A 72,089-nucleotide genomic window follows, 5' to 3' on the forward strand; every position below is an offset into this window, starting at 1 on the left:
TCCAACGTCATGAGGGAACTGTAAGTTGCTCCACATAAAACAGCTACGGACGTCCGTGTATTATCCGCAAACGTATAGCCTGGTAGAGAGGTTTAATCAAACATGAAAAAATATGCTAATATGAGTGGTCTCTAAGGATGGGAGGGACTGGGACCTTCTGCTGCCCTATGTCGTGTTCGCAGTGCGAGAGGTGCCCCAGGCCTCTACTGGGTTCTCGCTCTTCGAACTGCTATACGGCAGACACCGTCGCGGTCTGTTAAACGTGGCCAAAGAGGCGTGGGAACAACCCACACGAGCACAGAAGTGTTGTTTAGTACATCACCCAGATGCAAGGACGGATGGAAACAGTTTTACCTCTGGTTAGGGAGCATATGGAGGCAGGGCAGCGAGCCCAGAGTAGGATCTATAATCGGCAGGCTCAGGTCCAAAACCTTTAACCTGGGTGATCAGGTAGTGGTTCTGGTACCAACCTTAGACAGTAAGTTCCTAGCTAGGTAGCAGGGGCCCTATGAGGTGCTTGAAAAAATTGGAGAGGTAAATTACAAGGTACACCAGCCAGGGAGGCAAAAGCTGGAGCAGGTATACAAGATAGGTAAACCTGTACGGAAGACAGCCCACAACCAGGGTTCCTAGGGGAAGCGGTTTCGGCCCCTCTGTCTGAAGCAAGGGAAGCGGCTGCCACAGTGAAAATTGCTGACAGCCTCTCCTCTAAACAGGCTCAGGAAGCCAGGGAGTTCATTAGTCGGAACACGGATGTGTTCTCGGACCTCCCTGGATGCACTTTCATAGTCCGACATGACATAATCACTGAGCCTCAGGCAAAAGTCCTGTTAAAACCATACCGGGTACCTGAAGCTCGGCGACAAGCCATTGCGGAGGAAGTGCAGCTAATGCTCCAGCTAGGTGTCATCAAGGAGTCAAAAAGTGAATGGGCCAGTCCGATAGTCTTAATACCCAAGCTAGACGGGACATTGCGGTTCTGTAGCAACTTCCGCAAACTGAATGAGGTGTCCAAGTTTGACTCATATCCCATGCCCCGAGTGGATGAGCTTATTTAAAAGTTGGGCCAAGCCCGGTATTTTTCTGTGTTGGACCTCACCAAAGGGTACTGGCAGGTACCCTTGACGGTGGCTGCCAAGAAAAAAAAACGGCTTTCATCACGCCAGAGGGGCTGTATCAATACAAGGTATTACCCTTTGGTCTACATGGCGCTTCCGCCACGTTTCAAAGGCTAATGGACATTGTACTTCGTCCACATCGTCGGTACGCTTTGGCGTAACTGGATGATATCGTTATCCACAGCACCGACTGGGAGAGTCACCTACCTAAAGTACAGGCTGTAGTGGACTCCCTTAGAAAGGCTGGCTTAACCGTTTACCCAAAAAAGTGTGCGATAGGGTTAGAAGAGACTAAGTACCTGGGGTATGTAATTGGGCACGGAATTCTCAAACCTCAGGTGAACAAAATGGAGGCAATTAGGAATTGGCCCCGACCTGTCACTACTTGGCAAGTAAAGTCGTTCCTGGGTATGTTGTGGTACTATATGAGGTTTGTCCCTAATTTTGCTACAGTCGCCGCACCGTTGACAGGCCTTTTAAAGGGACGCAAGTCAGTGACGGTTCAGTGGAATGAGCAGGCGGAAAAGGCTTTCTCCGCTTTGAAGTCTGCCCTGTGTGGGTCCCCGCTATAGGTGACGCCTGACTTCAAGAGGGAGTTTGTGGCAGTCTCAGCTGGGTGTCGTTTACCCTCCATCTGACTGAGAAGCTGAGGAGTCTCTGTGTTTTGGGACCTGTGAATTTGTGCCGTGCTAGAGGGCTGAGAGCCGCATGCGGGAAACAGGCCCCTAAAGCCTGCTGTGGACTGCGGGTGGAAAACTGCTAACTAGGTGAAGATTTTCTCCTATGGATATTGCATGGTGTGAACAAACACCAAGACTGTGAACGGTCATTTTGCTTTTTTCCTTATGTGTGAATAAACACCGAACTGTTTAAGTTAAAGACTTTGTGATTGCCTCTATAATATGTCCGCTAGCTTGTCTACCAGAGCAAAACCCCACTATATATATATATCCCCTTCCCGGGACCCGCAGCTTACTTCTGCTTTTAGAGCTGCGATGTTTCGGTCTTCATTGACCGGCCAATCGCAGCGCTTGGAGCTGCAGGGGGGCATTGCTGCACCATGCTGCCGTTACCTGGCATGGATGTCTGCCGGTAAGAGCAGCCATGGTACCCAGATTCCCCCGCGATTCTCTCCCAGCACCCGGCGGACCTTGTGCCGTACATGTACATCACTGGTCCTTAAGTCACATCCAGTTGTGACGTACATGTACGGAAAGGGTCCTTAAGGGGTTAAAGGGGTTTTCCGGTTTGCTTCAACATCCTTTAACCCCTTAGTGACCAGCCATTTTTGGGCCTTACTGACCAAGCGTTTTTCTTCCTTTTTTCATCATCGCGTTCCAAAAGCTATAACCTTTTAATTTTTCTGTCTATATAGCTTTATGAGGGCTTGTTTTTTGCAGCTCAAGTTGTAGTTTTTAATGGTGCCATTTTGGGGTACACATAACTTTCTGATTAACTTTCATTAACTCTTTCTGGGAGGGAGATGGGAAAAACAGCAATACTGCCACAGCGTTTTTACGTTATAAATTTTGCAACGTTCATTTTTCAGTATAAATAAAATAATATCTTTATTTCCTGGGTCAGTACGATTACAGTGATACCAAATACAATTACAGTTTTTTTACATTTTACTACATTTTTGCAATAAAACCACGTTTTTTTTTCAAGAAAAAAATGTTTTTGCATAGCCGCTTCCCAAGACCCATAACTTTTTTATTTTTCTTTCTATGGAGTTGTGTGAGGGCTTGATTTTTGCGGGACGACTTGTATTTTTCATTGGTATCATTTTGGAGTAAATGGCTCTTTTTGATCGCTTGTTATTAGGTTTTTTCGGTGGCAACTAAGAATAAATGAGCAATTCTGTCTTTTTTTTTTATAATTTTTTTTTACGGCGTTCATCGTAGGGGATAATTAATGTAATATTTATGTAGTCCGGGTCGTTATGGATGCGGAAATAGCAAACATATGGGGGAGATTTTCATCTTTTTGCAATTTTTTTATTGAAAAGCGTATTTTCAATGGAAAAAAAAGCATAATTTTTTTATGGAATTCTTTTATTTTATGTTTTTTTTTTACCACTTAATAGTCCCACAGACAGTATTTTGATTGCTTTTAAAATGCAATGCATTATCCCTATAGTGCATTGCATTTTAATGGCCATGCTATTTTAACATTGAACAGCAGGCTGGAAATTACTGAAGGCTGGTCTGGGGCCTACATCGGAGCCCTGCCAGCCTTCACACACATCGGCACCCCGCGATCGCATTTGCGGGGTGCCGATGGGAGACAGAGGGAGTTCCCTCTGTCAGCACTTTACATGCGGCGGGTGCCATTGCCCACCGCATGTAAAGTGTTAAACAGCCCGGATCGGCACTCCTGCCGGTCCGGGTTGTTAGAGCAGGGCCAAGGCTCTCATGTGAGAGCCGGGTCCCCGCTCTCCACTGCACAGGGGACCCGTGCAGCGCTTAGACTGGGCCGTCGTAAAAATGCGGCGGGCCAGCCTAAGGCCTCTTAGTGACCGCCGTAAAAAGGCATATGGGTGGTCACTAAGGGGTTAAAATAATTTATGAAGGCAGCTGTAATTTTGTAATGTATTTATTTTACATTTATTGCTCCTATCTTCAGTTCTAGGCTGTGGTCATATGACCATGTCAATGCAGCCCTTTCTTATTTCCTTTGATGTTATGTCAATGGGCGTGTGAAGGATAGGGGAGTGTCTGTGCAAGATAATGCACCTGGGGCGTAAAAACCCAAGAGCAGAATATTAAATCAGTGATACAGTCCTAACCTCAGTATCTGAGGAAAGGGATTTAGGGGTCATTATTTCAGAAGACTTAAAGGTAGGCAGACAATGTCATAGAGCAGCAGGAAATGCTAGCAGAATGCTTGGGTGTATAGGGAGAGGAATTACCAGTAGAAAGAGGGAGGTGCTCATGCCGCTCTACAGAGCACTAGTGAGACCTCATTTGGAGTATTGTGCTCAGTACTGGAGACCATATCTCCAGAAGGATATTGATACTTTGGAGAGAGTTCAGAGAAGAGCTACTAAACTAGTACATGGATTGCAGGATAAAACTTACCAGGAAAGATTAAAGGACCTTAACATGTATCGCTTGGAAGAAGGACGAGACAGAGGGGATATGATAGAAACTTTTAAATACGTAAAGGTAATCAACAAGGTAAAAGAGGAGAGAATATTTAAAAGAAGAAAAACTGCTACAAGAGGACATAGTTTTAAATTAGACGGGCAAAGGTTTAAAAGTTATATCAGGAAGTATTACTTTACTGAGAGAGTAGTGGATGCATGGAATGGGCTTCCTGCAGAAGTGGTAGCTGCAAATACAGTGAAGGAGTTTAAGCATGCATGGGATAGGCATAAGGCCATCCTTCATATAAGATAGGGCCAGGGGCTATTCATAGTATTCAGTATATTGGGCAGACTAGATGGGCCAAATGGTTATTATCTGCCAACACTTTCTGTTTCTATGTCTGTAACTTGCTGGTGGGAGGAGCTATAAACTAGCTGGGCGGTGTTAGGGGCAGTGCTGGAGCAGAAAAAGGAGAAATGCATCATGGGTTTGGTTGGATACATGAACATGAAGTGCCACATACAGAATAAAAACAAACCAGAGGGATTTGTTTACATGGTGAAAACGGGTCAGGAGGGTCCAAATTGGAAAAAAAAAAAAGCAATAGTTACCAACAATCCCGAATTTTCAGGCAAATTCAGGATTCACCGTGGCAAAAATGGGTGGGGCTAATGTAAGCCCCATCCATAAATGGCTGTTCCTAGGTGCAGGGCCTACAGTATTTGCCCAAAATTTACCAATTGCAAGGTTGGTATGTACCTGTTAAAAAACATAGTAATCCTGAAAACGCCTTTAAGCAGAAAGTACACACCACGTCGCTTTTAGGTCCCAACTTTTCTGCTAATTAGTTTGCTAAGGGAGATTTTAAAAAAATGGAGCTAAAAGGGTTTAACCCTTTCAGGACCAAGCCATTTTTCACCTTAAGGACCAGGCCAATTTTAGAAAATCTGACGTGTCACTTTATGTGGTAATAACTTTAAAACGCTTTTACTTATCCAGGCCATTCTGAGATTGCTTTCTTGTCACATATTGTCCTTCGTGACAGTGGTAAAATTGAGCCAAAAAAATTTCATTGTTAGTTTAAAAAAAAAATACCAAACTTACCAAAATTGTTAAAAAAAATAGCAAATTTCCAAATTTCTATTTCTCTACTTTTATAACAGATAGTAATAACTCCAAAAATAGTTATTACTTTACATTCCCCACATGTCTACTTCATGTTTGGATCATTTTGTGAATGCCATTTTATTTTTTGGGGATGTTAGAAGGCTTAGAAGTAAATCTTGAAATTTTTCAGAATTTTCAAACCACTTTTTAAGGACCAGTTTAGGTCTGAAGTCACTTTGTGAGGCTTACATAATAGAAACCACCCAAAAATGACCCCATTTTAGAAACTACACCCCTCAAGGTATTCAAAACCGATTTTACAAACTTTGTTAACCCTTTAGGTGTTCCACAAGAATTAATGGAAAATGGAGATTAAATTTCAGAATTTCACTTTTTTTGCAGATTTTCCATTTTAATATTTTCCCCCCCGCTAACAAAGCAAGGGTTAACAGCCAAATAAAAATCAATATTTATTGCCCTGATTGTAGTTTACAGAAACACTCCATATGTGGTTGTAAACTGCTGTATGGGCACACGGCAGGGCGCAGAAGGAAAGGAATGCCACATGGTTTTTCGAAGGCAGATTTCACTGGGATAATTTTAAGCTGCCATGTCCCATTTGAAGACCCCCTGATGCACCCCTAGAGTAGAAACTCCAAAAAAGTGACCCCATTTTGGAAAATACAACCCTCAAGGTATTCAACTCAAGGTATTCAAAACTGATTTTACAAACTTTGGTAACCCTTTAGGTGTTCCACAAGAATTAAAGGAAAATGGAGATGAAATTTCAGAATGTAACTTTTTGGCAGATTTTTTTAGCACAGTTTTTATTTTATTTTTTGTTCACCTGAGGGGTTAGGTCATGTGAAATTTTTTAGAGCCGGTCGATACGAACGCGGCGATACCTAATATGTCTACTTTTTTTTTTTCATTATTTTTACAATTTTTTTAACTTTATTTTGGGAAAAGGATGATTTTTTATTTTTACTTGAAACTTAATTTTTTTTGTAAAACTTTATTTTTTTAACTTTTTTTCCCCCCACAACTTCTGGGGGTCTGATCCCCTTTACAATGCATTACAATACTTCTGTATTGTAATGCATTGGTTGTAATTGTATTACACACTGTAATACACTTCAGCCAGCTTGCCTGTGAGATCCAGGGGGACTGGATCTCACAGGCTCGGCCGGAAGGCAGCCAGGATGCCTAAGGAAGGCATCGGACCGACTTCCCTGACATCGGGTCCCTGTCACAACAGCGCGGGTATACGATGGACACCCCGCACACGTCTGAAGCCCGCACGTGCCGCGGTCAGCGCTGACCGCGGCAGTGCAAGGGTTAATGCGCCGGCATCGGCATAGATGCCGGTGCATACAGCATGGGTCCGGCTATCAGTGACTGCTGGACCCCTGCCGCGGATCGGGCAGGCGCTGGGCGTTAAGGGGTAAAAATAAAAATGAATATTACTCTGCTGATGGTCACTTCCTGTCCTAGCTGAACACACGGAAAATGCCAAGGTAGGCTAGCTCAGCCAATCACTGGCCTTAGCTATGACCTGCCTCAGCCTGTGATTGGGTGAGCTTGCCGTTCCTGGCATCTCCAGCAGGGACCAGAGCAGCGTTAGAATGGCAGCAACAGGAGACCAATGGAGGTAATGATTTTTTTTTTTTTTAAAGGGAGTCTGTCGCTGGTAAACAAGGCACCTTTCACTTAGTGACTCATTGCTTCATTCCATATGCAAATAAGCAGTTAAGTGCACTGAGGGTGGGCCCAAGCCAGTTTGTGCACCCTTGCGTCTCCTGCCAGCCCCTCCCTCTCCTTGATTGCCAGGACCAGGTTTCTGCATAGTCATCTTCCCTAGCACTGTCAACCAAGAAGGAGAGGGAGGGTCTGGCAGAAGGAGGTGGAGAAAGGGTGCACAGAGCTTGGACCCATCCTTGGTGCACTTATAACTGCTCACATGCACATGAATAAAAATGTATTCTTCTCCAGAATGAAGCAACTGATCACTACGTGAAAAATATCATTACATTCAGCCGAGCTAGCCATACAATGTATTGTACCTGGGTTATCAGTGAATTTCCGGGTGGCAGACAGCCTGTAACAAAAAAAAATTATATCCCTGGAAAACCCCACGATAAAGCTATGGGTGTCAGCAGCTACCACTAGAGGGAGTCTAGGAGCTTACTGCATACTGTGAATGCACTGAACTGAATAGGGAAACTATATGCAGTCAGCTAGTAGGCTATGTCCGGTGGCAGCTACAGGCAGCCAGAAGTTACAATCTACATCTGTCTGTACATAATGAAACTCCCCCATACACATACACCTTCAGTTTGGTAGAGCGTAAATGTGTTGTCAATGGAAAGATCAGAGTAAGCCACTCAAGACACCTCTGGTGGCTTATCTCCTGGGGGAACAAAAGGTTAAGAGTAAAAATATTCACTTTGCCCGATACTCCTCTCGCCCAACACCATCTGTCGGGGGAGAATCGGGAGCTTCCTAAACACATTAGACTGTCAGCCAAACCTGACGTTCTCTATAGGTTTGGCTATCAATATACTGATGTGTATTGGGGCCTTAAAGAACACCATGCTGGCACTGAGAGGAGGAAGAGGGCAGGGAAGCTACTGAATGCAGGAGAATGTAACCCAAAAAGATAAACAACAGGGGGCGCTACCAGAGAGAAAAATGTAATGTACTTAACAAAACATACAATATGTTTATTGCATGCACGGGTATATTGCAGTAATATTTTATTTGAAATGCCCTCTTCATTGCATAGTAATACTTTTCGTGGGATAATCCTTGTCCAGTCATATGCTTAAAAAGTCCGTACCTATAGGGTACACTTTCCCATTATTTATTTTCTAGTAGAGCTATAATTGGCGACTACAGCTTATCTACAGCGTCTGCAGGAGGTCTGAGGTAGTCTAAGACACACCTCCTGTCTCATCATTGGCTCTTGCTGATGCACTCTCACTCCCCCTGCAGTTCTGCATCCTCAGTGCATGAAAAGTTGATTTTCAGTATTGAAATGGCAGAATTATTATTACAGTTGTGTTCCAAATTATTCAACCCCCAATGCTGTAAAGGGTTTTAGGGAATTTAGTGTACATTTGTAATTGTGTTCAGAATGAAATCTTACAAGGACTTTTTAAAGAACCAAATGCAACTAAAATGACATCAATTGTTTTTGTAATACAGTATTAAATATTTTTTTTTGTGATTTCTTCATTGACACAATTATTCAACCCCTTAAAGACTACCACTCTTAAGAACGGAGGTTCATTCAAGTGTTTTCGATCAGGTATTGAAAACACCTGTGGATGTCAAGGAGCAGCAATCAAGAATAATAAGCACCAATTAGGCAGATTTAAAAGGACTGTGATACTCAGCTCCTTCTAGACATTTACTGGTGTGTTTACAAACATGGTGAAGTCAAGAGAATGGTCCAGGAAGACAAGAGAAGAGGTGATTTCTCTTCACAGGAAGGGCAATGGCTATAAGAAGATTGCAAAGATGTTAAACATACCAAGAGACACCATAGGAAGCATCATTCGCAAATTCAAGGCAAAGGGCACTGTTGAAACGCTACCTGGTCGTGGCAGAAAGAAGATGCTGACTTTGACTGCTGTGCGCTACCTGAAGCGCAAAGTGGAGAAAAGTCCCCGTGTGACTGCTGAGGAACTGAAAAAAGATTTGTCAGATGTGGGTACTGAAGTTTCAGCTCAGACAATAAGGCGCACACTGCGTAATGAAGGCCTCCATGCCATTACTCCCAGGCGCACCCCCTTGCTGTCTCCAAAGAATAAGAGTCGACTGCAGTATGCCAAAAGTCATGTGGACAAACCACAAAAGTTTTGGGATAGCGTTCTGTGGACTGATGAAACAAAATTAGAACTGTTTGGGCCCATGGATCAACGCTATGTTTGGAGGAGGAAGAACAAGTACTATGAAGAAAAGAACTCCTTGCCTACTGTGAAGCATGGTGGGGGGTCAATCATGCTTTGGGGCTGTTTTGCTTCTACAGGTACAGGGAAGCTTCAGCGTGTGCAAGGTACCATGAATTCTCTTCAGTACCAGGAGATATTGGATGAAAATGTGATGCAGTCCGTCACAAACCTGAGGCTTGGGAGACGTTGGACCTTTCAACAGGACAATGATCCCAAGCATACCTCCAAGTCCACTAGAGCATGGTTGCAGATTAAAGGCTGGAACATTTTGAAGTGGCCATCGCAGTCACCAGACTTAAATCCGATTGAGAACCTCTGGTGGGACTTAAAGAAAGCAGTTGCAGCGCGCAAGCCTAAGAATGTGACTGAACTGGAGGCTTTTGCCCATGAAGAATGGGCGAAGATACCTGTAGATCGCTGCAAGACACTTGTGTCAAGCTATGCTTCACGTTTAAAAGCTGTTATAACTGGAAAAGGATGTTGTACTAAGTACTAAGATTGAATGTCACTTGGGGGTTGAATAAAACTGATAATGATGTGAGCACAGAAAAGACATTTGTGGTTATTTCATTATAAATGTTATGTTATATTTGTCTGACTTTCAAGTGCCTCTTTGATTTAATTGTAAACAAGATGACTGAAATGATCAAAATCAATGTCAAACTGGCCAAAACACTCAATTTCAGTGGGGGTTGAATAATTTTGAAAACTGTAGGTATAGATTGGTAACACAAAGGTGAGAAAAAAGGAAATTATCAGGTAACTGCTGCACATAGACTAAGTTGAGTGAGGCTTAGTAATGAGAAGCCATTTATGAAGAGAGCTGTAATTTTGTAATGTATTTCTTTTACCTTTATTGCTCCTGTCTCCCGTTTTGGGCTGTGGTCACATGACCATGTCCATGCAGCTCTATCTTATTCCTGTGATGTTATGTTCATGGGCGTGTCAGTGATGGGAGGGTATCTAGCTGGTGGGAGGAGCTATAAACTAGCTGGGTGTTGTTATGGGTGGTGCTGGAGCTGTGGCAGAGAAATGAGAAGTGCATCATGGGTTTGGTTGGATACATGAACAGGAAGTGCTACATATAGAATGGAAACAAACCAGAGAGATTGGTTTACATGGGTCAGTACTAGAGTCCAAACTGAAAAAATAGCAAAGAGAAGATGTATATGAGGTAAGCAACTACTATATCAGCTAAAAATCATAGTAATCCCTTTAAGGAAAAATAAAAATGTCAAGGTGGCAGGTCTAGTTTAACATAAACTTTTAGCATTAGTTTCCAGATTTAAAACTGACTAGGAAAAATAAAGCTCTAAGAAATTACACTACTGTTTAGTCTTTTTTATGAGAAATTAAGACATAATAAAACAGGACAAAATGCAGAAAACACATAGAAGAATACAAACAAATTAAAATAACATTTTATATTATAACTGTAATGGTCATGACATTTTACTGTTGCCAAAAAATGATTTGCAGTGCTCAACGGAGTACTTTCTAGTGCGGTAGTTTCATTGTGGTTGATATTTTGAGAATGTTCCAATCCCATGGTCAATTATTTTCCTGTCTTGTCCTGTTGGATATGCAAGTAGAAAGCAGATATTTTTAGTTTAGGGCTCCAGGGTGGGATTTGTTCACCTGCAGGTCACTGTAAAATCACAAGACTCGGGCATGATCACGATAAGAAAAAAGTTGCAGGCAATTTGCAGTGGTCACAAGGGTTCCATGGTGAGAATTTGTGTTTGCCTTGTGACTTTATCCTTAGGGAAACACTGAGATTGTGCACGAATCATACTAATGCTGCAATTTTACCATGGTCTACAAGTGACCAAATGTTACTGTGAAGCCCTAGCCAGTATAAAACCACATGGTTACTGTAACTTAGGTGCAACTAAGGTTAGCTTCACACTAGCGCTAAACTATTCCAGCAGCCTGTTCCCGTAGAGTTCATTGCATCTGGCATAGCAGGATACTACCTTTCCCTGTCAGAGGCCATTGTCTATAATGGGACTCGGCAGGGATCCGGCCTGTTTCCGGCATTAGTGCGGGATTCAGCCAGACAAAAAAACGCCCCTTTCAGCCGGTTTCCAGCTATGCCAAATGCGGTGAACTCCAGTAGGTGGTTCCTCTACCGGAACAGCCTGTGGGAACTGTTTAGGACTAGTGTGAAATTAGCCTAAGAATATTTTTTGCAGGCAATCTGCTTTGATCAGAAGGAGTGCATGTTGGAAATCTTGTGTTTGATGTGTGACTCCCCCATAGGATCCCTAGGACTATGTTACACCTATTAATCCTGCACCTACCTAATTCACTAAGACTTAACTTTTATTGTTTTCCTACTAATAATATTTGCGTTAATAACTAAATAATTAAAACTTCCAGTACATCGCAGCCTTTTGTATCAATTGAATTACCCTGTCAGGATGTCACCTGGCCAGGTTCACTGCTACTTGGTAGATAATCACTAGTGCCTAACTGGCTACGCGCTGCCAGTATTTTGTGAGGCACTGTGTTGTAACTTGACACTATTCTACTAGGCTGCAAGGATGTACTGTTTTAAAATTAGAGCTTCACGCTGCCCCCCGACATGTTTCGCCGTGTACCGGCGTCTTCAGGGGTTAGGGCACACGGCGAAACATGTCGGGGGGCAGCGTGAAGCTCTAATTTTAAAACAGTACATCCTTGCAGCCTAGTAGAATAGTGTCAAGTTACAACACAGTGCCTCACAAAATACTGGCAGCGCGTAGCCAGTTAGGCACTAGTGTTCATCTACCAAGTAGCAGTGAACCTGGCCAGGTGACATCCTGACAGGGTAATTCAATTGATACAAAAGGCTGCGATGTACTGGAAGTTTTAATCATTTAGTTATTAACGCAAATATTATTAGTAGGAAAACAATAAAAGTTAAGTCTTAGTGAATTAGGTAGGTGCAGGATTAATAGGTGTAACATAGTCCTAGGGACACCAGTAGTTATGATTTGTTGTATAACACACCACATCCTTGCACTCAAAGGGAAAGCATAGTATTTGAACTCCCCCATAGGGAAACATTGAGGTCACATGCAAGACATGGTATTGCCATAATTTACCATAATTAAGCAAATTAGTAAATTTTAGATAACAATAATAAAAAGGCAGTCATCTAGGGTTTGTTAAATGAAGTTTCCTCGAAGTGTGCGCTTAGTTGTCATATACAAAAATAGGTTCCCTGAATGTTCTATAGTGTGGGGCAAATAAAGTTAACATGGAATATCTTTTGTGGCTCTGTGAAACCATAAATATGCAATAAATATGCCATCATATCTTTGATAAAGTTAGGACTCAAGATACTGAATTATAAGACCAGTCAGTATTTAGCATTAGTATTTGCAAGCCAAAACCAAGACTAGAAACTGCAAAGTATCAAGAAAATATTTGTGCCTCTATCTTTTGGACCTGCTCCGAGTTTTGGCTTTACAAATAGTGGTAAAAAATACTGACCAAATACTGACAATGTGAAAGTGGCCTAAATGCCATTACCTTTAACGAAAACCCATCACGCTGAACATACTGTCTTATCTGTGTGCATTATGTTATAGCGTTGGAGGGTCAGATTGATATACCGTTTTGTAGTAACAGATTGGATTCAAAACCTCAAGCAAACAGCAGAACCATATTTCAGATATCCCCTAGAAGAAATAATCTATATGCCTCTATATAAATTCTTGTATTATGGCTCCATACAACTCAGAGGTGGTAAAGAGCCATAATATGACAATATGCATAAGACGTAAAGGCTATGAACACCATGGGGGCCATTTTGGGCTGAAAATATATTTTTCAATTGGTCTTTATTAAAAAATGTCAGCACTTTTTATTATAAAGGGTTAAAGGGGTTATCCGGGAAATAATATTGATGACCTATCCACAGCATAGGTCATCAATATTACATCAGCAGGATGCAAGTCCCAGCACCCTCGCCGATCAGCTGTTTTGGGAAGCTGCAGCGCTCACCAGATCTCTGACAGGTCATAAACACACATTATAGCTAAATTCTTATAAGACTGATAAGAATATGAATGAAAATGAGTGTTTAAGATCTGTCAGGAGTTCAGAGATAAGGGCTTTACATCCAGCCATCACAGCAGCAACCTCACAGATTCACTGAGAAACTGAAAGTAAGATCCTCTGCAGATAGACTGAAGCTACTCTGTAGAACAAAAACTGCAGATTTTTTTTTAGTAAAGACTAATTGAAAAAATTACTTTAGCCCAAAATGAATAAAATTCAATCGTACATAAAAAAATGTGCCCCTGAACGTGTTCATAGCCTTTAAATAATAATTTATTCATTTAAATAATGAATGAATAAATCAATTTGGGCTCATAAATCTGGTGAAGAGAGTCACTGAATGCATCACAGTCTGCCTTGCAAGAGTATACATATAGGGTAGTCAATCAGTGAGTAGGACCTTCCACTAGACTAGACTCATAGACCCAGCGCTATTAGGGATTTCACTGAATAAAATACTGTACACTGAATATTCTACAAAACTATACATTAATTTGCTCAGCTCCTCCTAATCTATAACATGCTGCCTGCAGATTGGAAAGCGGGTTCAACATGACTGGTACCCAGTCAAACATGGAGAAATTGTGTCTGCTGGGGTGGGGGAGGACACTGCATGGAGGAGGGAGGGGAGGGTGGAAGGGGTTTCAGGGGAGTCATTGTATTGTACTTGTTGTACTGTTATTTCTAACTATAAAAGTCAATAAAAATGGTTTGATTTAAAAAAAAAAAACAGGGAGAAATTGGTTTTACCTGAATATTTAAGCTCTCACTACCCTCCAAGTCTTTATCGCTGACATGGGGTTAGGTGTAAGTCCACAGTCCCAGCTCACTTACTTCATCTCCCTGCTTTTAGAAACAAGGAACCCCATGACTGGGGGGAAAATGGGAAGGAAAATCGCCAACCCAAATAGACTGGAGACTGTTATAATAGCCTGAAGGAAGCCAAGACTGATACACAACAGGCCATGGGATTTTAGGATTTGCTGAAATGTGCAAAAAATACTTAGGCTTATGGCAAATTTAACACAAAAAATGCAATGAAAAAGAAATATCCTTTGGTTGCATAGATAAAATTATCTTCCATTCTTTCCGGTTCTTTCAGGCACAATCTTAGAAAAAAAAAAAGGCAAAAAAAAAAAATTATTAAAGGGGTTGGCTCACAAACAACATTTATCACCTATCTGCTGGATAATGATAACTCTATGATCGCTGGAGGTCTGACTCCCGGGATCCCCACCAATCACAAGAATGGGGGGGGCCATCTGTGCAAAGCAATAGTCATGCATGCACACTACTACAACATATACTGTTTATAGGGCTGATGAAGACAAATGAGTGCTGTACTAGGCTCTGTCAGTCCAATAGACTGAACATAGTGTGCATGCACGACCAACGACCCCCGTTCTCGTGATAGGTAAGGGTCCAAGCAGTCAGACCCCCACCGATCACCTATCCCGTGCATAATGATAAATGTTGCTCATGCGCCAACGACCAGTACAACACTGAAGAATGTTAAAGTCTAAAGAATGCAGTTTTTAGAGAAATGATGACAAATAGTTATTTTGTGTTAACAGTATAATTCACTATAACATATTATGTGTGATTCAGATTTTGAAGATACACATTGTTTTTTTTCTTTTGTCCTGGCTGCAGTGAGCTATTTCCTAAATAATACACTAAATACAATAGAAAATATACTGTACAGTTTCTACTAAATGTAGCATAATATATGGTATTAAAAGAAGCAGTCCACACAGTTGTAGCCTATAGATAACGGCACTACAACATCAGCACGAGCTGGGCGGTCAGCTGTCATACCATTACAGGAAAGTGCTGTCAGGTGCTAAACGTCACATCATTTTTACATTTATGGGGAACATGGAAACCCTCAATCTGGTGTACAATGAACGGTAAGAGAATTTCTATGGGCTGAGCTGAACCCACAACATGTATGTAGAAAAACACATTGGGGGGAGATTTATCATGAGGGGAATATTTAAAAACAGTGTCACAGGAGACTGTGTTGCTGTAAACTGTGCCCGATTCGTCAAATGTTGCATGATGTGGTGAAACTTTAAAGGGGCTGTGCAGCCAGTAATATTGATTACCTATCCTCAGGATCAATCTGATCAATCGAGGTCCGACTCCCAGCACCCTCGCCAATCAGCTGTTTGAAGGAGGCGGCGCTTGTGCTAGCGCTACTACCTCCTCAAATTTACACTGCGCGTCGTCTTGGGAAATTTCGGCGGCACAGTGTAATTACAAGTGCTTGTTCCATTCACTTGTATGTAACCAGTATTTGTAATTACACTGCGCTGCTGCTGCCATCGAGATGACAAGCAGTGTAATTTTGAAGAGGAAGCAGTGTCCCTTGAAGCACCGCCTCCTCTTCAAATAGCTGATCAGCAGGGGTGCTGGGAGTAAGACCCCCACCAATCAGATATAGATGACCTATCCTAATGATAGGTGATCAATATTACTAGCTGCACAGCCCCTTCAAGTCTAACACTTCTGTCTTAAGATGTTGCTGCACAGTGTGACAATTATTGCGACTTCGACAGGCTATCCACATTCACTTTCCAAAACTAGAGTGGTGTCAAAATATGCAAAATGTTGCAAAATGATTGAGACTATTGAATCCTATTCTGTGACTTTCTGAAATCAGAATGCATAAATTCCCACCATTGACTGCTGCTTTAATAAACGTATATTATACTATAATCTGCACAGAAGGTGTTACCTGCTCTCAAAAACACATTATAAGCAGTTTTTTTTTTTCTACACAGGACTGGTGCTTGGATGTACAGCTGAGGAAATTAACACTTATTAACACTAAACTTTTTATTAACTTTTGACTAGTTTAACCATTTTTGCTGCAATGGGACCTGCGGTTGCCCTGTGGCAGCAAAGGGGTTAACAAAACAGTTTGCCGTATCCCGTCTCGGTCCTTTACGGGACAAATGGAGTCTCAAAACTAGTCATTGTCTTTAATTCGGTGAAAGTCTTAGTACTCTCTTTCAAAGACGAATGATCAGAGTTCATGCTTTCCTCTAAGTTGTACTGTCTTGTTTTCCAGTGCTTCCAGCCTCTCGGGGCCTCGATCAGCACGCTGCTGTTTAATCCAGTCGGAGGTGGCGCTGGAGTCATGAAATGGCTATCGCTTTCTCCAATTTCATTTACATTCTCCACGAGACTTGCAGCATTAACATTCTGGGGGATTACTTCTGTAACACTGTTGTTAAAAGACAACAACGGAGCCTCGCAGTCATCAAAGGAAGGGGGAAAACTTTCAGGCACATTCAGGGAACTTCTTTCTCCGACAATATTGGATTCTTTGTTAGTAGCACTGGCAACATTACACCAGCTTCCTATGTCGCCTGTAGAAGGTGAAAAGTCTTTATGCTCTTTATGCTTTAGACCCTTAAGATAGTGCTTTTTTTGGTGCATCCCAAGAGCTGCAGCGGTTTTGCAGACTTTAGAACAATGGAAACAAACAAAGCCTTTGACGCTCTGTTCTGCTAAATGTTTTTGCTCATGGTTATTTTTTGTACAAAGATATAGGAACTGCTGGGAGCAAAACTGACAGTCATATGTTTTTTCCCTAGTGTGAATCCTCTCGTGCTTCTTCAGAGTTTCATGTAACATAAAAGACTTGTTGCAGTACTGACACGTGAAGTTCTTTACAGTCTGGTGGATGCGTTCATGTTTGTTTAAATTCCCTGGGAAGGAGAAGCACTTTCCACATGTCTTACAAGGATAGGGCTTCTCCCCCGTGTGGCATCGCATGTGCACTTTTAATGTTGAAAGATTCCGAAAAGATTTTTGACACAGTTCACAAAAAAACGGTTTGCTGTCCAGTTGCCACTGTGCTGCAGCCATTTCCTCCACCCTATCAGTTTTTTCATGGTCTTTGTAATCTTCAGTCTCCAGAGGTTTCTCCTCTCTATCTTCTTGATCTTCAGCATCTCTAGAAGAACATTTAATGTCCACTTCAACATCCTTCTCTTCTTCGCTGATATCCTCCTCGACAAATCTAGGTCGGCTGTGTTTTTTCTTTTTCTTAAGTTTTCTAAATTTCTTAAAGTGCTTAGATTTCTTTTTAGGTTTGTAGTTATAGTAAGGTCGCCATGGTTTGTCAGACACATCCTGGTCACTAGCGTCATCACACATCTCTTCCATCTGAATACATTCTGATTTACGGAGTCGAATGGAGCTCCTCTCTTTCTTGTCTTCATCCGATTCTTGCCTTACTTTCTCTGGTTTGGGCTCAGAATGCCTTGGTCTTCCGTTTTTCCTAAAAAACAGTGATGAACCAGAGATTTGTCTTTTCACCAAAGCTTCACTTCCAATTTTGACTGTGATCTGGCAAAGAGGCGCAATGCCACTGTTTACAAGAGTTCCAGGTAACGCTGGTTTTGCAATGTACGTTTCTGTTTTATTTCCTTCCTTAATTACGCTTTTGTTCTTTTTATATGAAGTGGCAGGTTGTATGTATTCTTGCCTCTCCTGGTGAGATTCTCTTGCCCTGCTCTTTTCTGATTGCTCTTCCTGACTTGTGGACTTTGTCTGTGTAGCTTCAACATTATTTCCCTGATGAGTATCTTCTCTTTCTGGTGATACAATGGTTCTACTCTGTTTCCATCCAATTCCATTTGTGGCTGTACCTCCGGTCACAGCATTTCCATGCATTATCACAGAAGATACCCTACTGCTGTGCATAATCACAGAAGGTGCCGACTTGCTAGTGTTGATAACAGAAGGAATACTTTGACTATCAGTATAAGAAGAACAGGCTTCACTGTCACATTCTTTCGGCATGGAGTCTAAAACTTCACTGGAAGAGCTCAAATTCAGGGCAGGTAAAACATTAGCATTTTTATCACACTGTATTATGTTAAATGACCAAGAGTCCTGGTTTGTGGTTGCAGCATTTTGTGATGCTGGGTCTAGTGTACAAGCAAAGCTTTCCTGGTTTTCCAAAGCAAACGGCTGAGAGATCATTGGATTTTGAACAACAGTGGCCATGTTAAAGGAATTCTGTCCTTGGAAATGGATTCCAGGCTGTTCTGTGGAGTCATTTCTAGAGCTATTCAAGGAAGCCCTTTTACACTTCATTGGCAAAAGTCGATATAGTTTGTAGGGATAGATGCTAGATTTCAGGCCTCTATTGTTTGCTTTACTGCTCACACCTAACCTTGGATCAATTCCATGAGAAGATTTTTGATGATTTTTAAGGATGTAATAAGTCATAAAAGTTTCCAGGCAGAATATGCACTGATACCGTCGATCCCCTGTATGCCAAATTTCATGTTTAGTTCGATATTCTGCTAGGGCAAAAACTTTGCTGCAATAATGGCAAGGATAAGATTTCCTCCAGGAGTGGACATTTGAATGACGTCGAAGACTTGAAAGGGTAACATAATTTCTCTTGCACACAATGCAAACATAGAATATTTTACCATCTACTATCTTCACAAAATGGTCCGTTGCCATTGAAGAGCCATGCGGAAGGCCGTTCTGGTCCGAGGCTCCATCAGCTGATGTAACCTGTGAATGGCTGCTGTGAAACCTCATATCTTTTTCTGTATGAACCACTTTGAAACAGATTTGTTCATGTCTCTGTAAGCGTTTGAAATGTGCAAACTCTTTGCTGCAATTCTTGCAGCTAAATGTCTCATGAGGCCTTTTAGGAAGTCGATAAAGTGCATTTTCACGGAAAGACTGAGGGACAGGTGGGTTACTTGGTGGAAGTGGCAGTTGGAGGCTTTCATTTTCCCTTTGGCTATAGAAATCAGAAGGGTTGGTTGTTTGGTCTGTTGAGCAGCTAACATTATTTGTTGAAGCACTGCTCTGGACTATGGTTTGGGGCATAAAACGCTGAGGTTCTATCACAGGCATATTGCCAGTAGATGACGGTTCTTGGATACCAGGAACTGTACATGGTGTGGTGCTTTCACTATCCCCTACATGATTAAGCTTTTTGCTGTGATCAAACACAGAGTCTCTCTTATATGGAGCATCCCCAGGAGACACTGCATAAGAATGCTCAGCCAAGGTATTAACAGGCTCGCCATCGCTGCAGACACCATTATCACAGTTACTTTTATCATTCTCTCCTTCAGAAGGGCCGTTAGTCTTCTTAAAATTTGCTCTCAAGTCAAGAGGAGAAAATCCATTGACTTCCGTTTCCAGAATGGAAAATGCATTGGTGATTCTTGGTCCACTAGCAACTGCAGGGTCATCTCCCTTTTTATCTACAGTTTCTGATTTCATACCATTCTCTCCTCGATAATTCGCGGGCGGTAATGTTCCCTCAGTTTCTGTTGAGCATGTGACAGATGAACATTTTTTGGAAGTTTTAATATTTTCTAAAAATGTTATTCCCAGTTTTTTACCTGCATCTGCAAGATCGCTAAGCATCTCCTTTTTCTTTACTGCAATCTTTGAGCTGTAAATAAAATTCAGTATCTCTGTAAACGTGTCGGCTTTAAAATCTGTTAGTTCCAAGACATGTCCTTGTATTAAGATGCTCTGGCTCCGGAACTGATTCCTAAAATACAGACTTGAGGCTGCCAATATATTCCTATGAGCCTTGAATTTGGTGTCCTCAACCACGATGGTGACATCACACAAGAAACCTTGCATGCGCTGATCATTTAGACTGCAGAGAAGACTCTCTCCGTGAAGACAATCTGCTAGGTCTTCGGAAGTGCACATTCTGACTTAGGCATGGAAATCTGAGAAGACAGAAACAAAATATATTTAGTTTCCATAAAAATGACTATAGACATGTCAACATACTGAGGGGGTTGTTTCATTTGTACGTAAGTGAAATGTTAATATGCAAAAAAAAAAAAACTTTATGGGCTTCTACAGTTTTTCTAACTGCAACAGCAGAAAAAAGCTTGCATGTCTGTAATATATCGCTGTAGATAATTCGGTCTGTTTACACATGAATCCCCACACAACTGCTTTTATGGAATTAATGGGCTGCATGCATTCAACACTTGAGACCGAATTTCTAACAGCCATACCCTACAAAGCTGCAGCACCCTTCAGAACCATGCGATTTTCAGTTTTTGCATTTTCATTTTTCACTTCCTGCCTTCCCGTAACCATAACTTTTTTATTTTTCAGTTCACATAGCCATATGAGGGCTTGTTATTTGTAGGACATGTGGTGCTTTTCAATGGCACCATTTACTTTTGCATACAATGTAGTGGGAAGCTGGAAAAAAATTCCAAACAATGTGGAATTGGAAAACAATGCAATTCCACCACAGTTTTATGGGTTTTGCTTTTAATGCAGTTAAACTGACCTGTGCCCTTCATTCTCTGGGTCGGTACGATTACAGCAATACCACATTTTTATAAAGCTTTTCTTGTGTTTAAATACTGGGGGGGAAAAAATTTGGGAAAATAAATTTTTTCTTTTCAACAATATATTCTGACTCACGTAACTTTTTTAGAGTTATACAGAGCTTTATGAGGGCTTATTTTTGGCGGGATGATTCGCAGTTTTTATTGACACCATTCAGATTATTTTTTCCTGTTATGCCGTTTGCAATATTGGATACATTTTAATAGGCATTTTTAGACGTGGCGCTGGCCATGCTGTTAAAATTTGTTATTGTTTATTTTTTATTCTAGGAAAAAAAGTGGTGATTTGAATTTTTATATTTTTTTTTATTTTACCCTAGGTGACTATAATATACGATCATTAGACTGCATCTTGTATTCTGTAATGAATATCCATTACAGAATACTGAATATTCCAATGCAGTGCTGCCACCTGCAGGCCTGCATTAGAATATACTAGTAATCGGTCTAGAAACCTTGTACAGGCTCAGGCCTATTTCTAGTACAGGCCACCTTCACTGATCCCAGCCAGAGGAAGGTGGCCCGGGCTGGGAAGTGCATGGTTCCTGGTTCTAGTGCTCTCAGATGTCATGGTAAAATTTGAGGGGTTAAATGCCTGCAATCAGCATTACCGCCAATCGCAGACATTTACCTCTGCTGTGTAAAACAACAGAAACCTGACGGTTATGGTGCCCGCGAAGTTGCGAACGGACGAAATCTTTAAAGAGCGGACTTTTACATGTACGGAGGAAGTCCAGAAAGAGTTAAAGGGGTTGTCCCACAAAAAATATTCTACAGTTTTCAAACCGGCACCTGGATCTGAATACTTTTGTAATTGCGTGTAATTAAAAATGTATTATAGCTATTGAGTTATTAAATGAAATCCACCTGTATGGCGCCACCTGCTGTTTGCTCTTTTTCTAATTTCTCTGTCCCGCTCACTAAAACAGAAGCACATGCTCAGTTCCATTCTCCAACTACCACCAGCTGTAGCAGAAAGGACACACCCCATAAGCTGACAGCTTGAAATAAATCTAGCAGAACAGTTGGAGTGATGAATGGTAAGATCTCGGGATCCATGTGAGGTACAGGGCTGGTTATAATATTGTTAGAAAGACATTGTCATGTACTATATGATGTATGCGGATAACTCCTTTAAATGGGTTGTCTAACTTCAGCAAATAACATTTATCATGTAGAGAAAGTTAATACAAGCCACTTACTAATGTATTGTGATTGTCCATATTGCTTCCTTTGCTGGCTGGATTAATTTTTCCATCACATTATACACTGCTCGTTTCCATGGTTACAGACCACTCTGCAATCCATCAGTGGTGGTCGTGCTTGCACAATATAGGAAAAGGCACTAGCCTATGTGCTCTCCCATGGTCCCGGCGCTTTTTGCCTATAGTGTGCAAGCATGACCACCACTTATGGAATGTAGGGTGGTCGGAGCCATAGAAACGAGCAGTGTATAATGTGATGGAAAAATGAATTTAGCCAGCAAAGGAAGCAATATGGATAATAACAATATATTAGTAAGTGGTTTGTATGAACTTTCTCTACATGATAAATGCCATTTACTGAAGTAAGACAACCCCTTTAAGTTCTAAGTTACAGAAGACAGAACCCCATCTATACCTTTCATGACATTAAAGAGGACCTTTCACCGATTCTTACCCTATGAACTAAGTATACAGACATGTGGAGCGGCGCCCGGGGATCTCTCTGCACTTACTATTATCCCCGGGCGCCGCTCCGTTCTCCTGCTATGCCCTCCGGTATCTCCGTTCCCTAAGTTATGGTAGGCGGAGTCTGCCCTAGCGCTGGCCAATCGCATTGCAGAGCTCACAGCCTGGGAGAAAATAACCTCCCAGGCTGTGAGCTCTGCGCTGCGATTGGCCAGCGCTAGGGCAGACTCCGCCTACCATAACTTAGGGACTGGTATCTCCGCCTACCATAACTTAGGGAACGGAGATACCGGAGGACATAGCAGGAGAACGGAGCGGCGCCCGGGGATAATAGTAAGTGCAGTGAGATCCCCGGGCGCCGCTCTACATATCTGTATAGTTAGTTCATAGGGTAAGAATCGGTGAAAGGTCCTCTTTAAGAGGGAGATTTATCAAGATCGGCACTTTCTGTCTTCATATTCTCCGTGCTGCTGGAGGATGAGCCTAACTTATGAAGAGGCAAAGGTCTGGTCATAAATTAGGTGCATCCTCTTGCAGTTTGTGGGCCTAAACAGAAATCTAGCTGCCGTAGATTTCTGGCTTCATTTGCTCTAGAAAACTGGTGGAACTGAAGATAAATTAGTCTCGGGGCATTGGCCACACCCCTTACTCACCATTACCACACCCCTTTTTGGAAAAGTGCCAAGAGTGGCATAAAAAGAGGCACTTGTGACTTTTTTTTAAAAGTTGCATTTAAAAAGTCACAAACACACTGCTTGCCACTTTTTAAAGCCACTTTTCTGGTGCAAGACAGATGATAAATTTCCCCCTAAATGCTTTGGAACTTGATGCCTAAGGTTAAATATCATGTTTTGGACAACTGATTATTTTTTTTATTCTGTTTTTTAGTATCGTCATATTTAGCTCTTTTTTAGGGCTCATGCACTTAACCGTATATATTTTGCGGTCCACAAGAAAATACGGATGACATCCGTGTGCATTCCATATTTTGCGGAACGGAACAGCTGGCCCCTAATAAAACAGCACTATCCTTGTCCGTAATGCGGACAATAATAGGACATGTTCTATTTTTTTGTGCGGAACGGAAATACGGACATACGGAAACGGAATGCACACAGAGTAACTTCTGTTTTTTTTTGCGGACCCATTGAAGTGAATGGTTCAGTATACGGTCCGCCAAAAAAAACGGAACGGACACGGAAAGAAAATACGTTTGTGTGCATGAGGTCTTATTGATATATGTCGTCACATTTAGGCCTAGTTCACACGACCGTAAGTCTTTTTCTGTGTTTTGCGGTCTGTTTTTCACTGATCCGTTGTTCCGTTTTTGAGTTCCGTTGTGTTTCCATTTCTGTTCCGTTTTTCCGTATGGCATTTACAGTATACAGTAATTACATAGAAAAAATTGGGCTGGGCATAACATTTTCAATAGATGGTTCCGCAAAAAACGGAACAGATACGGAAGACATACGGAAGCATTTCCGTATGTGTTCCGGTTTTTTTTGCGGACCCATTGACTTGAATGGAGCCACGGAACATGATTTGAGGGCAATAATAGGACATGTTCTATCTTTCAACGGAACGAAAAAACGGAAACGGAATGCATACGGAACACATTCCGTTTTTAATGTGGAACCATTGAAATGAATGGTTCCGTATACGGACCGTATACGGAACACAAAAAAACGGCCCGTACACTCGCAAAAAAAAACGTTCGTGTGAACCAGGCCTTACTATTTTATTTTATACCCCAGTCTAAATAAGCGGTCTGTGGGAGTAAGATGTGCTAAATTTATTAATGGGGTTTTCCAAGAGATTTTTTATTTTTTTTTAACTGATGACCTATCCTCTGGGTAGGTCTTCAGTATCTGATTGGAAGGGGTCCGGCACCAGGGTCCCCCGCCAATCAGCTGCTGAGAAGGCCGCGGTGCTCGCAGTAGTGCAGGGACCTTCTCTCAGCTCACCAAGCACAGCACTGTACATTGTATAGCGGCTGTGCTTGTTCGCAGCTCAGTCTCATTCACTTCTATGGGGTTGAGCTGCGCTTAGGCCATGTGAGCAATGAACGTGACATCACATGGCCTAGGAAAAGCTGGAGAAGACTGTGGAACTACTGCAAGCATCGCTGCCTTCTCAAACAGCTTATAGGCGGGGGGCCTGGATGTCAGACGCCCACCGATCAGATACTGATGACCTATCCAGAAGACAGGTCATCAGTAAAGAACTCTCCGAAAGCTCCTTAAATAGGTGCGGGCCTCTTAAGAAATTTGTTTCAAACTGTGCTGTTGGTGTACAATATATGCCCGCTATCTGATGGCACAGACTTCAGTTACAACTTATGCTGGTTTTCTGGTGTAAATTATGGTAAATTTACTCCACTCAAAAACAAATATTTGAAGTGTTGCTGTTTTTTTTACCTTGTTCCCTGTAATATGGACATACATGGCCAAAATTGTTGATACCCTTCGTTTTAAGGTGTATTCCCATCACATGCTAGGATATGCCCCAAATGTCTGATAGGTGCGGGTCCCACCTCTGGGACCCGCACCTACAAAAAGAACGGAGCGGGGAGCGCTGTGGCTGGAGGACCCTGGATTTCCCGAGGTCCGTCCACCACCAAGCGCTGCTCCCATACAAGTGAATGGGAGCGCACCGCGCACGTGCGGCCCCTGTTCCCATTCATTTCTATGGGGCAGCCGGAAATAGCCGAGCTAGCGGTCGGCTATTTTCAGTGTCCCCATATAAATAAATGGAGGGCAGCTGCGCATACGCAGTGCGCCCTCCGTTCATTTCCCCGCTATGTTCTCGTTGTAGGTGCGGGTCCCAGAGGTGGGACCCACACCTATCAGACAATGGGGGCATACCTTGCCCCCATTGTATGTGATGGCAAAACCCCTTTAAAGAATGAAAATCCCACAAAAATCAATGAAGCTGGCATGTACCCCTAGAAAAGACTGAAAATAATTTGACTATAGGGACATATTAAACTAAAGTGTGTTCTGTACTTAGCATAACAGGTGTCTTCAAACTTGTAATCAGTCAGTAGTTACTGTGCTGTTTTGTATCATGATGGGTACCACACTGAACATGGACCAAAAAAAGCTAAGGAGAGAGTTGTTAAAGGTAAAGGTTATAAGACCATCTCCAAACAGTTTGATCTTCCTGTTACTACAATTGCACATATTATTCAGATGTTTAAGGTCTACGGGACTGTAGCCAACCTCCCTGGACGTGGCCGCAGGAGGAAAATTGATGACAAATTGAAGAGACAGATAATACGAATGGTAACCAAAGAGCCCAGAACAACTTCCAAAGAGATTAGTGGTGAATTCCAAGGTCAAGGTACATCAGTGTCAGATCTTACCATCCGTCACTGTCTTAGCCAAAGTGGACTTAATGGAAGACGAACGAGGAGGGAAACCGTTGTTGAAAACAACTGGAATTGACAAAATTGACAAAATGCATATTGACAACCCACAAATCTTCTGGGAGAATGTCCTTTTGACAGATGAGACAAAACTGGAGCTTTTTTGGCAAGTCACATCAGCTTCAAACCCGAGATAGCTGGAGCAGGAGTGGGTCAAAATACCTGTGGACAGGTGCAGAAGTCACAGAAATCACTTGATTACAGTGACAGCCTCAAAATTGAACCACAATTCAAAAGCATTGTCTGATTTTCATTAGTTGATTTTCAGTAACTTTTATTTATTAATACTTTTGGCAGTTTCAAGTTTTTTCAGTGACCATTGTGAGTTTTTCTTTCTTTAATGGAAGGGAACCAACAATTTTGTCTACGTGTGTATTAATGCATGAGCACCTGACACTAATGCACCTGACACTAAATGTATCTGTGCCAGGCAGAATCTCCAATGCTGGTACAGATTGGTTCGGAGAGGTAAACGCTTGTATTTTGGGGTAAAAATTTATTTATATTTGTTTCATTTTTTTTATAAATTTTGTTTATGTATAAAAAGGGAAACTGAACCACCAGCAGGCTGTTATGCAGCTGGGGTTTAGGGTCCCTAAACTGCTTGTATCAACCCCTCTAACGCCTTGAAAACAAAATAATTCTAAGTAACTATGAGAAGAGTCTAGGACTCTTCTCCAGCAGCACTGGGCGCATGCGCAATGCTTCATATACACAGTGTGCCAGAGCTTCCCAAACTTTTCTCCTTGTAAGTTTGTATATCTTGTACTTTCTTACGCGGGGACAGATAGGTTTGATATAGGCAGGTTTGGTCCCCTAAACCCAGCTGCATAACGACATGCTACTGGTTTAGCTAACTAGGTGACAAGTTCCCTTATTGTACACTACTGGGACTTGGGGTAACAACCATTTACAGAATTACAGCTACGGTATTGTAAATGTTTCTAGTCAACACTTTAGGTGCTTTTCCATTGTGAATTTGAGAAATAGAAATAGTTTCAATCATGACAAAATAAAATCTACTAATTTGGAACGACAAAAAATAGACTAACATAAACTGCACAACTGGGACATTTTCTACAACTATTGGCTGGTTCATAGTTTGAAAAATATACAGTATAGTAAAAGCAAACAGCATAACATCAGAAATGCAGACAAATGTACTGTATATGGACTGACGGCACATGATATGAACTGATGAAAATGATCCAACGCATAGGGTCAGGCCATATGAACAGTCTGCAGCTCATAACTGGTATATCAATGCAATGTAGATATGGTGCAATGGGACTCTCGGAAATGGTGCACTGTACAATGATATCACTGCTATAGCACTGGATGCTATCAGAGGCTCCTGCAGCCCTAGGAATTCACAGGACTGACAAAACATGTTTTTATTGGCCTTCGTATGTGTCTCAGTGACGGGTCAGAAATCTTCTCAGCGCTATGCAAGATTCCTCGAAGTGAAAATATGGCAATGATAGCACAAGGGTTTACTTTTTTGCTTCTACTTAATTAAACAACAAAAAAATCAAGGAAAAAAAAACACAATAAGGCTACATTCACACGTCAGTATTTTTCTATAATCCGATTTTCGGTCCGTTTTTTGCGGATCCGTTGTTCCTGAAAATGTTTCCGTATGTCATCCGTATGTCATCCGTTTTTTGCGGATCCGCAAAAAACGGAAATATGTATAAATTTCAATAAGCAAATAAAGTTGTTTGGATTTCTTTAAAAAAAATAAATAAAAAATGTCATTTCCAGGAACGGATTCCGTATAAAACGGATGACATACGTAATGACATCCGAATGTCTTCCGTTTTTTGCGGATCCATTGACTTTGTATTGTACCAGGATCCGATTTTTCAGGAAAAGAATAGGACATGTTTTATATTTAAACGGACATGTGGAACGGAACAACGGAAACGGACAGCACACATTGTGCTGTCCATTTTTTTCCAGGACCCATTGAAAATGAATGGGTCCAGATCTGTTCCAGAAAAAACGGAACAGATCAGGAAAGAAAAAACGGACGTGTGAATGGACCCTAAGGGTGGGCTCACACTAGCATTAGGGATTCCGTTATGGCTTTCAGTTATAACATGGTTATAAAGGAAAATAACGAAATCCATAAGACGGATCCATTCTTCTGGTCATAGACTTGTATTATGACGGAATGCCTTTTAAAGACTTCCGTTTTGCATTCTGTAATAATACAAGTCTATGGCCACAATAACGGATCCGTCCTTCTGTCCTATGGATTCCGTTCTAACCATGTTATAACGGAAAGCCATAACGGAATCCCTAACGCTAGTGTGCAAAACCACCCTAAGGCTTCTTTGGTATCTAGGTATCTGTTAGCTCTATAGATCATGGTTTTATCTTGGATTTGCCGTGAATTTTTGCTAATGAAAAAAACTTGTAAAAAGTCATGCTCATAGTTTTCCCTGTGGTATAGGACCACAGTTTTATGCTAAAGAGAGCAAAGAACAAGCTGGACCAGGGCTGATATTAAGACATCGGGCAGCTGTCATAATGAAATTCATTTCAATTTCAAAATCATTGAAACAATGTTTAATCTGACTGGACAACCCCTTTAACTTAAATTATATTATTAATATTCGTAAAGGGATTGTTCACCTCTTGGTGCCTTTCTGCCTGACTTGGAGGGAAGCATGCTTACCTGCTCCCCGCCATTGGATGCCACCTCCTTCGGCCCCCTGCTGGTACTGCCTTGCTGCGATCTCCATGTGTCAACATCCGATTTGACGTGGGTCACGCGTTTCCTGCAGCCAATGACTGACTGCAGCCGTGCATGTCCCCCATGTCTAACATTACTGGGTCAGTGACCTTGTGGCCAGTCACTTACCAGCATCAAACCAAATGTTGATATGCAAGATCGGGGAACATGTTCTATTTTTTCAGGGACGGGCAAGCGGACATATGGATGCGGACAGCATGCAGTGTTCTGTCTGCATTTTTTGCGGCCCCATTGAAATGGATCTGCATCTAATCTGCAAAAACTGTGGATTGCATGCAGAAAAAAAATACGGTCATGTGCATAAAGTATTATTCTGTGGATCAGTATGATTACAGTGATTCCTAATTTACTGTATATACATTTCATTATGTTTTAATACTTAAAGGGAGTCTGTCATCAGCATTTCACCTTTGTAACCCTTCCCATAGCTTTCAAGCATGCTTACAGTTAATAAAAACGTTACCTTTAACATCAATCCTGGACTTATAAAACCGTCAAAAAACATCTTTGTAGCATATGCAAATGAGGGCTCGCAAGTGCCCAGGGGCGGCGTTACCCTCGTAGGTGCCCTGCTAGCTCAGCCTTTTCTTCGCTTCCCCCCGCCCCTTTGTTCCCTCCGCCCACCCATCCTTTCCCTCTGACCGCCTATCTACTAACTTGTTGTTTTGCCGAGATCCCGCGCCCGTCACTGCGATGCCCATTCCTTCTACGGCATCATAGTAAGTATTGCGCATGCGCCGGCTAACGGCGCGAAGCCGGCGCATGCGCATTAATTACTGTGATGCTGTACAAGGAATGGTCATCGCAGTGCGCCGGACTGACTGCGCAGGCGCGGGATCTCGGCAAAACAACAAGTTAGTAGATAGGCGGTCAGAGGGAAAGGATGGGTGGCCGGAGGGAAGGAAGGGGCGGGGGAAGCGAAGAAAAGGCTGAGCTAGCAGGGCACCTACGAGGGTAACGCCGCCCCTGGGCACTTGCGAGCCCTCATTTGCATATGCTACAAAGATGTTTTTTGACGGTTTTATAAGTCCAGGATTGATGCTAAAGGTAACGTTTTTATTAACTGTAAGGATGCTAGAAAGCTATGGAAAGGGTTACAAAGGTGAAATGTTGATGACAGACTCCCTTTAAAAATATTCTCAAACCCATAACGTTTTTATATTTCCGTCTACGGATCTGTGTGAGGGCTGTTTTTTGCGGGATGAGCCGCTGTACTTTTTATTGATGTCATTTTGGAGTATTTATGGCTTTTGGGTCACTTTTTCTAGAGAGGTGAAGCAACCATAAAACAGCAATTTGGGCATTTAGATTTTTTTCTTCCATTACAGCATTCACAGTACGCCATAAATACTTTTATATTTCATAGTTCGGGTATTTTCAGATGCATCAATACCAATTATATATATCATTTTAGTTTTTTATTTGTAAAGTTGGGAAAGGGGGTGATTAGAATGTTTAATACTCTTTTTTCAAACCTTTCTTTGCATTTTTTAACCTTACGTTAGTCCCACTAGGGGATATGAACAAGCGATTGTTAGATCATTTATTCTATAGACAGCGATGGTTTACAGCTGCAGTCCATGGTAAAATTTCTGTGTTCCTATTAAGCCCTGTCTGAGGCAAGGCTCAATAGGACCTTTACTATGGCGCACCTGTACAATGCAGTAATCACCCACCGGTTATGGAGCCCACTGCTATGTTTAAAGCCCCATCATCTGCTCTGCATGAGGAGACAGATAACAACATAGAGAAGACCGAAGAAGACTCATTAATACTTGGGAGCCTTATGAACAATTCATGACTCTCTTCTCCAGTGCACACAGGGTGCGTGTCGCAGTCGATGAACCTCCCACGGTACAGGCCTGACCTTGCTTTGTTTTCCAAAAGTACATGAAACCTTTGATAAATGAGTCATGCTTGGCACGACTCTGAAGCTCCACACAGTTGCATGTGCTGAGCGCCATCTTTTCCATTGTATTTACACTAGAAAACGGTTGTTACTACCCTGACAGAATCTGCCTCACCATGCCTCATGTATTTAGCGTTCCCGTGGCGAAATGCAGCAGCGGGTCTTTTTGAAAATCACTACTGCAAAAACCGTCCGCTATGGGCTGTTTTTTCCCAGTGGTATTGCGACAGGAAATCACAGCAAGTCTTTTGCAACTGTTGAAAGCTGTAGGTAAAACCGACAGCATAAACTAACAGGCTGCGGCACGCAGCAAGTCATTTTATGTGAATAACGTGTGAATAAAATTTCTTAAAAGGTTACCGACTTCAGTGCTACTGTACAGAGCAAACAAAATCAACAGAAGCAAATCCACAACACTTACACCACATGCGAACCTACTAATGATAAGCGAATGGGTTCATACCACTATGTACGAATCCAATTCGTTCGTCGCAGTAATTAATCTTTTGTAGAGGGTCTGTCCATCTACCGTCGTTAAATTGTATTGTTCACTATGCAATCAAAATAAAAACGCACCTGGTCTTGTGAGAAAATCTTAATCTTGCGCATGCGCTACTGTGCATGAATATACCCAATAACAAACCCGAACCCAGGATTGTGGCGGGTGCCACAATCAATAACGAATCCGGATTCCTTAGTGGGTATATTCGCTCTACCCACAGTAATGGTGCATGCACGAGATTACGATTTTTTCGCGAGACCAGCAGGCATTTATTTTGATTGCATAGTTAACAATGCAGTTTCACGGCGGCAGAGGTTCAGTCCTTCTACAACAGGTTAATTACTGTGATGAACGGGTCCGATTCGTACACAGCAGTATGGACCGATTCCCTCATCAATAGAACATACCCTTAATCTGTCTCGGAGAAAAAAGGGGCCTTATTGCCTTCACAGCACCCAATCAAAATTGCTAGGAAAATTAGGCATTGTCTCTGATTGGCTGCTGCAAGCAACAGAGATAATTTTCCCCAGAGAATTCAGTTAGGCCTAGTTCACACTTCAGTGATTCAGTCAGTGACTGTCGGCCAAAATTAGGTTCGGGTCAAAAACACAGAACAGGTGCAAATTTTTCCCTTATACCTTATCTTTATGAAGGCTCCGCTTCTGGTTTTGGCTCACAATCACTGATCGAAATAACTGACCAAATCACTGAAGTGTGAACTAGGCCTTAGGCCTCTTGCACACGAACTTATTTTCTTTCCGTGTCCGTTCCGTTTTTTTTGCAGACCGTATGTGGAAGCATTCATTTCAATGGGTCCGCAAAAAACGGAAGGTACTCTGTGTGCATTCCGTTTCCGTATTTTCTTGCCGCAAAAAAATAGAACATGTCCTATTATTATCCGTATTACGGACAAGGATAGTAGTGTTCTATTAGGGGCCAGCTGTTCCGTTCCGCAAAATACGGAATGGGAATGCACACGGACGTCATCTGTATTTTTTGCGGACCTCAAAATACATACGGTCGTGTGCAAGATGCCTTAAGCTGCTTTCACATGTAGGTTTTTAGTGGCATTTTTTAGGTTTTTTTTGTGCGTAGAAATGCCAGCTCCAGAACTTAGCTGAAGGTCTATGGGAAATATGAAACGCAGGACAAAAGCATTTTTGGTGTTTTTTTTCTTTCTTGCTTCTTTTCAAAAACACAGCATGCTGGAGCTCTCGATGTTTTTTCAGAGTTTTTCCAAAACCACCTCTATAGGGGGAGAAAACGTTAGTGGGCAAACACGATGAGGCAGATATACAAACGCCAGTCCTAGTTTAAAGTATGTTGGCACAGGCCTCTTAATAAATTTGGGACATCTCCATTCAGTCCGTACACCAGATATTCAAACCTACACTAGCTATGGGCTCGCATAGATTTGAACTATGATTTACTGACGCATATGATAAAATTTGCATCATAATTTGCAACTTTTTTCTGCCATAACATTCAGATGGCCGTATGCTGTTCAGCAGGTTGCATTAGTTTTTTTTTTTTTGCTGATCCATAGACTTCAATAGGGCCATGTCCTGATTTTCACAGACAGGTATAGGACATGTTTCATTTTTTTGCTGAGCCGTGCAATGGAAGAAAAGGGCCTCATAGAAGTGAATGGGACAGCATCTAATCCGCAAAAAAACGGATCCGCATTTTTGCGGACAGCATACGGCCGTCTGAATGAGCCCTTACTGTGTGCAAAAAATAGCAGAGGAAACACCACAAAAAACTGCAGGTGGCAAAAAACACCTGTGCATTACTGGTAAAAAAAAAGGCCAGAACCAAATTTGTGTGTGAGGACTATGGATGAGCGAAGTTGAGTTTTGGATCCAAGATCTGAAGTCGCTTCACTCCAAAATTCGTTTTAATGCAGTACGGAGATCCGTCTCCGTGCAGCATTAAATGTATGCACTCCGGCGAGGCGAAGTGAATTATCAGCAAAGTCTCGTGAGACTTCAGATAATAACTTTGGGATTTGATTATTGAACTTGAAAACCATTTTAAAACAGGTAGCCGCAGTCAGCTTAGGTACCGATTGGTACCTCGGTAATGAAGCCAACTTCGGAACCAGGTTTTAAAATGGTTTTCAAGTTCAAGAATTAAATCCCGAAGTTATTATCTGAAGTCTCACGAGACTTTGATAAAACTTTATTCGCCTCGCCGGAGACCATACATTTTAATGATTCTGTCACCAGAATTAACCCTATTAAACTGGCTGACATTAGCGATGTGCTAATGTCAGCTAAACCTAACTAGCCTAATCCTACTTTTATCTATGCCCCCGTTATGCCAGAAATCTAACTTTTATAATATGCTAATTAGCCTCTAGGAGCCTTTTGGAGGGAGGCGACAAAGGTGGGAGAACGGAGCCTCTAGGAGCAGGAACAACGCCCCCCCTAATTAGCATAAAAGTTAGATTTCTGGCGTAACGGGGGCATAGATAAAAGTAGGATTAGGCTAGTTAGGTTTAGCCGATATTAGCACATCGCTAATGTCAGCTAGCTTAATAGGGTTAAATTTGGTGACAGAAACTCTTTAAAACTAATATTGGAGCAAAGCGACTTCGGAACTTGGATCCAAAGCTCACTTCGCTCATCCCTAACGCACTCTGTACTAATAACCCACCGCTCTCGTCCTGACACTTCCCGGGTCCTCCGCCTGCCTCTGTTCTTCCTACTACTCTAAGGCCTCATGCACACGACAGTATTTTTTCACGGTCCGCAAAACGGGGTTCCGTTGTTCCGTTTTTGTTTCCGTGTGTCTTCCTTGATTTTTGGAGGATCACCAGACAAGAAAAGTGAAAAAAAAATCTAAGTCAAGTTTGCCTTGAAAATGATAGGAAAAAAACGGACACGGATCACGGACGCGGATGACAATCTTGTGTGCCTCCGTGTTTTTTCACAGACCGATTGACTTGAATGGGCTGGAAACACGGATGACGGACGACAAACGGTGCATTTTCCGTCAATGAAAGTCAATGGGTCCGCAGAAAATCACGGGAAACGGAACAACGGACACGGAACCCAACAACGGTCGCGTGCATGAGGCCTAATGATAACGTGTTGACCTCAGTCGTGTTGACACCTCACTGCTGTGGCCAGCGAATGGCTGCTGCAGTCACATGTCCTTGTTAACATGTCCTTGTTGGAGCTGGAAGAGTGTGAGGTCTCATTCACACTTCCGTGTATGATGTCCGTGGAAAATCCACTCGTGTTTCGTGTTTGGTCCGTGTGTTCATCATGTGTATTCCATGGACTCTGCTCAGCTGAAAATGTATTGCCAGATCGTCTACGTACTACCAACCATCCGTGAAAAACCACTGACAGTGGTTTTTCATGGACCCACAGATTTCAATGGGAGTGTTTCATCCACGTCCCGGACCAAAGCGGCGCACATGTCCACTGAACCACCGGTGTGTGAACAAACATAATAAAATCAAAGGCCACGTGTGCTGTCCGTGGAGAAAACGGACAGCACACGTCTGTGATTCACTGAAGTGTGAACGAGGCCTGATCGGTAAGGGTGGGGCTACAACAGGACCAAGGATTGCATTGTAGCCATAGAACTAAATAGGCTCGCAGTGTGACTGACAAGTTTGAATTTTTAGAATCTAAAAAAAAAAAAATCAAACCCTGCTGGATTTTTTTTGTCATTCTAGGGTCACGGTAAACTTTCATGTCGCACTGCGACCTCGTTCAGTTCTATGGCTGCTCTGCGACACCTGTCGCACCCAAGATCGCAGTGTATCCCCAGCGTAAAGGACCTGAGAAGCATCAGAACAGGATCAGTGGGGGGCAGGAACCGTAATACTCATCTATTATGTTATAGCTGTGTTCTCTCAAAAATTATAGGTGGATGGACAATTCTATTAAACTTATCTACATCCTGGGACGGTGCACTTGAACTAGATTCACACATGACATTGCCTATAAAGGAAGGGCTTTCACTAACCGCAGCTGAGAAGAAATCAGAAACTTCTGTACGAAGATGAACAGGTTAAGACGGCGAATGCTGGCAGCAGACTGGCAACGGTTAATGCAGAGGCCCAAAGATGGGCACTGCCTGCTCATGCCACACTTCCTGACTGCATACAATAAGGAAGGCCTGGCTGACGCAGAACTACAACCCCCATTATATTATAACATCTGCCCAGCATGCATTCTCCATGATATATCCAATGTGCAATGTATGTAATGCCACACAATACAAATCCTCAACCTGCAGCAGTGCCATGCACAGCCCCACAGCTGCAATACCAGCTGCAGTGCCCTCTGCCAGGCCTGTCCACCTGGCATGCAGCACTATGGCATGTGGTCACACACGAAATATGACAGCTCCTAAGCTGCTAACATGTTAACAACACACGTCATGCACCTAATACAGAAGGCCATTGCACAGCTGGCAGCACACAACTGACCAGAGCCAAAGCATCCTCAGAAGAGAAGCCCCCAGAAGAAGTGACCGTGCCCCGCACCACCCGTACGCACTGCGGGACCAGGCCACCCGGGCCCTTACCTCCGTGCAGCCGCGGATGTTTACAGTCAGTTGCATGCAGTGTGCGGAGCGGCCGGGCGCTGTTCTACCAGCAGGTGGCGCTCGAGCTCTTAGTGGCGAAGCAGCGCCGAGAACGAAGGGCTCCTCCTTGCTTCCCAATGACCTAATGGCGGTGACATGCAGACTGTGGGGAAAAGGAATGGGAGCCCGAGGACGGCTTGTAACGATATTATATGAGGGAGGGTACAGAGGGATGCCAGTGCAGCAGGAAGATTTCACTTGCAGTATGGAGTTGCTGCAACTTGTAGTTCCACAAGGCTTTTAAGGGATGTTTAGCAAAACAAATGCACAGCAAAAGGAGAGCAGCTGCCCATAGTGACTAATGGGTCACTGCTTCTATGTCACAGAAAGCTTCTGAAAATGATAGATGGTTGCTATTGACAACCGCTTCATCGCCGCCATCTTGCAGATGAACCCCCCCACCATGATATTATTATTTAGAGGCCACACACAGGCATCCCAGCTCTAGGCCTGCGCCAAAGGAGTGACTTGAAACCCCAGCGCCGTAAGGCCCAACGTGTAACAAGCCCCGCCCCTAGCTTGCGCCATTTATAAAACTGATGCCATGTAATGTTGGTCCTATGGCCCATGGCTTGGGTGTGGCTGAACCCGCTATAGTTATGCTCCTGGGCTGCACCTTAAATTATAAGCAATTACTAATGCCACAATCTATGATTTGTAGTGTCCAGTCACTTTTGAAGGGCATCTGTCAGCAGATTTGTGCCTATGACACTGGGTGACCTGTTACATGTGCGCTTGGCAGCTGAAGGCACCTGTGTTGGTGCCATGTCCATATGTGCCCGCATTGCTGCTCTCTCTGCAACTGCCGCACCCTCTGCACTTTGAGTGACAGGGCCGGGGGTGATCATGTTTACACTGCCTTGTCCTGTCAAAGTCAGCTGCAGAGAAAAGTGTAATGGTAACGCCCCCGTTGCTCCTAGAGGCTCATTAGCATATATCAAAACATCATTTCTCAGTAATGCGGGCACAATATGGGACCAGCACAGATACCTTTGCAGGATCAGCCCTTGCTAGAACAAGAATGACATTGATGGTCCAGTGCCAGTCTCAGCCATGAATCTGTTCATGATTTTTCTCAGATGTATGTCCCATACATGGGAAAACATTTTCAGAATTGGTGAATTTTCAACCATAGACAACAACTGCAAATGGCCGCCAATTAACATAGCAGGCATCCAGGGAAAGTAATTTCTAACATACCGGTAAGTCATTTGAGCCTGCGGTCAATAATTATTTACCATAGGTGTAATAGTTGTCGCTAACAATCGGATTGATAGAAGCGATTGACAGTCATCAGGTCTGTGGTACGGGAAGTGCAGCCTGCCCTTTCTATGTGTGCACATCCTCTGGTCCAGGTATAACTCTACATGACCCCAGAGAAAAGGATAACATGGACTTCTGGGCATGTTATCAACTCCCCCATCAATCAGAGAGCTTATTAGCTGCACGGTTCAGGGGACAGCATTGATTTTTTGTAACACTGGAAATGTTTGCCCTATGTAAAATAATATCTAGATAAGCATCCAAATCCCTAAATTCAGCAAGATCTACTTCTGTTGATGCCTGATCATTGGCAGCTATATGGGTAGGCTCATCACAGTAAAGTCTTCATTACTGCACTCTATCCAGTAGAAATATGAAGGGTGCAATTGACAGACTTTCTCAGTAGTGCAGCCTGTGGCTTTGGGCCTGTAACTTCAAGTCATTGTCAGTATAGAAAATGTGAAAAAGGTTTTTCACATTTCATTATAAATCTTTATGGGAGATCTCCTTTAACTCCTTCCGGATCTCCTCCGTACATGTACGGCCGAATTCCGTTATTTAAACATGGCGCCCCCTCAGAAGCTGTTTCTGTTGTTTTGAATAGCAGACAACTTGAGCTAATGTCTGAGACCGCCGATAACTAAAATCACAGACATTTGACCCTACAGATGCTGTAGTCCAGAGATCAGCAACCTCCTGCACTCCAGCTGCTGTGAAACTACAACTCCCAGCAAGCACACTAACTCTGCTATTCTTGTAACTCCCATAGAAGTGAAAGGATGATTCTGGAAGTTGTAGTTTCAAAACAGCTGGAGTACCATTGTGACCATGGCATCTGAGAGGATTTCCACAGGAGTGCTGTACTTCGGGGCCCAAACGTCTCTCCTGCACAGAGATCGGGGGAGCCGTTTGTTCATTGTGGTAGCTCCGAGCCTGCTAAAGGTTCCAAGGCTTACCACAGCGATGTTACTATGGAGCCCTGCCTGTGGAAAATAAAGAAACTCCCATGGACTGCAGTGGTAATGCAAGCAAGCAGACAGCTTCACGTTCAAGTACCCCAAGTGTAAAAAAAAAGTTTTTGAAAGTATTTAAAAAAATAAAAAAAAAGTGTTAAAAGTTCAAATCACCTCTTTCCCCTTCTTAAAAATAAACAATAAAAAGATCATTGGTATCGCCATATCCCAAAAATGCCTGTACTACTAAAATATAAATGTATAAAGGAAAAACATCTAAATGTCCAATTTGCCATTTGTCTGGTTGCTTCACCTCACCAAAAAATTTGGATTTTTTTTTTACCCATTATGCAATATTGAATGGTGCTATTAGAAAGTACTACTTGTCCTGTAAAACATGAGCCCTCAAATGTCTATGTGAATAGAAAAATAAATAAAAAAAAGTTCTGGCTTCAGGGAGGTAAAATAGAAGAGAGTAAAAAACAAACACGAAAAAATGGAAAATAGCAAGGTCCTTAAAAGGGGTATTCTCATCACAGACAATGGGGGCATATTGCTAGGATATGCCCCCATTGTTTGATAAGTGCAGGTCCCACCTCTGGGAGCCGCACCTACATCAACAATGGAGCGGGGCCATCACTCCCATTCATTTCTATGGGGCCGACTGAAATAGCTGAGCCACTGCCCTGTTCTTTAGGAGGGCCTGTGAAATAAGTGGAGTGGCAGGTTGAGCATGCAAATCCAAGTTCAATTCATCTCCATGGGACTGACAAATAGTGCTTGTACTCTGTTATCTTCTGCAGTCCCATAGAAATGTACAGTGCTGCAGTGTGCATGCAGTCGGACCCCCACCACTCTAATAGTTATCCCTTATCCTATATAACTGGAGTGCTCCTTTAAAGGGTATGTCCCATTAGATAAGTGATCAGCTGGGGTCCCTGCCGATCACATGAATGGGGATCTATGCTCCCCATTAGTGATGGACAAACATCGGCCGGGACGTTTTGCAAACGCGCGTTCGCGATCAAATGTTCGCGAACCGCGCGTTCACGGCGGGCCCCATTGGCAGGTGAACCTGAAAAAGCTTCAGGTCATATTTGCAGCCAGTGACATACCAGAGGGGGATCATTAGCAAAAATTCCCACAAAAAATATGTATTTTAATCAGGGGCCATTTTTATGCGTCTTAAAGGGAAACTCTCAAAAATGTGCCCTGCTGGAGCCTAGAAAAATATTGTTTTAGGCCACGGGAGTACAGGCCCATAAATTAGGCATTCATCTGACAGAAAATAACTTGTGATGATGTGGCTGGAGGTACATTAGGCGGTCACTGGATACAAATTTTACTGTAGGCCACTGGAGTACAGGTCCCAAAAATTAGGTATTCACCTGACAGAAAACAACTTGTGATGATGTGGCTGGGAGGTACATTAGGCGGTCACTAGATACATATTTTACTGTATGCCAGTATAGGCTGTCGATTGGGATGGCTGAAAGAATGATCTCATATTCAAAGTGACCGACACATCTTCAAACCGCCCTCTTATTGCAGGCACGGTAGGGTTGGTACCCGCACCTGTTGGTACCCGCTGTTGGTGGAAATTCCTCTGCCAGTGCCCGCAACAGAAGAATGCAGCATTTCTCGCAGCTAGGCCTGGAAATGCTGCATTCTGCCAGCACTCTGTGATGCTGGTAACATGTCCGCCATTTTGTGTTTGTGTTACATTGCCACCCAGTACTGGTCCCTGCCCTTTATGCTTTCTATACGGGGTCCCTCTTCAAACACTGCCACATCCTCCTCTGACTCCTCTTCAGACTCCTGACTTGTCTCAGATGGAGTAGCCCCCCCTGGGAATTCATTCAGCATTGTAACTTCCTTATCTTCCAGCTCCTGCTCCTCGACGGCTTGATCAATGACACAACACAATGCACGCTCCAGAAAGAAGGAGTAAGGTACGATGTCACTGATGGCGCCCTGGCTGCGACTGACCAGTTTGGTGATCTCATCAAATGGCTGCAGAAGTCTGCATGCGTCACGCATGAGCAGCCACTGGTGCGGTGAAAAGAAAGCTCCAGAACCTGTCCTGCTGCAGAGTCCGTACAGGTAGTTAACGGCATGTTACTGCTGGAGCAGCCTATCAAGCATATACAAGGTGGTGTTCCAGCGCGTCGGGCTGTCACAAATCAGACGTCTGACGGGCAGGTGGTGTCGCCGCTGAACGCCAGCAAGGCGAGCCATGGCCATGTAAGATCTTCTAAAATGGTCAGAGATTTTCCTAGCCTGCCGCAAGACGTCCTGGACCCTGGCGTATTTGACAATGAATCGCTGCACGACTAAGTTCAGGACGTGTGCCATGGACGGCACGTGTGTCATTTTGCCCTGTTTCAGCGCGCTCAGCAGATTGGCACCGTTGTCGCACACCACTATACCAACTGTCAAATTGAGTGGGGCTAGCCACTGATCAGCCTGTGACCACAGAGTTGAAAGCAGTGCAGGACCGGTGTGGCTCTTGGCTTCCAAGCACAGCAGCACAGCATGGCACCGTCTCACACGGCACGTCGAATAGGTTCTGGGGGGCGCAGCGGAAGAGGCGGTAGCAGTGGAAAAGGAAGAGTCAGCTGAGGGGGAGACAGAGGATGGAGAAGAAGAGGCAGACCTGCATGCAATCCGTGGCGGTAACACCAAATCCACATGGGAGCTACGGGTTACATGCTTGACGGCCGTCAGAAGGGTCGCCCAGTGGGCAGTAAAAGTTATGTACCTTACCTGCCTCTGTTTGCTAGACCATGTGTCTGTGGTCAGATGTATCTTGGCACCGATACTGTGTGCCAGAGATAAATTAACTTGCCGCTGAACGTGGCCATATAGTTCAGGGATGCCCTTCTGGGAGAAATATTTCCTTCCGGGGACCTTCCATTGCGGTGTGCCAATGGCCACAAATTTTCTAAAGGTCTCAGAGTCCACCAGTTTATATGGCATTAGTTGGCGGGCTAGCAGTTCCGACAAGGCAGTGGTCAGCCGTTGGGCAAGAGGGTTATCCGACGTCATCAACTTTTTACGCTCTAACATTTGGGCCACGGAAGCCTGCCTTCTGACAGATGAACGTGATGGTGGAAGGTGGAGTGGAGGACAAATGGGAGGAAAGAGGAGAAGAGGCAGGACGTGGAGCACCGGGAGTGTGGCTTTGTGGGTTCTGACGGCGTTACTGCCACTGGGCTTGGTGATGGCAGGCCAGGTGCCATCTTAAGGCGATCGTCCCTAGGTGAGTGTTGGGCTTACTGCGACTTATGTGTTGACAGCACAGGCTGCAGATGGCAACACTACTGTCAGCATTCGACACGTTAAAAAAAGCCCACACTGCGGAGCCATGTACTGGCGTCCTGGGAGCACCAGAAGTGACTGTGCATGGTGGATGGCTCGCTCCAGATACATTTGCAGTCTGCTTTTTGCCTCCGGTGCCCTGTGAGCTCTACCTGATTCTCCTCCCTCTCTGCTGCTCCGTCTCTCCCTCTGAACTCCCCTCCTCTGCCTCTCTTGTGGGCACCCGTGTGACCTCCTCTTCCTCATCCGATGTCAAGAATGGCTGCGCATTGGTAAGGTCTGGGAATGGATGGGAAAATAATTCCTCTGACTCGAGCGGAGGGGCTATGTATCACGGTGGGGAGTGGGGGAAACCCTCCATCGTACAATGTCTGAAATTAAGGAAAGCCCCTAGGCCTGGAAGCCAGGATAAGGGAGATGGTCACCTCCTACTGCCATTCTCATCCTATCCCTGACCTCCTAACCGCATGAGCAAGCCCAGATGGTAGGAGGGCTCCTGCACCGGAACCTGGGCCCTACAATATTGAAATCAGAAATAAGAGACAGACGATTCATCCACGACACGGATAAATCGGAGTCGCCCACAGGCCTAGTAACAAGGAGGAGACAGCAAGCAACAACATAAAGGCAGGTAAGTGTCTTATGGCCAGATGACCACAGACAACAGAACGACAAGATCACTTACCGGAAGCCACAGCTTACTGTCTTGGAGTTCCCCATCCGGGGAATTCCAGGGATCCCCTTCTGGAGGTACAACAAACAGGACATGTCTAGCAACCATGCGGGATCATCCACACCATAGACAAACCCCACATGGAACAAACAACTAGACAAACATCAACCCATAAGTGCAGCACCACACATAACCACAATGGGGAGGGGTAGACATAGGCAAGGACCTCGATGTCCCACAAGGTGGCCCTCAGGGACAGGGCAGCTGGAAATGCCCAGAAATGAGCATGGCATCCAGCCCTAATAAAAGCTGAAGTGAATCTGACCCCAGGCTCTCAACACCAAGACTATAAGAGCCAAAAGGGCACACCCAGCTCCACCTAGCACACACCTTAACCCTGTGCTCACCAGAAGGGAAGGGAAACAGCCTTAAAGGGAAAGCGCACACATATGCATAAACAGCAACACGTTCCCACTGGCAACCAGCATGCGTGGCGAAAGTGTCACGGCAAACAACCTCCAAGCCGTGACACTATGGTGGTGGTGGTGTCTTTGGAGGTGCACACAGCAGAGTGAGGAGGGTGCAGATACAGAGGATGAGGAGGGTGCAAAAGCGGAAGGCTGAATGAGCCACTCAACGAACTCTGGTGCGTCCTTTGAAGTAATCGCACGCGCCTTCTCTAACTTCCCACTTAGGCTCTGGCCTAGTGCACCTGCCTGACCCCTACCACCCCTGCGGAACGGCCTGCCTCTTCCTCTGCCTGTCATATTCAAAATGACCCTGTGCCTAAGTCCCTAGAGAAGAGCAGTATTTGTGGAAGCAGGTATATCGCAGGCCTCAATAAATATTTGGTGGAAACAGGTATATCAAACCCCTTAATCAGTATTTTGTGGAAGCAGGTATCTTGCAGGCCTCAATCAATATTTGGTGGAAGCAGTTATATCAATCCCCTTAATCAGTATTTTGTGGAAGCAGGTATATCGCAGACCTCAATCAGTATTTTGTGGAAGCAGGTATATCGCAGGCCTCAATCAATATTTGGTGAAAGCAGGTATATCAAAACCCTTAATCAATATTTTGTGGAAGCAGGTATCTCGCAGACCTTAATCAATATTTGGTGGAAGCAGGTATATCAATCCCCTTAATCAGTATTTTGTGGAAGCAGGTATATCGCAGGCCTCAATCAATATTTTTTCAAAGCAGGTATATCAAACCCCTTAATCTGTATTTTTTGGAAGCATGTATCTCGCAGGCCTCAATCAATATTTGGTGGAAGCAGGTATATCAATCCCCTTAATGAGTATTTTGTGGAAGCAGGTATATCGCAGGCCTCAATCAATATTTTGTCAAAGCAGGTATATCAAACCCCTTAATCGGTATTTTTTGGAAGCATGTATCTCGCAGGCCTCAATCAATATTTGGTGGAAGCAGGTATATCAATCCCCTTAATCAGTATTTCGTGGAAACAGGTATATCAATCCCCTTAATCAGTATTTTGTGGAAGCAGGTATATCGCAGGCCTCAATCAATATTTTGTGGAAGCAGGTATATCAAACCTCTTAATCAGTATTTTGTTGAAGTGGATAACTCACAGGCCTCAATCAATATTTGGTAGAAGCAGGTGTATCAATCCTTTTAATCAGTATTTTGTGGAAGCAGGTATATCGCAGACCTCAATCAGTATTTTGTGGAAGCAGGTATATCAATCCCCTTAATCAGTATTTTGTGGAAGCAGGTATCTCGCAGACCTCAATATTTGGTGGAAACAGGTATATAAATCCCCTTAATCAGTATTTTGTGGAAGCAGGTATATCGCAGGCCTCAATCAATATCTTGTTGAAGCAGGTATATCAAACCCCTTAATTAGTATTTTGTGGAAGCAGATATCTCGCAGGCCTCAATCAATATTTTGTGGAAGCAGGTATATCAATCCCCTTAATCAGTATTTTGTGGAAGCAGGTATCTCGCAGACCTCAATATTTGGTGGAAACAGGTATATAAATCCCCTTAATCAGTATTTTGTGGAAGCAGGTATATCGCAGGCCTCAATCAATATCTTGTTGAAGCAGGTATATCAAACCCCTTAATTAGTATTTTGTGGAAGCAGATATCTCGCAGGCCTCAATCAATATTTTGTGGAAGCAGGTATATCAATCCCCTTAATCAGTATTTTGTGGAAGCAGGTATATCGCAGAACTCAATCAGTATTTTGTTGAAGCAGGTATATCAAACCCCTTAATTAGTATTTTGCGGAAGCAGGTATATCGCAGGCCTCAATCAATATTTGGTGGAAACAAGTATATCAATCCCCTTAATCAGTATTTTGTGGAAGCAGGTATATCACAGACCTCTATCAGTATTTTGTGGAAGCAGGTATATCAATTCCCTTAATCAGTATTTTGTGGAAGCAGGTATCTCGCAGGCCTCAATCAATATTTTGTGGAAGCAGGTATATCAAACCCCTTAATCAGTATTTTGTGGAAGCAGGTATCTCTCAGGCCTCAATCAATATTTTGTGGAAGCAGGTAAATCAAACCCCTTAATCAGTATTTTGTGGAAGCAGGTATCTCGCAGGCCTCAATCAATATTTTGTGGAAGCAGGTATATCATTCCCCTTAATCAGTATTTTATGGAAGCGGGTATATCGCAGAACTCAAACAGTTTTTTGTAGAAGCAGTTATCAATCCCCTTAATCAGTATTTTGTGGAAGCAGGTATCTCGCTTGCCTCGATCAATATTTGGTAGAAGCAGGTATATCGTAGGCCTCAATCAATATTTGGTGGAAACAGGTATGTCAAACCCCTTAATCAGTATTTTGTGGAAGCAGGTATCTCGCAGGCCTCATTCAATATTTTGTGGAAGCAGGTATATCAATCCCCTTAATCAGTATTTTGTGGAAGCAGGTATATCGCAGGCCTTAAAGGGGTTGTCCGAGTTATTTTTTTGTTCTTTCTATGTTCCTAACTAGGCAAATATAACAACTTTATATCTGCAGTGCCTGTTTTATCAGATTTGACTGAGGGTCACATGACCTGTGATGTCAGCGTCTCTCCCTGCTTTGATAAAGTTTGTTTACAAGCCTGTAAACGAGACGTCACTGAGCTGGCCATGCCCCCCTTCACTGTCTGCTCTCTCCTAGGATTCTTAACCCCTTCAGCTGCACAGACTCAGGGCTGAAGTGTTTACTGTGTAGCTGCAGGCAGTGAGGAGACAAATGCTGGGCACAGGAGCTGAAAGAGAAGTTCTACAGAGCATTGCAGGTAGGGGGAAGATCCTGTGTGTATTAGCAGTGTCATTATACAGCTGGGACTTGTAGTTCTACACATACAAAATGCTGCTGATTCTCCCAGCACTCAGGGCAGCTCTTGTATTCACTCCCTTAGCAGAGCAGGGGGAAGGGGCAGAGATTGTTTTAATTGCATGTAAACAAAGGGCCAGAAGAGAACCAGGGAAATGAGGAAATATATATATATTTTTTGCATGAAACTTGCTTAGCTTGATAGCTGTGATAGGGTGGGGGTCTGTCCATGTGCTGAAACGTCTCAATTTGCTGTCCTGTCCCACCTGATGGATGTGTCATGGATCAAAGTTTGGCGAAATGCAAAAGAATACATTGGACATCGCCATATGTTCGCATGTTCGGCAAATCGCGAACACGCAAAGTTCGCCGCAAAACGATCGCCGGGCGAGCCACAAGGCCATCTCTACTTCCCATCTGAATGGAACTTCCATTCCACTTAATAGGACTGCCAGATATAGCTGAGTGCAAGCCCTTGGTTATCTCCAGCACCCCCATAGAAATGAATTGAGCAGTGGCATGCATTTCCATATCAGGGAGGCTCCACAGGGTACAGGGCCCTCGTTCTCATGATCTGATAATTATTCCCTATCACGTGGCTTGGGGATAACTTGTTATAAACGAAATACCCCTTTAAATGGACAACCCCTTTAACGGAAGAAAGCAATCAGTTTATTGTGGTTTGTGGGCACTGAAAAGATGTCCACTAGAGACAAAGGAAGCAAACAAGTAATACAAGGATAGAATACAAAGTTTAATGCGTCATATAAGCTACAAATAATTCTTATATCACTTACAGTCATTTCCAGTGTTTTGAGGAGTATCTTCGAACTGATCTGATTGTGAACTGCTGCTATATGCCAGCACCACACAGATGATACAAGGCCTGCAATCAGCTAAGACAGGCTGCAGTAAGTGAATCTGTGAATTTGGCTTCTACCCAGATTGCTGACCTCAGCCTTGCAAAATATGACTGACCCACTTCCTGTCTTCTCGGAACAAGTCGTCTTGTGTGGATATAATTTATTTTATTTAGCACTGGCTGCTTTCTTTTGTGACAGTTATCAAAGAGTCAGATACCAGTTTCAGACAGTTTTTATGGCTTGTTAAAAAAAAAAAAACTGTAAACTCGCCATATGTGTACTGTATATATGTTCACTATTTGTTTTTTTGGGAAGGAACATTGTGGTCTTTTTATTGTTAAGTATGAACAATAGAGTGCTGTCTTCTTAAAGGGGTTCTCCAAATAAAGTTTCTGGAGTCCCATATTCCTTGTTTGTAGAAATGAAAGATGGTAGCAGCATTCTCTCTGCACTTCTTGCCTTCCAGATGTAGTCTCAGGGACAGCATTGGTGCACAATATACAGTATATTACAGAACTTTAAGCCAATCAACAATGGGCGGACTAGGAACTTAAAGTGTCTCTGAAAAAAAACTAAAAGTGGCCCCATGTTGCAAAAATTAACAGAAGCAGGCCAACCCAAGTAAACATGGCCAACACAAGTAGGTGGGGCCTGCAATACTGTAGTGCAGCACAAACTACCGCCCCTGCAGAACTAAATACCACAGTGCGTCACAAAACACCGCCCCAGCAGAACTAAATAGCACAGTGCATCACAAAATACCGCCTTAGCAGATGCAAATACCACATTGCAGCACAAAATACTGCTGCCTTCTCCACAGTATTCAACTGTATTACCATCCTGAGAGCGGTGATACAGTTGAGTTCAGGATGCTCCTAACATTAATTAATGCTTAGACCATCAGATCTTTATATACCCGGCTAGCTGCCATGAGGAGGGGCTTGGGCGGCCTCCTAGCCATCGGCCCACTGGGAAATTTTCCTGTAGGGTCTATCGCCAGTCTGCCCCTGTCTATCGATATCTTTGACATATAAAAAATATTTTTACTTAAGATTAGTAAATAACTTGAGGGAAAAAAAAATAAAAAATTGCTGTCCCAAGTTTCAGGTCCCATTCTTCATTCCGTTATTTATTTTCAGACTTCCTGATACTGTTTGCAACCTACCCCTAATCTCAGACTTTTCTAATGTCATGTTTCCTGCTCAGTAATACATGCTGGATGTGAGGTCTGTGTGTTCAGGATGCTGCTGCCTTCACTAGGTCTTGTACTGTACCCTGCTTTGGACGCCCCTCTCTGATGCACATTGGAGAGCAACTGAATGGAGTCATCTGAATGGCCACCATGTAACTCGTACTACAGTGGCTGCAGGAAAATGCCTAGCTGGCCATGGCTTCACTGGAAAATAAGCTGTTTGCTGGGTGTTCTAGGACGTTGGCGAACCTTTTAGAGACCGAGTGCCCAAAATGCAGCCCCAAACCCACTTATTTATCGCAAACTGCCAACACGGCAATTTAACCTGAATACCAATATACTATATCTTCCATGTACTTTATCATTTAGCTATAATAGCCTGCATACATTCAGTGCGCTGCGTGTGCAGTTCATAGTGTGCCCTGCGCTGATGAATGGCAGGAAAAGTCTAAGGCATATTGGTACACCACAGACTTTTTCCAGGGTGCGGGGGCCCGCAGAGAGGACTCTGAGTGCTGCCTCTGGCACCCGTGCCATAGGTTCGCCACCACTGTTCTAGGAGCAGGACCCTCCCCGGCAGCTGCATTTTTAGAGTGGTTGGCTATGGTGATACAACCCCTTTAACTTTATTTATGAAAACCCAGAGAACAGTGTCTGTTTCCAGTGCTCCCATGCATCTTTATAAAGAGGTGCAGCGCATACTCATCCTGTTCTCAGACCTTTAAAGGTTATGTACACCTTTTGGGGCAATTTGTATATGATTGTATTTTACTAATGTTGGGCTAAATCATTTTTTTAATTGGTCTTTATTAAAAATTTTGAACCACTGTCTTTGTGCAGCCACGAGTTTCCCTAGTAGCAGGATCTGAATTTTCACTCTGTTCCGTCAGGCAGCTAGCTTACCTGATGGACTCCTTTTCTCTGACCTTATAAACACTCATTATTGCTCATTTCTTATCTTACTGATAAGAATGTGGCTTAAATAATTGTTTATGTCCTTTCAGTAATTTAGAGATTAGGTTTATTAGATGACCGGCAGAAAGTAAAAGTGAAAATTACCAAGTACGATTCACATAGCTAGAAAAACTGTGAACCCTTTGTGACAGAATGGCTCAATATTTTAAATAAAGACCAAGTGAAAAAATGATTTTAGCCCAAGATTAGGAAAATGCAATTATAAATAAATTTCCCCAGAAGCTGTACATAGCCTATAATTTTTCTTATGGTCTCTTAAGAATGGCAGGTGGAATGTGATTGGTTGCAGTAGTCAAACATTCCACTTTTCCTTTTACCCTTGTTTCATATTTGAATAATTTTGAAGCATTGTCCCTTCCTGTTCATTTATGGATGAGGACTACATCTATATCTGTATTTTTTTTAAAGGCGTTATCCAAGACTAACCTTTTTTAACAGGCCTCTTCAGAGTAGCGGACCCATGGTGGGGTTCCTACTTACCCGGTCCCCACCACTGGATTCTGGCTGTATCACCTCACGGCTGCCTCCACAAGTTCTAAATCTCTGAATCAACAGCCTTTTGACAGGCGTCCCGTAAACCTCTGCAGCAATGCGGTATGTCACATGCCACATGGATGACAGGTCACTACTGCAGCCGATCACGTGGCGCCCCACTACAGGATCTTGATTCGCAGAAACACTAAATCTGCAGAGGCGGCCGTGGAGCGATGCATCAGAATCCAGCGGCGCGGATCAACCACTCTGAAGAGATCTGTTAAAGAATAAAGTCTAGGATAGCCCCTTTAACTTTATTGAAGCTTTCTATCCTCCCTCATGAATGTAGAACAGACAACACCAGTCACTAACCCATCAGATACCATGGCGCAACATTAATGTGCTCGCTAACTATTGGGCTTTAAACCATTAGACATGGATTGGTCACTGATCATCATAACAGGACAACACAAGGGGCACCAAAGGATGGACGTCAAACTACTGGACACTGAAGACTGAAACTATCTGATAGTTTTTCTATACTTAACCTGCCAGATCTGTTCTGAGCAAAAAAAAAAAATCATTTTAACCACTCCATGAAATTAAAAAGTCGCAGTTAACAAATCACTTACGCCTAATTAATATAGCTAACCATGTCCACTTTTACCCACTTTTGAAAAGCAGCAAGAGCAGCAAAAAAATCACAAAAAGTTACACATTTTGGGACTAGATGGCATGCTCCACAGTTTTCTACTTTTTAGCACCAGAATTCTGGTGGAAATGGAATGATACATTTCTTCCATAATCCTTTGCTTTTCAAACTTGTTAGAGCTCATTGACAAATTCTATAGGGACTTGTGAGCCTTTACCAGTGCTATTAGCAAGTATGGGCTTCACACACGCTGGTGGTAAATATACACTCTAGAGCATAGCACAGCAGAGGGAAAGCAAAATCATCAATAGAAAGGCATTACTGGAGCAGTAAGTGGCTGCTAACACTATTATGGGACTACCAGGAATCAAAGAACCTGTCTCAGGACTCCTCCTAGAACATCTACCTAAGGCTTCATTCATATATCTGTTTGGTAAATCCAGTAGTCTGCAGAGGAGTAGACTACCAGAGTTAACGTATCTGGCATAGCCAGACAATGCAGGCACCGCCAGATTACCATTCACTACAATAGTCTATGGCCTAAATGCCGGCTTCCTGACGGAAAAATATTGTTGGATGCTGGATAAAATAACTCCAGTAGTTGATTCCTCCGCCAGAACAGACTGCTGGATTTAGTGAGATGTGAATGGAGCTTTTGGCTTATTAATGTAACCGACTCCCTCTTGTCTTCAAACAAACTTTTCAAAACTGCTTAAGGACATTCCAATATAAGGTGTGGGATGGGGGTGGTGGGCTACAAGACTTGTTTTGGTTGCAAAGAGCTAAGGCTAGGCAGACCCTCTCCAAACATTCCACCATAACCTGCTCTATCCTGACATGAGGCTATCATTGCCCTGTTATCTATAATCTGATTGGTCAGTGTCCTATACCATAAACATCCGATTGGTTTTGTCTTTGTGTCTTTATGTATAAATAAACACTGAGGAAGGGGAAACCCGGACTCTATTGTACACCAACTCTGTGTGTGCTTGATGTCCCCCGGCCGGTGGGGACATGAATCTGGCAAAATGTTACTGTATATGGCTAGGGCTACATGGTATCTAAAAATTCCATGAGATGAGAGGAAACAAAACCTTCTTGGGAACGCTACCTACTTCAACACGTATGAATGGTCTAAATCCTAAATACATGGTTCTCACCTTACATGGTTGTGTAAATTAGACACTACAGTACAGGGGGGTTTGTCGCATGGGCAGAGCTCTTCTATTTTGTCTATTTTGGATGTAGTGAGAAATCTCAGACGTACTCAGAAAAGGTCATAAGAAGGCTCCTCTAACAGTTAATTTGCTCTTAAAGGGATTGTTCTGGATTTTATTTAACCCCCTCCCCCCTCCAAGCAGATCTGTACTTAGCTGCTCCCTGCTGAGTGATGTAAACTTTTGCAGCCAATAAATGACCTAGCATATGCCACATGGGGACGTGTCACCATTAAGGCCAGTCATTGACTGCAGTGGTGCATATGATCCATCGATGCAGGAAGTTTACATGCAGGGACCCGAAGTTCAGTAAAGAGAGGTACAGAGCTGGAATAGGGTGGCAGGGAGTAGATAGGTACAGATCCCTTCACATGTGCAGTAACCCAGTGGCTCACTGCTGAAGAGGGTTAATCTGTCTATTATTCCCTTTGTATCCCAAATGCTATGTATGGGGACAAGGAGTTAATTTTATGGCTCCATGGAGACAGTTGCTGGGTGTGTGCTGGTCCCACCCCTATAGCTAAGAACTATGGCTACAAACAGTATGGGTCTGTTGGAAGGAGAATCAGCAGACAGGGATACACGAGCCCAGTAACCCAAGAGCAGCCAAAAAAAGTAATTGTTACACATGCAAGCCTCTGAGGGAGAGAAGACTGGAACCTAACAGAAGGTGTAGTGGCCATTTCAAGGGACAGTGCATGGATTAAAAGTCAGTGAAGGTAATGCATGTATCTTGGCTGTGGACCTCACTTCATTTGGTTGAGGTTAGAAGTTTCAGACTTCCCTACCATACAAAAGAGACAGATTGGTCATCTGTTAAAGGACTAAACACCGCAGTTGGGCATTGTAGAAATGCTGATGAAACTGGAGAATATAGAGAAAGAGAGTGAGAGAAACTGCACCCATTGGCTGAACTGGGAAGATTGCTCGGATTAACTGGAAAGGGACTCCAAGAGAACTGCCATATTGCCTATTCTTCCCTATACACAGCCCTGGGAAAACAGTCTATGCAACCTGTAGAGACTGTGCCAACTATTGCAAGTGCCTGTGTATACCATCTGACTAGTTGGCTTGTTAACATCTAAAACTGGCCTCATCCTTGTACTGCAGTGTTGCAGTGCCTGGTATTCCAAGAGAGCCCTGCCTTGCACTTCTTAACCCACTGATACCAAGGGCACCCCACCCAAGGTGTGCCCATAGGAGAATAAAAGGTGTGCCCATCAACCTCATGTAAGGATCACAACCGTGAGTCCTACTACCAACACTATCCATGCCATGACTACCACTTATGTCCTCTTGCTGTCCTCTCCCGAGCTCACTGCACATGTAAGGCTGGGTATGGAGGAACTTAAAATTTTGTGGACAACCCCTTGAATTGTAAATATTAGTTTGGACTTGTCACAAAGCACATTCTTCATGACAAACATGGTACAAGATATTTAATGTCAATATTACGTCACTTGTGTTTTTGCCATTTACTAATATGTGTATATACCATAAAATTATGTATGTCAATTTACATTAATACTTCCAATTAATCAAGCTATGTCTACATCCTAGGTGGACTCCACCCTGGTCAGAAACTATAATTTTGTGTTTTTTTTTATTTGTTTTTAACTGAAAACACGTAAAGGGGTTGTCCCGTCTGGGATATTTATGGCATAATGCTAGCATACGCTGTAAATATCAGATAGGTGCGGTTCCAATTTCAGAGGTGTCTGGCCGTGGCTTTCTCCTCTCTCTATCGAAAATGTATACAACGTGTATGTTTTTTGGAGGGTCAGGAGAGATAGCTGTTGGCTAACATCTATAAAAGGTGTATGGGCACCTTAAGGCTAGATACTGTATGTACGTGAGATACCTGTCCATCGAATGCTCGTTTTGCCTGATAGCTATCTCTCCTGATCCCTTCTTACAAATGTACACAAAGCTCAGCCTCTTGCTGTGGTTTATATGCACTAGAACAAAAGAATTGGAAATGTTGAAATGTAACAACCCGATCCATATCTCCCCTGGCATCTCACAATTTTTCTTCCCACAATTGACATTTAAGAACTCTACTACTCAGTCTTGTTGACATGTGGCACTTCTCTTATAATACTTTGGGGAAACCAATTGGTCACACCATTTAGGGTGGGACACGTTTGACACCATTACGTGTTTGGCCTTACAGCCAGAGCCCAGAAAATATTATATAATCCCCAAAAAATGCAGGCACAAGTTTCTAAGATCAACCACGCACATACAACATTTTGGCAATAAATATCTCCCCTGATTTCCGTCTACGTGCATGTCATTACAGTTATAAAAGTTTATGAGCTGTTACCAGACCTCCCTAGCATTGCTCATCACTCTAGGAAACAAAGGAATGGACAGGTTAAACTCAGGGTAAATGTCTGGGACATTTGGTACATGAGGCTTGATTTTTTAGATCACATAATCAGAAAGAGATCTATGAATATAACATCAATCACTTCTCATTGCTAGAGCCCTTGATATCTCAGGCACAAATGTAGTGCCCTGGAATAGGTTACTTTGGACAATTGCCCGTATTGCTACTATGCAAAGACATCAAATCCCTACATTATTGCTTGTGGAAGGGTTAACTTGCACTGTGATTTATGCTGCTGTGTGCAAGTTTACTGTTTTATATAGTTGAATTGCATTTTATATGTTTATTGTAATATATCCTGTTTATTTGCGCTATTATTGCACAATATCTGCACTGCTCTATGGAAAAGGTTAATGCACAGCCAGCCACTACTGAGAGACTTTGGGGCTTTCTATCTATGCACTGAGAAGTTAGAAGGGACAATGCAAAGTTTTGGAGATAAAAAACAGACACACTGACCTTATGAGTGTCTGGTTTAACTCTGTTGTTTACATCTAAAGACTTTTTTATGTCTGGAAAAGCTGCTTAGTCATTCCCCTAGACTTGCATTGGAACTCTATACAAGTCTATAACAGACTGAAATTGCAATATTGTTGCTGTTTAAATTGTGCTTCTCTACTCCACCCCTCGCACTAGAAGGTTCTAGTTCAGTTAGAAATTATATATGAGGAGAGCAGTTAGAGTCCCTTGTTGGCTGCAGATTGGGATTAGTGTTTAGACTCTGTCAGTCTGCAGATAGGGCCCAGCATTTAGTATAAGAGACTCTGCCAGCCTGCCTAAGTGACCGCAAGAAGACGCTAAGATGGGGATACTGAGCCACAAACCCTGTGTCAGCAGCCCTTTGATCAGGGAGCCGGAAGACCAAGCCACAGACCCTGGGCCACCAAACTATTGGCCAGTGTACCAGCCTTCATAAAGAGAGAGAGAGACAGTTAGCTTAGGCTTTTTCTAATCACAGAATCTTTTTTTTGCCCGGGAGGAGACTGGAGAAGCCAGCTCAGTGCCTTGCCTGTATTGGTTTCCCATTAAAGGAAACTTTATGCTGCCCATACTAAAGGCTTCTACCTAGTTTCCTCCCTTTCTCTCTAGGAGAGAACTGCCAATCATCAGCAGATGGGTTAGAGAGCAGGAGATTATGAATAATCATGACTCTTCTCATGTAGATTTGACTCTTTTCAAGGCCTGGGCTGTAATGATTATGATGCTGGTTCTCGGCAACCACTTACTATTAGCTCATGAGTGACACACCGCTGAGATCAGCATTTCTGTCTCTAATTTATGATGCCCTCAGCATAAAGTTGATGACAGGTTCCCTTTAAGGAGCACCGTACCTTATCATCCCCTCTGGAGAGTAGCAACACATAGTGACACCTCGCCTGGGACCCAGCATAGCATTGGGACCACCCCAAACCCGGTCAAACCCAGTGCTGGTCAAAAACTTTACATTGTAGAGACATAGGTTAATGGGTGGACACAGACAGCTGAGGGCCCCTGTGCAAGAACAGTATATGGGTCCCTTCCTTTCCAGTCATAGAAGATCCTCTTTATCATGCAACTCATGTCTGTCCAGCAAGTCCTAGTGATTGTGAGCTATGAAATTCATAAACCCAGCCCTTGCATTCAATCTAAAACAGTGGGACACTGCTTATTGCTTTTAATGTGCTAGCGCCCCCCCCCCCTTACCTTCTGAACCCCTGTCTGACCCTGCATACATTCTTTTGATTCCAATTTTTTTTATAGAGAGATCATATTAATTTGCTATGTATTTCTTTTTCTAATGGATTATAATTCAGAAGAAAAGATGTTTAGTAATTAATTCACGTTTGCTTTTTCATTAATACATTTCTTGTCTGCTGACAGTTTCATTATGTCTTAGCCTTAGGTTAGTCCTTCTTTATACACTAGGAACCTATTTGAGACGACCAGCCAATATTACAGTGAAAAATGTTATTCTAGTGGGTTGGTCTTGTCATACAACAGAGTAATATACACAAAAGGTAGGGCATTGTAATGTCTGCCACAGAAAAATATGGTCTTGATTGGGGATGGTCTTCTCAAAGAGGCAGTCTTTATGGAAGATAATTGTTAACACTTATGCTTTGACTATCCTTCTCTGTTTTCTCACTCATGGTCAAAAATGTAATTGTGGTGTAATTAAAGGAGTTGTCCCATTAGGACAACCCACAAGATCTGTGGGGAGACTGCTAGGGCCCCCTGTCGATCACGAGAAGGGGGCCCATGTCCTCTGTTTCAGTGGAGCATCAGTCACACATGCATGTCCGCTGCTTCATTCATCTCCATGGGGCTGCCAGAGACTGCGGAGGGCTTGTACTCGGCTTTCTCCGACAGTCCTATAGAGTTGAATGGTGCAGTGGACATGCATGCGTGACTGACACTCTATTCAAATGGTGGAGCATGGGCCCCCATTATCATGAATGTCGAGGGCCCCACTGATCAGACCCCCACCAATCACACACTTATCCTCCATCCTATCGATAGGCGGTAAGCTGTTGTAGTGGGACAACCCCTGTAATATAAGTAGCTAGATCTAGCATAGCATTATAGTACAGAACAAAAGAGGATTGCATTGCGCTCCATATACTTGGAGAGTCAGTCGATTTCCCTGCACCACATCAGAGCAGCTGCATTACAAAGTGCTGAGGAATAATGTCATTTCATGCTAGACCGAGCCATCGTACTTCGCCAACACATCCATTATTATTACAGTATAAGCAGATCCTATAAAAAAGCATCATGTCAAGAAATACAGACACACGCCATTTTAGTGATTGACGCTCGGGCCATTCCCCCCTTCCTCCCAAGAATCTTAATCAACAGATTCTCGTTATGGTGCTAGCAAAGGCAGACGATCTATTACTCTTTCTGGTGCATGAATTATTTATTCTTCTGCTATGCATTGTTTTAACAACACCGGCTATGAAAAGAAGCAATTTCAATTTCCAAATCAGACTGATGTCCCCAAAGAGTTAAAGGGTTAAACATGACTGTACTCGGCGACCTTGGTTTATTTACATGTTATGAAGGCTTCCATAGCAGCGACTGAGCGATAGATTGCTGCGTCATCTTCATCGTGTCAGCAGGGCTTGTCCTCTTGCAGCCATTTTGCAGACGGTTCTAAAGTGACTTAAAATGGCTGCTGCAGCTCTCACAGAGACATAGATTAGAAGCCAGAGAGCCTCGTCTATCACTTCCTACATTTCCTTATCGCCATCAAAAAGGGGAAATGAAGATTAACGCAGCTTTAAGGTCCAGTGACCTATATTCATAGATTAGATCAAGTAAAAAAAAGACAGGCTATGTCAACCATGGAAGGCCGCCATTTTCTTATACTTCCTGCCAGCCATTTTGTGGTATGCAAACTGACTCAAGATGGCCGTGGCTACAGGTCTGCTTTGTTTTATTCATATCACACAGCATGGACAGGGAGAGAATAAAAGACTGCGGCGCATTGAGAAAACAGGGCCAATAAATTAGATTCAGATGTTGTTTCCAGCACTAGGATAGTCACATTCATTTAAAATAAAAGTCTCGCCCTATGCAGCCTTTCACAGTCATACAGAACGTGTTCCTAGCAACACACAAACGTCTGGCAGAAAAAGCGTTAAATACAGCTTAGTAGCCTGCGGACAAGCTAGCGCTTTTTAAGCCATGTAGGTATTGTCGGTTCGGATACATTGGGTGTGAGGACAGATGAGGCATATAGAAGGAATCAGGAGCTACAGTAAGGTTGGGAATGCACAGCACGCAGCGTCGTCTGCACACGGGTGAAAACAATAAATCATTTCCCAGAAGAGAAAACAAAGAGAGAGAAAAATGAAAGAAAGGAATATGCCTTCTGTGGAAAGCATTTGCTACTTGCCTGGTGGAAATTTTTCTAGAAATAACATTATCTTCCTCCAGTGTTAAAATCATTTAGCGAAAAAAAAATCTGTTGCCACAGTAACAAGGCAAGGGCCCAGTCTAGAGAGATCATCACGAATGCAGAGTCCCAGTCTTAAAGGAGCTATGCAGTAAACAGGCACGCCAAGCAAGACAAGGAATGTGGGGGGAAAAAAAAGAGAAAAACACCCTGTTCTGTCCGGATGGACTTGGATTCGTGACATCCAGTCACCCTGCGTCAGTCTAGCTGTTAACCCTTCCACCACCACAGCGGCCTTTTCAGGCCTCGTTATTCAGCAAACAGTGGCCGTAGTGTGCACACAACACAATGACGAGGCAAGAGCAGAAACAGCCACGTTCCTTCTTTTTCCGAAAAACAAAAATCATCTATATCTTTATTTTCTTTTAGTAGGAAAACCTAACTTTCTTTTTTTTTTACGCAAGCCAAAAGGCGCCAATGTCTTTGAAAAATGTCATGACACGGCGCTTCTCCGCTGGCAGCCTGCAAGGGGTTACTGACACATAAAGGCCGCGCCTGATCTTTTTTACTTGTCTTATTAATGGATGGGAACAGTTTGGGTTTTTAGAGCAGAGCTCATGCAAATTTACTGCACTAGTTTTTTTTTTTTTATTCTACTTTGTGATTCGATCTTGTTAGTCCGAAAAATAGGCAACCCAATAGGTATCCGGAGAGCAGCGAACAGTTAACACAAGTAATAATAAGCCATCCGCCATACTGTGGCATATACCTTTCACACAGAAATTCATTTTATGCAACCGAGCAAGAGACGAGGTGCCTAGAGGTCATTTACATAAAATCTATTTCTTCACGGCAGCTGGCATCTTGTTAAATCGGGTGAATTCTACAGTCACGTATATATATATATATATAAATATATATATTGCCTATCTTGCTGTTCACCTATGGTCACGTAGGTGTGGTAACATATAGGTTCTGTGCTAGATTCCAGTTTTCATTTAAACTAGACATAGGGTTGGCGCTGCAGGCGGACAAGAACGACAACAACATGCACGTTCAACCTACCTCTAGGAACCATTTAAGGGACTGTCAACACACAAAATACTTTCCATCTTCCTGCGTGCGGCGCAGTTATGGAAGAATAAAAAGAAACCTTTTTTTTTTATTCGGTCCACGCTTCATGGGGATGAAGAGCTGTCGTCGGTAAAATCAGCTGTACAGCAGCTCGAACGGCTGAGATTCACGAGAAGTGGATTTTCCATTGGAGAGGAACGGATCTTGGTAGCAATGAGAATCCACCTCCGGGTTTTACTCCTGCTGTGTCTCATTGATCCGCAGCTTTGTGCAAATAACGGCAGGACTGACCACTGCAAAGGGCCACTTCTCTGTTCCCCCGGAGAACCAGCTGCTTAGCCCGAACTTCCGCATAGAAGAGGCGAGCTACAGTGCGATGCAGGAGTTAAAAATAGATTTTTTTTCCATTCCTCCTACCTGCATGGCGAGCATATTAGTTTTCAGGCGCTTTAATTTGATATTCACATTAATTAACAATACAGCATACATTATTCAGCCGGGTAAATACAGGACAGAATTAAAAGCAAGATTAATACGATCACGCAGCCTTTCACAGTTTTTTTTTTTTTTTAGATCAAGTTGGTCTTTTGCACGGTGAAAATGCCGGCTGAGAAACTGCGATGCAATGCTTAGAGATGGAAGCGAGAGACGGGAGGTGCAGTAGTAGGTTTATGTCAGGCAGAGCATTTACATACTGACAGCAGCGTCTAATAGATTCGGAGCACAGCAGGCAGAAGAGAAGGCATTAATCCTCGCTGCCATGTCAGCCTTGCAACCGAGGTGCATTCTGCAGCATCTCCTAGGAAGGATAGAGCCAGCTCACCTTAAACGCAGCGTGCCACCAACGATGGGGAGGAACGACAAGCCATCGGGAGCTTCGGATTGAGGAACAGAAAGCAAGAAATGCAAAAATAATCACAAGCAAAAAATAAAAATGAACAACCACCTCTACTCAGCTGGCGGCTCCCCAGATGTTATGTGACAGGCTTCTGAAAGATAGCAGCTTCATCGCCTTGTACAGCCGTGCGTATAACCATTCCGGGGCTGATGCAGGACGCACACATATTATGTATGACATCCTTCTTCTCACTGCAAAATAAACCCTACTCCTTGAAGACGTTCTTCAGGAAAGGGTGATGTCTTCTTCAGGCAGGATTCCCAACGCCACCCTGCCTTCCGAATCATTTGCCTCCCTTTTTTTTTTCCGCTTTGAAAGCCGCAGTTTAAGTTTTATTAAAAGCAATATCCTTTCCACAGTTTGCAAGCTACAGAGATCCAGTCATCTGACCGGCTAATTGTATTTAGGCAACACCCTACTTACCACAGGCTCGGCAAGTGCTAAATATATCAGCATTACAGCTGCTCAGTCGCACAGGAAAATACGTACTAAAGAATTGTTATTTCCTCTCGTGATAAAAAAGCTATTCCTTCACAAACTGGATTCCGCTCAAACATTGAGTAATCCACTGCAGTTTTTTCGCTTGCATAATCCGAGTATCCTGACCCACATAAAGCAAACAAGTCCGAGCCAAGCACATACTAAACTGTACGCAGCACTTACTGACTAGTGGCGGTATTAACTGTCTGCCTGCCTGCCTGCTTTGCATATTTTACTGCACTGTGACCGTGAGCTTGTCACGGAAGAAGCAAGAGAACAGATTATTTCAGTGCACAGTACAGGGGATAATACTATAATACTGTCATATTCATAGGGTTGGCATTATTTTTTTTTTATGTTACGCTGCGTGCTGTGTTGTTGAAGACATAGGCAGGGTAGTATGCGTGTTAGTTAGTTTTCGGTAATAATATGGTCCTTCAGAACTGAACTAGCAATCTATGGTAATTTCTACTACAACATTTAAAATGGTGAAATATCAATGTAAACAGAAATATGTGCCACCATGAAAGGGGTTGTGTCACTTCCGACATTGCTGACATGATCCACACCTATCTCTAGAACGGAGCCCCCAAAGTATACAAAAGCGAACCGCGAATGCGTGGCCACCCTCCATTCACTTCTATGGGAGTTCCGAAAACAGTACCCCAGACCTGGGAATATCTGCAACTGTATATAGTAATGTGTTGTTCATGTTACGTATTTTTCAAGTTTTGGCCGTGTGTTCTAGCCAAGAAGGTTATGGTTGGCAGGAACAGGGCTAACCACCTTGTGCCTCCCCTCTTGATAGGAGTGGGCTTGTCCTGCTTCCTGGCAGTAGGGCGGGTTCCAGTCCAGCTAGAGAAGGGAGAAGAAGAACATGTCAGAGCTCCTACTCCTCAGAACCAAATCTAATTTTCCTGTGAGATTGGGCAACTAAGTCAGTTTTCCTTTGCACCAGTCTCCCCCTCAACTGCCACCAGCCATATCTATTGCTGGAAGCTGTGACAGCTACAAGGAGAGAACTGCTTCAGAAAGGACACTCCCCCTGAGCTGCCAGCTGAAGAGAATCTAGAAGAGCAATTGGAGCAATTCATGGGGGGAACTCTGAATCTAGTTTTGTTAGAAAGGGATTGTCATGCACCATATGATGCCGGATTTACATTTTTTACATTAACCATCAGATAACCCCTGTAATATGTCCTAACCCCAACATGTCCTAACCCTTCAGATCTTAGGCTACTTTCACACTAGCGTTCGGGTGTCCCGAACGCATCCGTCTGGCCCTAATGCATTCTCTATGGAGGCGGATTAACTGAGAATGCATCCGCCTGCCAGCGCTCAGCCTCCGCTCCGCTCAGTGAGCGGACACCTGAACGCTGCTTGCAGCGTTCGGGTGTCCGCCTGGCCGTGCGGAGGCGAGCGGATCCGTCCAGACTTATAATGGAAGTCAATGGGGACGGATCCGCTTGAAGATGACACTATATGGCTCAATCTTCAAGCGGATCCGTTCCCCATTGACTTTCAATGTAAAGTCTGAACGGATCCGCTCAGGCTACTTTCAGACTTAGAAAATTTTCTAAGTAATAATGCAGACGGATACGTTCTGAACGGATGCAAACGTCTGCATTATCGGAGCGGATCCGTCTGATGAAACATCAGACGGATCCGCTCCGAACGCTAGTGTGAAAGTAGCCTTAGCCTAATAGCAGTAATCTAGTAGGTGCTGTAGCGCACACTGAAAAACTCTTCAAAGTTTTAGTAGGGGGGCTGAAAAGTAAACATTCTCTGGGGCAAATTTACAAATGTTACTGCTCATAGACCTCAGGGTAAAATGTGACAAACCTTGGTGCATTGTCACATTGTCACGGCCTCTGTGTTGTGCGCTGTGACACGTTTGCCGTACATGCCGGTTGTGTGCTTTGCTCCCCTTCTCCTGGTTCCTCCTTTGTCTGGTGCTGGAGGGGTTAACTATTTTGCTGGGTGTGGTCACTAGGTGCTTCTTATGGCCTCATGCACACGACAGTGTTTTTTCACTGTCAGTGATTTGGCTTCAGTGGTCCGTGTCCGATTTTGCTTCAGTTGTGTTTCCTTGTGTCTTCCTTTTTTTTTGTCTGACAGGGGGGAAAAAGGAAGGTTAATGTAAAGTGTAATTTTATTGCACCAAGGTCTTGTAGAAAAAAAAAAACGGACGCGGACACGGATGACATACCAGTTATGCATCCGTTTTTTTTGATGGACCCATTGACTTGAATGGGTCCGTCATCCGTTTTCCACTGACAAGAATAGGACAGGTTATATTTTTTTGACGGACTGGAATCACGGATCACGGGCGCGGAGAAAAAACTAGAGAGGACTATCAGTTTTTTTTCACAGCTCCATAGAAATGAATGGGACCTCCGCTAAACTGTGAAAAATGACGGAACGGACGTGGATGCACACAACGGTCGTGTGCATGAGGCCTATACCTGTGGCTAAAGGCCAGGAGTTGTACTCCAGCCTTGGTTTATGCTGGAGTTATGCTCCTGATCTGGATTTTCCATCTTGCAGTGTGTGGGCCACTTTTAGTGGGACATCAATGTCTCCAGCGATGTCTTCCTTGTTTCATCCATGTTCCCTACCTTTCCTGTGTTTAAGTTTGGTGTGGGTTTATGTTCTGGGTGTGGTGTACGTCTTGTTGTTTCATGTCTGGTATTTTGGTGTGGCTTGTCCAGCATGAATGCAAGACGTTTCCCTTTCTGTTGTGGCCTCCTGAAGGGGGTCTCATGGTTTCCCAGAGGGGTGACCCACATGCCTGTATGCAGCGCTGCCTGGGGCCCTGTGCATCTTTCTGCATGGGGGTCCAAGCAGTAACTGGTGTGCTGGATTCCTGTATGTGTTGTTTGTATGGTGTCCTGTTTGGTGTGTGGGCTCCTGTACATATGCACGGGTTCAGGTCGTGGTGGCAGCGGCAGGTAAGTGTGTTGTCTGGTGTTCTTACCTGCCGATCCAGTTGCTGTATATGGTTTCTACTTTTCCCTGCTACTAGGCCGGTTGAGACTCCTGTTCATCCGTGTCTTGGAAGAACAGGTCGTCTCTCCCCTGCTCCTATGTGAGGGATTATCAGGGTGACTCAGGGCCCTAGGTTTCCGGGGTATGAGCCGTCCTACCATCCAGGTCCGCTCATACGGTGAGGAGTTAGGGCGAGGATTAGGGATGCTATAGGAGGCGACCTGCTCCCTGATCCTGGCATCCAGGCCTAGTTGCTTTCCCAAATTCCCTGACATTGTACGGTGGGGGGTTTCCCGCACTCTCCACATCCAGTGTCAGACTGGGATTCCTGGGACCCATTGAAGGAAATTATTCATGAGGCCCAAACCCTATATTATCAATAAAGTTTAATTGGTTTTTAATAAAAGGCAGAACGCAGTGGAAAGTGAGTGGCTCCAAAGGGCATTTTTCTACTTGATCCTTGGGTCCCATCATGAAATCAGAGCTTAGGCCCACCACAGGATCCTCTGGTCACATCAAGTTTTAGACCTAATTATGGATAAATACTAAACCTACGGTAGGTCATCTGTTTCATTTCAGAAGGGGGGGGGGGTGTTCCCCTGCTTAAATGGAGCGACGGACATGCATGCATGCTGTTGGACCATTCGCCTCTATGGGAGTGCTGGAGATGTGGTATAACCAAATAACCTACTAATTTCATTAAACGTTGAAATTACATATAAAAAATGCCTGAATTAAAATACAATACCTTCCAGATAATATACCTACCAGACCTACCTGCTTTTCTAAGGCCTTTTGGCTCTGCCGTGCAGCAATAATAATCTTTATGTCATTTGTAACTAGAACCAAAACGGTAGCCATATTGATAGTTTTCACTATAATTTCACACTACCAATAACCCCTATGCATAAAGAACAGCAGTTGTTTAGTATCCCTGTTATCTGCATATAAAACAGTTTTACATGATACATACAGTGTAAAATTATGTAAATGTCAAATTATATATATAGTTATTTGCACGCAACTTTTGGTAGTGAGGCGCAGGAAGAATGTAAGTGAAACCAGTTGTTGCCAAAGCCAGGGAAAGACCCAACTCTCTCTGATTCGTATAGACCGATCTCCTTGTTAACATCAGATATAAAGATCCTGGAGAAGGTCCTGGCGAACAAGCTACAAGCCGTAATTTCGACCATTATACATAGTGACCAAGCCGGTTTCATGCAGGACAAATCTACTTTAATTAATCTTAGACGACTGTTCCTCGATATCCAGAGGCGGTCGGAATCGACAGGAAGACAGGCTGTGATATCCCTAGATGCCGCCAAGGCCTTCGACAGCGTTGAATAGTGTTATCTAGGGGAGGTGCTGAGAGTCATGGGGTTCAGGGATACTTTTATTTCCTGGGTTCAACTATTATACAGTGGTCCCACGGCCAGGATTAGGGCTAACAGAGGTACATCGGACGCCTTTAAGTTAGGGAGAGGTACCTGACAAGGATGCCCCTTATCCCCTCTCTTATTCATATCCATTGCCATTGAGCCACTGGCATGCCTGCTTCGTTCATCTAATAGGATCGCAGGGTTCCCAATGGGAGCCAGAGAGGAACGAGTCTCACTGTATGCGGACGACATGCTTATATATTTGGGGGATGTGGACAGATCCGGTCTTCGTATAAATTGGGACAAGTCTATCCTGTTTCCGCTGGACCCGATCCCCGATGGTCTCTCCCCTGTGTCCACCTGTCTGCAGGTTGCCCATAGCTTTAAATATCTGGGATTGTGGTTTGTTCGACTATTGGGCACTACGTGAAAAATAATGTGGAGCCACTCCTAGACAGCTTGTTTGAAAAGTTTAGTGTGTGGTGTAAACTCCCAATGTCTGAAATAGGCAGAAGTAACCTTCTTAAGATGATAATTATGCCGAAACTTATGTATGTCCTACATAATTCCCCCGTTTGGATCCCACAACGGATTTTTTTTAGAATACAAAAGTTATTCAGAAATCTGATTTGGCGCAAAAATAATTTATGCAGTTAAGGCACGCAGTCCAGGTACAGGCAAAATCTATGTCGCTTAAGTGTACATCAGTCCCATTGTTGCAACAGATCATCACGTGTGGCTCCTCAAGCGGGCTGATATCGTCCATATACAGAAAATTATTTATAAAATCTGTAAAACATTACTCCCTGGCAGTCAAACAAAAATGGGAGGAAGAGGTGGGGAGCATATCAGATGATGCCTGGAAAGTCGTTCTGGCATTAACACCACAACTGGCGGTATGTGAAGGCCAACGTATGCCCCAGCTACTTCTTGTTCACCGTGTCTGCCAGACTTCAACCTTTCTGTTCAGGATCGGGGTGAGGAATGACGTTTACTGCCTTAGATGTGGGGAGAGTCTGGCATCCCTGATACACATGTTCTAGGAATGTTCTGAGCTTCGGATTTTCTGGACAGGCGTGCTAACCTGTATTAAAGATGCTTATAATGTTATGGTACCGCCTGGTCCAAGGACGTGTGTGTTGGGAATATTAGACATTACAAATAGGAATTCTCGCCTGGGAGTGCAGAGTTTGCTCTTTCAGGCTAGGAAATTATTCCTAAATACTGGCTTAGATCACAGCCACCTTCCAAGGTGGAATTCTTGAACAGAATGGACAAGATCCTTCATTTGGAAAAAGGAGTATATACTAAAAGGCAATGTCAGACTAGGTTCGATAAGATCTGGGATAAATGGGTATCGTATAGGAATAATGAAGCATAGTTTGGCATATGATTGCCCTGGAGGTCTTGGGAGGAGTGATTTGGCTGATAGGAGTGGTATCTGAGGATACATATACAAGCGACCAGGATGCGGAATGTCAATTCTTATGGGGGTTCTGGGATGGTGGAGTCGTGTGAAAAGGCAGGGGACAAGGCCATATCTAGGGTGTGGGCTCTGGTTCTTTTGCATCCTGACCAGGGGCATTTATATTAGATGTGTTGTGCCCATCTCATCGCGTGCGGGGGCGGGTGTATTACAGTCAGGTCCATAAATATTGGGACATCGATACAATTCTAAAATTTCTGGCTATATACACCACCACAATGGATTTGAAATGAAACAAACCAGATGTGCTTTAACTGCAGACTGTCAGCTTTAATTTGAGGGTATTTACATCCAAATCAGGTGAACGGTGTAGGAATTGCAACAGTTTGCCTATGTGCCTCCCACTTGTTACGGAACAAAAAGTAATGGGACCGAATAATAATCATAAATCAAACTTTCACTTTTTAATACTTGGTTGCAAATTCTTTGCAGTCAATTACATCCTGAAGTCTGGAACGCATAGACATCACCAGATGCTGGGTTTCATCCCTGGTGATGCTCTGCCAGGCCTCTACTGCAACTGTCTTCAGTCCCTGCTTGTTCTTGGGGCATTTCCCCTTCAGTTTTGTCTTCAGCAAGTGAAATGCATGCTCAATCGAATTCAGGTTAGGTAATTGACTTGGCCATTGCATAACATTCCACTTTCCCTTAAAAAAACTCTTTGGTTGCTTTTGCAGTATGCTTTGGGTCATTGTCCATCTGCACTGTGAAGCACCGTCCAATGAGTTCTGAAGCATTTGGCTGAATATGAGCAGATAATATTGCCCGAAACACTTCAGAATTAATCCTGCTGCTTTTGTCAGCAGTCACATCATCAATAAATACAAGAGAACCAGTTCCATTGGCAGCCATACATGCCCACGCCATGACACTACAACCACCATGCTTCACTGATGAGGTGGTATGCTTAGGATCATGAGCAGTTCCTTTTGTTGTGGTAAATATTAATAGTTGCAATCAGCTCGCATCAAAGTTTGTGTAAGGAAAAAGCAAGACCCTCTTCTCAGCCCCAGTCAGAGACAGACACAGGTGTTACCATCTTGGTTGAAAATCCTGAGAGACTCCCCCGCGCTCCCCAGTCTGCTCACCTTTTATTTACTAACAAAAGGTGTAAAAGGGGCTGGCCCAAGACAAGGATACAGGAAGTTATAACATGCAGGAAGTGATGTCAAAGGGCAGGGCGGGGCAATCAATGTGGCTAGGCAGACAATGCACACGCCCCATCCCTGTCAGCATGGACCTCATTCAATACTGCTCAAAGGTGATCAGTGTCTAATAAAGATCATTCTACTGGTTCCCATAGGTTTGAAATTATCTGCGAGACATTGCTACAGCTATTGTCAGTATACGGTACTAGTATACCGACAAGGCAGATATGCATGTCTTAAAAGCAGACATTTCTCCAAGACACAGGGAGACAGATGACAAACTATAAAAACACACACACATCCTAAAGTAAAATGTCCGCATAATAAAATTTCCACAACACTTTCCTTCTCCATACTCTTCTCTTCCCATCACTCTGGTACAATTTGATCTTGGTCTCATCTGTCCATAGGATGTTGTTCCAGAACTGTGAAGGCTTTTTTAGATGTCGTTTGACAAGCTCTAATCTGGCCTTCCTGTTTTTTAGGCTCACCAATGGTTTACATCTTGTGGTGAACCCTCTGTATTCACTCTGGTCAAGTCTTCTCTTGATTGTTGGCTTTGACACACATACACCTACCTCCTGGAGAGTGTTCTTTATCTGGCCAATTGTTGTGAAGGGTGTTTTCTTCACCAGGGAAAGAATTCTTCCCCATCCACCACAGTTGTTTTCCGTGGTCTTCCGGGTCTTTTGGTGTTGCTGAGCTCACCGGTGCATTCCTTCTTTTTAAGAATGTTCCAAACAGTTGTTTTGGCCACACCTAATGTTTTTGCTATCTCTCTGATGGGTTTGTTTTGTTTTTTCAGCCTAATGATGGCTTGCTTCACTGATAGTGACAGCTCTTTGGATCTCATCTTGAGAGTTAACAGCAACAGATTCCAAATGCAAATAGCACACTTAAAATTAACTCTGGACCTTTTATCTGCTCATTGTAATTGGGATAATGAGGGAATAACACACACCTGGCTATGGAACAGCTGAGAAGCCAATTGTCCCATTACTTTTGGAACCTTAACAAGTGGGAGGCACATATGCAAACTGCTGTAATTCCTGCACCATTCACCTGATTTTGATGTAAATACCCTCAAATTAAAGCTGACAGTCTGCAGTTAAAGCACATATTGTTTGTTTCATTTAAAATCCATTGTGGTGGTGTATAGAGTCAAAAATGTTACAATTGTGTCAATGTCCCAATATTTATGGACCTGACTGTATATGTTGAGATACATTTGAAAGGGTGTATTTTTTAGATACATTTGATAGGGTATATTTTTGCTTCTTAATGTATCAACTATTGTAACATGGCAATCAAATGTGTTTAAAGAATTGCTTATTGTCTGAACACCAGATTTGTATGTATATAGGTATCCCTTTCCTATATTTATGTCTTGTTTTTGTTTGTATTTTGTAAAACTGTTAATAAAAAATTATCTGATAAAAAAAAAAGTGACACCAGTTGTAAATGCTGAATTCAATCATTCAAGACACAGTTTTTGGCAGTTACAGCCGAACAAAGCCTACAATGTCCAGTGAAGCCTTTGGGGGGTACTATCTCTCCTTGGGGAGAGAGGTGGCCTTAATCGATGTGAGGAGACTTATAGGCCATACATGCTCCTCTGGGTTTCTGGGAAAAAAGGAATGCAAATGAGTTCTTAACAAGGTCTGCCACTGATGCCACTGGATGTGAGGCAGCTAGTCAATGTTCGACCCTTTAAATAGGCCTTGAGACATGACTCAGATATTAAATAAGCCAGAACCTCATCTGCAGACAGCTGTTTCGGGGGGATTGCCTCTCATCAGTGCAGAGCAGAGAGCCTGCGACACAGGTGAATGTTCATTTGCCTCACAGGTTGTCCTGCATCACACAACAATACTGTGGCCACTTTTGGGCAATTTATGCAGTGACCGGTAATTAACTTGCTACTCTGACCTGATTCCTTATTAATGACCCTCAGTTTTGTTACATCAGCCTCCCCTCTCACACCATATGGCTTCAGCTACACACTACTTATGTTTCCTGCTGCAAACTCTTATGTACTTTGTAACAGTGTTGCCTAGTGTAATGAGAGAACACTACAATACACATTAAACTACATGTAAACAGGGTTTACACGCAGCACATTTCACAGTGAACACAGGCTGACTACACAAAACATAATCATTACTATTATATTCCCCTTAAGGGATAGGGTCCTGCAAATAAATAAAAATGTCAAGATGTCAAACATAAAATAGATGATGCCCTGAGCATACCTCATAGTAAGACCTGAGTTTAAAACTACTGTAGGAAAGGTGTAGGGTAAAAAATATACCAAAACCTCTTAATTGTATGAACACTAATGCCAGAAGCCTGACTAATAAAACTGGTGAACTGGAAGTAGTAATGTTTGAGGAAAACTATGACGTAGTGAGAATAACTGAGACATGACTGGATGATAGCTATGACTGGGCGGTTAACGTGCAGGCTTACAGTCTCTTTAGAAAGGATTGTCAAAACCAGAGAGGGGGAGGGGTTTGCCTTTATGTAAAGTCCTGTCTAAGGGTACTTTCACACTAGCGTCTCTGGATTCCGGCAGGCAGTTCCGGCAATCTGTATGCAAACGGACACCATTTGTAGACGGATCCTGATGTGGATCCGTCTCACAAATGTATTCCAATACCGGATCTGTCTCTCCGGTAGTCATCCAGAAAAACAGATCTGGTATTTATCTTTTTCACATTTTTAAAGGTCTGTGCATGCGCAGACCGCAAAACCTGATCAACTTTTCTGGACACTTAGGGCCGGATCCGGCATTAATGCATTTTAATGTGAAATCATGCCGGATCCGGCATTACGGCAAGTGTTCCGGAATTTTGGATGGAGAAAATACCGCAGCATGCTGTAGTATTTTCTCTGCAAAAAAAACGTACAGTGACTGAACTGAAGCAACCTAATGCATACTGAACGGATTGCTCTCCATTCAGAATGCATTAGGATAAAACCGATCAGTTTTTTCCGGTATTGAGCCCCTAGGACGGAACTCAATACTGGAAAAGAAAAACACTAGTGTGAAAGTACCCTAAAGCCCACACTCCGGGAAGATATAAGTGAAGGACATGAACATGTGGAGTCACTGTGGATAGAAATACATGAAGGCAAAAACAATGACAAAATACTCAGGAGTTTAGGTAGTGTTGATTGCGAATATTCTAATCCCGATTTTTTATCGTGAATATTGGCACTTCGAGAATTTGCGAATATCTAGAATATAGTGCTATATCTTCGTAATCGCAAATATTCTAGATTTTTTTTCATCAGTACCCATGATCTCTCACTGCTTCTTGCTTGTGGGCCAATGAGAAGGCTGCAATATCTTTGACTTTAGGAGTAGTGTTGATCGCAAATTTTCGTATATTGCGAATTTATTTCCCGAATTTGCAGATTTTCGCAATCAAGAAAATAATGACTGGAGATCACGAATTCTAGAATTTACGAATTTATGGCGAATATTAGGTAAAAAATTCGGGATATATCGCGAATACAAATATTGCCTATGCTGCTCATCACTGATTATAAGCCACCTAATATACCAGAGTCCACAGAAAATCTACTACTAAACGAGATAGATGAGATAGCAAATCATAATAAGGTCGTTATTATGGAGGACTTCAATTACCCAAATATAGACTGGGAAACTGAAACCCGTAGATCTCATAAAGGAAACAGGCTCTTGGCAATAACAAAGACAATTACCTTTCCCAACTGGTTCAGGACCCGACTAGAGGGACGGCCATACTTGACTCTAGTACTAAGCAATAGACCTGACAGAACAACAGAAACAGTGACCATAAAACAATAACCTTCCAATTGTCATTCAAAAGAGTTTTTCTTCAGGGAGGAACTTCAAAAAAGCAAAATTTAACCAGCTAAGAGAGTCAATTGGTTTAACTAACTGGGACAATGTCCTCAAAAATAAAAACGCAGCCACAAAATGGGATATTTTTAAAAGCACTCTAAACTCTAATTGTGAGAGCTACATACCTTATGGGAATGAAAAGTAAGGAACAAGAAAAAAACAATGTGGCTAAAAAGAAATGTAAAGGAAGCAATAAATGACAAAAAGAAAGCATTTAAATCACTAAAACAGGAGGGTGGCGAGGAAGCACTGAAAAACTATAAGGAAAAAAATTTAATATGTAAAAGACAAATAAAAGCAGCCAAGCTAGAAGCCGAGAGATTAATTGCCAAAGAGAGCAAAACTAACCCTAAAATGTTCTTCAATTATATAAATGGTAAAAAGTATAAATCTGAAGGTGTTGGCCCTTTACAGAGTGATGAGGGGGAAGTTGCACTGCATTCAGTGAGGAAAATAAACTGTCAGATGGAATTCAGAATATAAAAGTAAATTTCCCATTTAAAGTGGCCTGTCTGACCCAGGAAGATGTGCAATGTTGCGGACAATTACCGTACCTTCACAGATTATTCTATGCCATCCTTTCATTTTTTTTCCTGCTTCATCATCTCTCACTGTATAGGACTTTGTAAAGTCCACAACAAAAATCAACACATATCACAGTACTGTATACCAGTTATAAAATGATAGCTTTAATGGTTTTCTATCAGGCATATAATTTTCCCTGGACCCAATATAAAATGATCCCCATTGGGAAATATATATGTTCTAAATGCATATTATGCCAAGCTGATATACACTCACCTAAAGAATTATTAGGAACACCTGTTCTATTTCTCATTAATGCAATTATCTAGTCAACCAATCACATGGCAGTTGCTTCAATGCATTTAGGGGTGTGGTCCTGGTCAAGACAATCTCCTGAACTCCAAACTGAATGTCAGAATGGGAAAGAAAGGTGATTTAAGCAATTTTGAGTGTGGCATGGTTGTTGGTGCCAGACGGGCCGGTCTGAGTACTTCACAATCTGCTCAGTTACTGGGATTTTCACGCACAATCATTTCTAGGGTTTACAAAGAATGGTGTGAAAAGGGAAAAACATCCAGTATGCGACAGTTCTGTGGGCGAAAATGCCTTGTGGATGCTAGAGGTCAGAGGAGAATGGGCCGACTGATTCAAGCTGATAGAAGAGCAACGATGACTGAAATAACCACTCGTTACAACCGAGGTATGCAGCAAAGCATTTGTGAAGCCACAACACGCACAACCTTGAGGCGGATGGGCTACAACGGCAGAAGACCCCACCGGGTACCACTCATCTCCACTACAAATAGGAAAAAGAGGCTACAATTTGCACGAGCTCACCAAAATTGGACTGTTGAAGACTGGAAAAATGTTGTCTGGTCTGATGAGTCTCGATTTCTGTTGAGACATTCAAATGGTAGAGTCCAAATTTGGCGTAAACAGAATGAGAACTTGTATCCATCATGCCTTGTTACCACTGTGCAGGCTGGTGGTGGTGGTGTAATGGTGTGGGGGATGTTTTCTGGGCACACTTTAGGCCCCTTAGTGCCAATTGGGCATCGTTTAAATACCACGGGCTACCTGAGCATTGTTTCTGACCATGTCCATCCCTTCATGACCACCATGTACCCATCCTCTGATGGCTACTTCCAGTAGGATAATGCACCATGTCACAAAGCTCGAATCATTTCAAATTGGTTTCTTGAACATGACAATGAGTTCACCGTACTAAAATGGCCCCCACAGTCACCAGATCTCAACCCAATAGAGCATCTTTGGGATGTGGTGGAACGGGAGCTTCGTGCCCTGGATGTGCATCCCTCAAATCTCCATCAACTGCAAGATACTATTCTATCAATATGGGCCAACATTTCTAAAGAATGCTATCAGCACCTTGTGGAATCAATGCCACGTAGAATTAAGGCAGTTCTGAAGGCAAAAGGGGGTCCAACACCGTATTAGTATGGTGTTCCTAATAATTCTTTAGGTGA

At 43.1% G+C, this 72,089-nt stretch overlaps 1 protein-coding gene across 8 annotated transcripts; it reads right to left on the minus strand.

The window, feature by feature from the left end:
* Window positions 1-12,303: 12,303 nt before the first annotated feature.
* Window positions 12,304-59,234, minus strand: ZBTB38 (zinc finger and BTB domain containing 38). 8 transcript variants are annotated; one of them, XM_040427787.1, is made up of 2 exons: window positions 59,125-59,234; window positions 12,304-20,057 (listed from the first exon to the last, which is right to left on the minus strand). In XM_040427787.1, the coding sequence occupies exon 2, from the start codon at window positions 20,035-20,037 to the stop codon at window positions 16,270-16,272; it is 3,768 nt and encodes a 1,255-aa protein (XP_040283721.1). In that variant the 5' UTR covers window positions 20,038-20,057; window positions 59,125-59,234; the 3' UTR covers window positions 12,304-16,269. The 8 variants fall into 8 exon arrangements, with proteins under 8 accessions (XP_040283721.1, XP_040283716.1, XP_040283717.1 ...); XM_040427782.1 differs by lacking the exon at window positions 59,125-59,234 and adding an exon at window positions 58,750-59,107; XM_040427783.1 differs by lacking the exon at window positions 59,125-59,234 and adding an exon at window positions 58,627-59,107.
* Window positions 59,235-72,089: the final 12,855 nt, after the last annotated feature.

This window comes from Bufo bufo, chromosome 4 (genome assembly GCF_905171765.1).
Source record: "Bufo bufo chromosome 4, aBufBuf1.1, whole genome shotgun sequence".
Taxonomy (NCBI): Eukaryota; Metazoa; Chordata; class Amphibia; order Anura; family Bufonidae; genus Bufo; species Bufo bufo.

Excerpts from the sequence above, each read along its gene's own strand:
- ZBTB38 (XM_040427787.1), bottom strand. The coding sequence starts at position 20,037 with ATGTGCACTTCCGAAGACCTAGCAGATTGTCTTCACGGAGAGAGTCTT.